Source organism: Calypte anna, chromosome 2 (genome assembly GCF_003957555.1).
Source record: "Calypte anna isolate BGI_N300 chromosome 2, bCalAnn1_v1.p, whole genome shotgun sequence".
Taxonomy (NCBI): domain Eukaryota; kingdom Metazoa; phylum Chordata; class Aves; order Apodiformes; family Trochilidae; genus Calypte; species Calypte anna.
In genome coordinates, this window is record NC_044245.1 from 40,158,057 (window position 1) to 40,230,145 (window position 72,089).

Below are 72,089 nucleotides of genomic sequence, written 5' to 3' on the forward strand. Positions count from 1 at the left end.
GGTCCCTTCCAACCATGCCAATTCTATGATTCTATGATTCTAAATCGCTGGTGACTAAAATACAGCTGCAAAAGGCCACAAGAGGAAAGGGATTTTGTCTCAGGTTTTCCTTCCTTCTCTGTCAGCCAGGTGTTTCGGAGAAAACCTTTTGCAGCTGCATAGCAGCGCTCAGTCGCACAAGAGGGCACTGTAGCCACACACTTCAGAGCAAAGTGCCTCAGCCCAGCAAGCCGGGGACCTACACGAAACAGGCTTTAAATAGCTCTTCCCCCGAGTTAAGAGCCCTTGTTTTCTCATCCAGGCTGGTAACAAACAGAGCAGTTTGTGCTGATGTGTTGCACTGGTATCCTTTGTACCGGTGGCTTGCTCTGTTGTAAAATCTATCTGAGAGAATTTATCCCGTTTCCAAAGTTGGAATAAAATTTGACAGGTAAGATTTACCTGCGTGTCTAGGGAATTGAAGTCAGGGAAACTATCGTAAACTTTTGAAAAATTACTTACTAGTGTGTCTGTCCACTTATAAATCTTCAAGTGTGTTTATGCTTCCAAATAAAATAATCTGTCTTCAGGATCAGAGAATTCAGAAATTTCACTAATTCAGTGATAATAAGTAATAAGCGATATATACTCCAAAATATTAGGCTACCACAAACACAAGATATCTTGGGGTTACCCAAATTCGGCCTCACCACTAACTATATTCAAATACCTGTATAATAAAAAAAATAGCAAAAAAGAGAAATACTTATGTCCCAGCTCAGTGCCCCAAAGTACCTGAGGTCTGCAGCTCTAGAAACAAACTGAGGGAAGTCTGTTACATACAAGTATATTTATTTTCTAGTTTGACTCAAACACTGGGTAGGCATGAAGCCTATCTATGAACAGGAAGTTTTGGGTGGGAAAAATTAGAAGTTGAAAAATATTTTTTAAATCAGCCACAGAGGAGGCCATTCCTGGTAAACCAAATAATAAGAGAATAAGCAAATACTGATTGTACTTTTGGTATGTTTTTCATTTGGCACTGGAGATTAATAGAAGTGGTTTGAAAAGAATAAATCTTAACAACGTGGGTTGAGATTTTCATTGGGGAAATCTGCAACAAAACCATCACAACATCGGACTTCAGAAATTGAGGGATTCCTATAAGGACTACTCAGGTTTGCTTTAAGGATTAAAACACATCAAGAAAGTGTTAAATCACAACAGTCCAGAAATACCTCAGGAAATCCTTTAATCTGATTGTTGGGAGCTCTCAGGAGAACTATCCATCTGTAACATATCTGATTCTTATACTCTGCTATTAGCTGCTCTACTGGCAACACACTACACAAAATGGACTTCTAGACTGATGCCAAACAACCACTGTATTCCTATGACAGAGGAACCCAATACCATTACAGATCCTGAGAGGCAGCTAAAAACCTATGACTTCAGTAGCTGATATTTATTAAAATTTTCCAGGTCTCTGAACATCTAATAAATTAATATGCTGAGCTTGCTTTTCTTTAACAGCAAGATCATTAAAAAGCCACCTAATCTTCTTTCTGCCTCTCTCCTTCCTTTTTTTTTTTTTTTTTTTTTTTTTTCCTCTTTTTACATTTTTGTCTTCAGTTATTGCAAAGTAGATTTGGACCACTATAAGCACAGTGAGTGTTCAGCACACATCATCTAATATCAGGACACATGCTACCATCTTTATCCTTTGCAAAAAGCAAGCAAACAAAAATGCCAGAACAACCATAAAACGGTCAAAATTGGGGAAAAAATATTTTTAGAATCCTTTCTGTAGGGGATACTGGTAAAATTAAAAGCTACTTGTTACTACAAACATTAGGCTCTCCCCCCATCTCTTCCAAAAGTTCACAATATTTGCCACAGTATTTGTTAGCCTAATGTCCCTGTTCCCAAAATACAAGCTAATGATTAATAGCTTGCTACTACATGATAACAGTGCCATGTAAACACCATGAGTGTTTATAATTTAAAAAAGCCAGCAGATGACTTGAAATCAAATAGGAGGTTTTTAGATTTACAAAGCTAGAGCTGAAATCTGTGTCTGTCGATGCACCTTCAGATTCCTTACAATTAATCGTGCTTATGCCTTAATTACCTGCTTCCACAAAAATAGCTTTTTTTGAATGGAACTATATGCTCCTAGGCTCAGAGATAGCTGAACAAGCAGCCTTCCCTATCTATGAACTGCTGCTACAAACAATACATGAAAGGTTTGAAAAACTGTTTAGTATAGCCAGTTCTAACATTTGCTATTTACAGAAAGATAGCAACTATTGTAAATTAATTCTACCAAGATTCTTTGCACTAACCACTGTAGGAGCACTACAGGTGCATTTGTAAAGCCAAAAGGCATAGCACTAAAATAGAATAATCCCTTGTGACATACAAAAGCAGTGTCTGATTTGCTTCTATTGTCCAAAGACATTTGCTTGTAGCCATGCACTACCTAAATCTAAGGTGTTAATGTAGTAGGCTGACTTCAGAAATCTCAGGAGTTGCTCACTCCAGGCAAAAGATATGCAGCTTTTGGGGGGGCTTCTATGTAATATAACACATGAAAGCTCTATTTCTTGGAGGAATAAGGCAGCTTCTTAGGAAACACAAAAGTGAGCAGGTCCTTTGACCCCTCTTCGAGGCTAATTTTTTTCTTATTAGATTCGTAAGAAAAGTAATCATGTTATTCTTCCACCAAACATCCAACACACCTGAAAAACAAGCAAACAAACAAACAAACAAAAACCAAACCAACCAAACACAACCCTGCCAAACAAAATCTCTGGAAACCAATAAACTCTCAGAGCCAGTACAGCACTGGACCATATCTCTCTCTTCAGAAGCATTTTAAAGATCTACAATTTTATGTTCCTTACCTGGAGCCAAATTCAACATATCCCACTCATATTAGCTTCAATGGGGATGCATGAATAAATAACACTCCCTGAGACTCCTTACACTGGTAAGCACTACTCTGTCTGCAGACCACCACATTTAGTCCTTTGTGACAGTGTTTCTTTTACCTAGACAGAATACAGGACCCTGACTTTGGAAAGTCTCTGATTCCAGCAAGTATCCAATTTTATAGGAAAAGGTTTCCTACTTGTATCTCCAGAGTATCTGCATCTTCTACCCACACTCCTTTATTTCCCTTTTCCAGATTGCATCTGAAAGACTGCATGTTATGGTATGCTTCATGTACAAGACACCTTCCACATGTTTAGGATTGTGTAGGTGGTTCATAACCATTACTACATCAAGTGGAGTGTTTGAAGTGTAACATCTGCAATCAGAAGTGCAGGAGTCATAAGCCCAGAAAACTGGTCTGTAAACCCTGTTTGAGTTGTAGCATTGAAGCTGGAAACTGAGCCTGCATGCTTACAAAAGTCAGATTTATCCTTCAAGGCTGTGACCTGAAACACACTTGGGGAGAACTTCCTCACAGAGATGTTCTGAGTCAAGTGACATGGTAATTCTTACAAGTTAGGAACAGCTACACAATTTTGAGATTATTATCAATATGCTACAGAGTAGAATTTAACAGGAAGCAACTAGAAGATGTTCAGCAGTGGGAAACACTATGTACAGGTGAAGTGGCTCTTAAGGGGTCAGGAAGCTTTCAGCTCAAGCACTGAAAGAGAGTTAATTTCAAAGTAGACTTACACAAGTAAGAGGGACCAAGATCCTACATTAACAAAGGTAATCCATATGCAGCTCCTTCACAGTTCCTCCTGACATGACTGTGCTGAGCTTCATGCTGCAGTATTGGGCTGTGTTTTGTGGAAACATAAAAAAATGTCTTATCTGGCATTTAAAAGCAACAGCTCATGGGCCTGCCCCTGGGAAGTGCTGACCACTTGATTTTTGCTGCAGTCAGTTCTTTTCAACATTCTGTACCCAAAGTCCTCTGCAGACCCAGATTCTGTTATTAGGGATTTACGTCAAATATTTTCATCAGAAGCTCTGGCAGAGAAGATACTCAACCTACACAGAACCATCTTTGAGAAAAGCATGAACCACCTTCAGAATTCAGCAGTGATTTTGTCTGATCCACAGAAAAGGCAACAGACTTTGAGATCTGTACTAGAAATGAATAAGACACCGCTCATTAGGAATGGAACCATGGAGAAGTGTCAGAATATCACATGGACAGCACAGCAGAAAGGAGACATGGGAACCACTGAGCCAGCTCCTACTGATCCACTTCAGTCCAAGTTTTGCAATCACATATAACACTGCTCTTAATAAACAGCTGTGAACCCAAGACACTATTTACTCATGAGTACTGCCATAAGGCAGCAAGCTAGATATGCTCTCACAGCTGTAGGCTGAGGTCATAAAATCAGAGTCTGTCACAAAAATCTACCCTGGTACAAAACATTCAGCCTGGAAAAGAGAAGGCTCCGAAGAGACCTCATCACTCTCTACAACTCCCTGAAAGGAGGTTGGAGCCAAGTGGGGGTTGGTCTCTTTTCCCAGGCAACTCTCAGCAAGACAAGAGGGCACAGTCTTAAATTGTGCCAGGGGAGGTTTAGGTTGGAGATTAGAAAGAATTTCTTTACGGAGAGGGTGATCAGACATTGGAATGGGCTGCCCAGGGAAGTAGTGGATTCTCCATCCCTGGAGATATTTAAAAAGAGACTGGATGTGGCACTCAGTGCCATGGGCTGGTAACTGCAGCAGTAGTGGATCAAGGGTTGGACTTGATGATCTCTGAGGTCCCTTCCAACCCAGCCGATTCTATGATTCTATGATTCAAAACTGTTTGATGGGAAACATTTCAGGCCCTTTGGGAAAAAAAACAGAGTGAAAAGCTTTCACTCCAAATTCCGTCCAAATCACTGTAGAAGGTGATTCTACTCAGACATGATAGCAGAACGCTTCAGCTTAAAAGAAAGCAGAACTCCTGCCCTTATTTCTTATTTTACACAGGATTTTGGAGCAACTGCTGCTGGACACTACTGCGTTTCTGTAGAAACTTTAACAGTAGTTTCAGGATGGGAATACAATACACATACTTACCACACTAGCACCTTTTATTTTTACTTCAACTTTTTTCAGCCAGTTTAAGCATTGGTTCAAGAATATGTTGCTATTAGTTTCCTGATACCATTGCATACTACACTGATTATGAGGCTGTAATAACTTACAAACTTTACAGCATTCTGTCAGTTTTCCATGCAGCAGCAAAATATAAATTGGAGGTGCATTTTACTTACTAAAAATACTAATAGTGTTGAAAATTCCTACCATATCAAACACACAGGGTGACTCCAATAATCCTGTGACTGAGATTTCAGCCTAACTTCCTGGTGATTTCAAACATTTCTCCTTGAAAATGGCAACACAATGTTTATAGCCATAGTTCCATACAATGATAAGTCTGGGTTTAGGGGACTTGACATCAGATTTTAAAAGGTGATAGAAACACGTGCTGTAAAACTCCAAGCTTCCATTAAATCATTTTGTTTGACCAAAGTTCTTCATTAAAGTCTTGGAAGGTAAGGTTCTTTCATCAGGCTTTGTTTGATAGGTACCACACCTTCACACTGCTCTGCAGCTGACCTTCCTCAGACCCTTACTCTGTAGCTTCCTCTCCCTTTTTTTGCTCCCAGTGCTCAATAATGCGTGCCTGTGTGCCCTCCAGTGCTGATCCAGGCCTTCAAGTTTGCTTTTTCCTTTGTACACCCACCAGAGTCAGGCTTTCCTTTTTTTTGCCACTGAAGCATCCCATCAGCTTCAAACCTGTCAATTAACCCTGCATCTTTGTGCAGGCTGCTCCCGAGCAGGCAGAGCCAGGTTCCCCCTACAGTCAACCATGACTGCAAGAGCATCCTTGGGAATAGCAGCCCTCCGGGCTAGAGGGCATCCATGCAAGACCCAAGTGCCAAGCAACCTGAGGACAAATTCCATCTACCCCTGCCTCCAGAAAACAAATATCACAGCATGGTTACTTGGAGCTGTTCAGTGCTAAGACTCAGCTCCTCATCCAGGCCCTCCCTGAAGGCTCAGGAGAGCAACATACACAAGAGCTGCTAGAGTGAGTATCCATCTCTTATGCTACAAGGTAACTAGTGCAAAGAGAGAGGCTCAAGTGCATCATAATCTACTTGATGAAGGAGAGATGAACAAGGAACAGACTGCTGAAAGAGGGGGAGGCATTCAGGGAGAGGAAGAAGGAATGAAAAGAAGGCAGCTGCAACTTGCAGCACTCTCAGAGAAACCTAAAGAAGGTACTAATCAAGAAGGGGAAATAGAAGTCTTCATTTGAAATCCAGAAGCAGCTCCATGGGCTGGTGCTTCATCTCTAGCCCATGCTGGTACTCACTGGAGATGAGAAGCATCCTGATATCTACAGATAGGGCAATGTAGCTGGGCATAAGCAATTGAGCTTTCCTTTTTGAGTTGGTAATAATTTCTCAATGCAGGTGATAGATGAGTCTTCTGGACTTCCTGTGGAGAAAAGTGTGGGATGTAAAGAGAAGCTATGAGACTGCGGAGATTGAGAGTCTGAGAAAAATAGTAAATAGAAAAAAGACAAATAGTACGATTACAAGCTGGCACTTCAGACCAGTGAGTTCAGCTTGTTCAGGGATCTACTTGATAGAATGTCAATGAAGGCTGGTGTGGAAATTGAAGGGAAAACCTGTGAGAGAAGGCTGATCTTCAAGAGCAGCCTTCTCAAAGCACAAGACACATGCACATGGGAAGTAAAGCAAGCATGGTGGAAGGCCAGCACAGAGGAACAGAGAGGTCCTTACTACTGAGTTCAAATACAAGAAGGAAGTATACTGAAGGTAGAAGTAGGAGTTGGTTTGGTCCCTTCGTCTCAGCTTCTGTCTCCTGTTATGGCAGAAGCTTTGAAGCTTTGCATTCTACCTTGCAGACACTACCTTGAAAAGAATGGTCTTCTTTCCCTTTCCTTCAAAAATAACTCTTCCTTGGGCTCTAATGAGCTTTAAAATGTATATTTTTGCCTCTAGCTCACAACCATTTATAACTGTTTGGTTTAACAAAGTTCTCATTTGAAATTCTATGTTCAGCCTGGAGCGTAGCAGAGCTTCTGGCCCTGACTCCAGTGTTGAGTTTGACAGGAGAAGATCATAAACCCACACCATATCTTAGGAAGAACATTTGTTCCAGCTTCTGTTTGCCCTGAATTGTCCAGATCTTCAGACCATGCTTCAGAAAAAACCCCACCCATATAACTTTCACCTGTGGCTGTGGAATACCTCTATAACTACTGACATATCTGTCGTGACAATCTGTAAACCTACCCAGACCCAGCCACAGTCCTCAGCAGCATCCCAGCTGACCCACAGATCTTGTCCACATCACTCACGGAACCAATATTTTGCAAGGCTGGGTCAAGAAAAAAAGTCATTAGTGCACCTTGTTGTTTTTAAGACTGAAGAATTCCAGCCCTCTGATCTTGAATGAACTCAGCATCTTTTTCAACTGACACAAAAATTTTTTCAAGTGACTTAAACTGGCTACACGGCCACCACACAATCCTGCACTCACCTCTGTCTCTCCTCATTTACTGTTGGCTGGAGTTTCCCAGTGTCCTACAAGAAGACAGTGAAAAAACAAAATGTGCAGCACATTATGTACCCTGTCTCAATCATACAGTCCTTAATAATGACCTAACTCCCCACACTTCTGTTCATAGCACAACCTGCTGCTGACACACCAGACTGTAACTTTCTCCAATTGAAGCTTTCTTCCACCAATCAAAAAGACATTTTCTCAGTGGCAAGGTATATTTTACCAGTCACTTCACTTTCCAGTATATTTCACAGGACTGACATGGTTGAAAAGACCTCTAAGATCACCATGTCCAACTGTCAACATCTCCTCCCCTCCCAGGTAAAATAAATAAATTATATTTATCAATATCTCTATCATCAAGCTCACTAGGACATGTCCTGAAATGCCTCATCTATACATTTCTTTAAATACTTCCAGGATGATTTGTCCTGGCTATAGATCTAGAAGTCTCAGAAAAGAGAAACTATAATGAGAAGAGGAAGAAGTAGGGAAGGTCTCTCTAAAATAGTAAAAATATCTGTGAGACACAACTCTTCCCCACCAACAAAGGTAGCTAGAGGGTTAGTAAAATAGAATTAAAATAATGCGTTGATAATATCATAAACCAATTTCAGTAGTTTTCACTTTTAAAAATTTCCCTTTGAAATTTAGCTCACAGAATTTATCTCACAACTCAGGTTCTTCCAAGTAGCAGTGTTGGACTGTCCACTTATTTCAGTGTTTTACTTTTTAAATAATTTTTTCAGCTTATAGAGTGCCTTCTTTGCAGCTGGATAGTGACTGCCTACAATCTAATCTTACAAACACTGGCAAGTTCTGTAATTTACTCCAGGAGGCCTCAGGTCTACACAGGGAAATCTCACAGCACTGCATGTGCTATGTTTGGTACCATTTGCAACCTCAGGTTTTTGTCTGCTTTTTTGTCTGATTTTGCCCCCTTAACAGGCAGGAGTAGATTTCCTTTATTTGGCCCTGAATGTTTACTGCTTACTGGGAGGACAAAGTAGAGGCATCAGAGCAGGTCTTTTCTTAATGTAATTTGCAGTCAATAAAATACACCACAACTTCCCATCTCCCTGAGCAAATGGCACAAATACAACTCATTTTCATGGATTCTTTAAGCAAGCTTACTTTACCCAAAGAAACCATTTTTCCAGAACCTGATCCAAGAAGCATTAACTCAGTGCATATCTCCCCAAATTAGCCTCAGGAAACCTATCCTCAGAGGCATGTCATTTATTGCAGAGTTAAATTTGGGTGATCATAACTATATGGTGAAGTCATCAGCCTGCACAAGAAAAGTCACACACCCCAAGTGATACTTGCATCACTGTGTTCTCAGTCATCTCTTCCTAACTCATGACCTCATATTTCTTGAAGCTGTGACACAATGAGTGACTTCACAATTCTTTTCCAACAGCCTTGGCCTTTCTGGACACTCAGAAGGAATGGATAGGCAGTAGAAGCATTTACCCCTGGGGAAACACCATTTAATCTGAAGGAGCGTTGTCTGTTTTAATGATAAAGTTGCAATTTCACAGTTTCACAAATTAAATCAATGTAAGTTTATATCAAAGCCAAATCTTGCCTTCTCTTCCTACAGTCCTGGTAGGCTGCTTAACAATGCCCTTCTCCACCATTCCTGACCATGTAATCCTGCCCTCTTCACTGTCTCTTTGGGTGTTTGTTGAGCCAGTTAGACTCCTGGACCCAGCAGAATGCAATTGTCCTTTTCTTCTGGATGTGCTTTCTGCCAAATCTGTAATCATAGAATCATAGGATTTTCAGGGTTGGAAGGCACCTTAAAGATCTTCTAGCTCCAACCCCTCCTGCCATGGAAAGGGACACCTCCCACTAGATCAGGTTGCTGAAAGCCCCATCCATCCTCGCCTTAAAAGGGATGGGGTTTCCACCACCTCTCTGGGAAACCTGTTCCAGTGTCTCACCACCCTCATGGTGAAGAACTTCTTCCTAACATCTAAATCTACCCTTCTCTAGATTTAAGCCATTCCCCCTAGTCCTATTACTACCTGACATCCTAAAAAGTCCCTCACCAGCTTTCTTGTAGCTCCCCTTCAGACACTGGAAGGCTACAATAAGGTCTCCTCAGAGCCTTCTCCTCTCCAGACTGAATAACCCCAACTCTCTCACTCTGTCTTCACAGCAGAGCTGCTCCAGCCCTCTGATCATCCTCGTGGCCCTTCACTGGACACACTCCAGCACGTCTATGTCCCTCCTGTAATAGGGGCTCCAGAACTGGACTCAGTACTCCAGGTGGGGTCTCATGAGAGCAGAGTAGAGGGGAAGAATTGCATCCCTCAACCTGCTGGCCACGCTTCTCTTGATGCAGCCAAGGATATGGTTAGCATGTAATATGAATTACATGTGATGATTATGTAATGATGAATTATTAGTAATATGAATTGACTGACAGAGAGGTTTGATGAGCCCCACAGCTGGTACAAGACAAGGCGTGAACTCACAACCAAATATAGAAAGACCAAGGAGGGATGAAAAACTTTCTGTTTTCTCAGCAGTAAGTGAGTAGAACCTTACATCAGCTCAATCCTCCTCCCATAGCTTCAACCCTTCCTCTTCACTAAAGATATACCAGAAGACTTCTGGTGGGCTGGCCTAGCTATTAACCTCTGTGGCTGTTACAATAGAGGGGACTGAAAGCTTTAGCTGTTAGACAAAAGACAGAGTTAATCCACTTAATCTCAATCAGGATTCTTTTTTTAGGTGTGGTTATGGCCAATCTTTAAATCTTTCTATAGAGTGTGATTTCAGTGACCTTTAAACATTATGGGCAGCCATTAGCACTTCTCAGCACAACGATATTAATATCAGAGTGGAGAACAACACAGATCAAATCTGATTGAAGTAAACAGGGTGGAGGAACACAAATTGCCTTGTTTGCTTCTGCTCTCCTTCTCCCTGGTTTGGAGAACACTCCACCAAACAAACAAAAGGATCTGCATTTTGTTTGGTTTGTTTTTGTTTAATCTCAAGTCCCTGGGTGGGTGAAAAAACTCCAGAAGCACATTGCCTCTCATCTTGTATCCTCCATGTTTCTCTACAAAGACTCAGCACAACTGAGACCAGGGAGATGTCTGGGTAACTACCTCAGCCGATTAGCAGTAAAACCCACAGTCCAGTCTAGCAGAAATCAGTCACAATCCCATGAATGTCAGTAGAGTTTGGGCTATTTTAGCTTTCCTGTGAAATACTCCAATACTTTTTGGCTGTTTGTTCATTTCCTTATACTACATAATGATTACACAGCAAAACCAGAGAGCTTGTGTTTTCTAATACCTGTGGGACTGGCCTTCTCTTCTTGTGGCTGAAATCAGGAAAGCACCAGAACTAAACACAGGCAGGGAACTATGAGGTAAACTCTAGAGCATGCATGTGTCCACAGACAGCTGCTGTAGGGTATGAGAAGTGCCATAAACCTGTATTTCACTGCACTTGCCAACAGCTACCCAAACACTGGGATTGTAACACTCTGGCATCTCTACCTGGTCAGAAAGTCCCCTCACCACTTCCCAGATAGGGTGTTAATAACAAGTTCCTTAAATGCTTTTGAAAGCTGGGACTTAAACTGGCCATGGCTTTCAGCACTGACTTCACCATTCAGGCATTAGCTGTCATGTGTTGTTACTGTGGGGAAAAAAAGGGTTTAAAAACCATAAAATCACAAGTACTGCTGCTTAAACTGATGAAAGCAGTCACCAACGTACCTGGCAGGAATATTCAAGTTTTTAATTCTTACGTTGTGCTCTGTTTCTTCTTTCTGCTCAGAGTCAGCATAAGCATTTCTGCTGCTGCACCATAAACTGATTCAGATAACTGATCTGACTGAAAAATAACCCTTTTCTTCACTTACAATCCACTGACCTTACTCACCATCCCATCCTGACAGCAGGCATTTCCAGAAGTTTATTATGTACATATACTTTCAGGAGATCAAGTAGAGAGTATATTGCATATTTGAAATGGAACTTCACAGTGCAGATTTATCTGCTATTCAGATAACTGTTGGCACTTCCTAAACTTTAGGAACACTACTCTTTCTGTGAGCAAAAGCAAACCCATTCAAATGTCACAGATGTTGCTGTAGTTTTAATTCAGGGTCAAGGGCATTTCCACCCAAACCAAGAAATTCACTTAATCTTCCCTCTCAAATGAAACTGCTAAAGAGTTGCAATGTAAAGGCAGTGGAGTAGAATCCTTCCTTTGCTGGAAGAAGTAACAGAAGAGTTGGGTTAACAATAATCTTGAGACATGAAACACAAATCTAGTGGAAAATAAGCTACTTGATGTATCAGTAGAGACGAGGCTACATAGGTGAGGACTTGTCTGTTACCTGTGGAGTAAGAGACATGGTAAATTTACCTGCTAATATGAATAGCTCCTGAAAGTTCTTTGCATTGACATGTCCTTTGCAACATCAGCCTATAGAGCCCTCCTTGCATAAATCATACTTTATTTATGTTAGGAATATAACGTTCTTATACTCTTACTTGGCATAGGAAGTATGGAGAGGAAAGCAGTAACATTTCTAGTATTGAGAATGTATCACTAAGAACAAGCAGCACTGACACATAACAAACCAGTTACTTGTTGAGAATTTCTCTCTCCAGAACAGCCAGAGCATTGATATCCATTGATTTAACAGGAAGACAGAAGACTCTAAAAACAGATAGCTAAGTATGTTTATTATTTCTATGGGAACATTCTAGGATAAGTCTAGTCTAGAATTTTTCCTATAAAAAATAGGTTAGGCTAAAAATAAAAATTGTTTTCTTCCTCAAAGGAAATTTGCAACTCTGTCAAGAAATTTACAGACTGTATTGCTTTATGGACAAATAGGATTATAACTGTTCCATGAAGTTTAGCAGCTAGTGCCTTATCTGTGCTACAAAAACTAACCCTGCTGTCAGAAAACCAGGGAACAATCATATCAGAACTAACTCCTCTGCTTTCAGTATCTACAGTCACAGTACAGAAGAACAGAACCATAAAGTTTCATTCCCAGACCTGTTAAATTGATACTACTTTACCTTACAACCACTTCAGTAGTGCCTGCTAGTTGTTAAAGTCCTTCTGTAAACTATAAGTCTGCAGAGCTCATACTTCAGCAGAAGAGTATATAGATTTATATGAGCTCCTGCCACAGATTTGTCAACTGATATCCCACTCCACACATCCTTCCCTCGTATACAAATATCTTGCCCTACTAAAAGAGAACTGAGCATTTTCTTTGGGGCTGTTTTTTGCAGAGAGAAGGAACTTCCTTTACTCTTTGCTCAAATTTGTTGAAAAGATGTTAGCCAACTTTGAAAAAGTTTTAAAAAAAGTCAGACTAGATTTGGATCTTGGACACCCAAAGGAAGCCAAATTTAAAACAGTGGCAGGTTGAAGACAGGATGATTTTCAAGCTTCAGACAACACCATGTGAATTCAGGTATTCCCAGCTTGGATGTAAGTGGTATAAAAGACAAGGTGGTATGTATTAGGAAAATCAACTCGTTTAACACCCTCCCCCAAAGGTGATGAAATGAAGTCAGCCTGGTTTTAGGATTGCTACAGGAAACTCAACTAGGACTTTGTCCCATCTGTCCTCTCAGACCATCTTTTGAAGGACAACAGTGAAAACAGGTTGGTCACCTTACAGAAGTCACTGAGCTGTTTCTCTCATGATTGGACTATCACCACACGTAGAAGGGAAGACAGGCTGCCTGGTGCCATTTCACTCCTTGCACTACACATCTGAAACACAGTCCCAGACCACAGCTATGAGGGTCAGACATGAACCAACTAGTAAGGGAATTGGAAAACAAACCCCTTTGTTAATAAATACTAACAGCAAGAAATCAGTCCCCTGCTGCAGATGAAAACTAAATGGCATACCACAAAGAGAAGACTGAATTTTTTTCACGAGCCTGGCACTGAAGCTGGTGGTTGAAACCTGGGTCTGAGAGAGCCTCTTCCTCCAGACAGGTAGATCTCCTGCTCCCAGTTAACATCCCTCACAGGTGAAAACTCTTTGCAGGCAGGTAATTACCCCTGTGAGTTAAGTTAAACCTTTGCATGTAATTATCTGTAGGGTTAGGACTGCAGATTTACCTCCTTTCCACTCAGCACTCTCTGTGCTAATGTAATTCTTCAGCATGCCACCCAGCACTCCAGCTCACCTTTATTTCCTCTTCCTCTCCTTCATTTTATTTAGCTCCAAAATGAAAAGGGGAGAGAGGGCAGCAGGTTAGGGGAAAGCCTGCAGAGGATTCCTTCTCCCCAGATTAGGATTTAATTGTATTCCTAGCGAGTCCCTTCTGGTTGCACTGGGTCTTTCAGATGAATGTTTCATCAATATGATTAGGATCACATCCCTCAGTCTTGTCTATTTACACAATCGGTTGTGACAGCTCAGAGTATAGTACTCCCTAAAGGAAATATTAGATACCACCCTATCATTTTATTCAAATCATATTTTGCACTCTGTGCTTTCCGCCTAATGTCATTCTCCCCTGGATTACATGTCTGTGATATCCAGCAAGCACTAAAATCCTTTCAATAGGGATTAGATTAATATTTATATTAGCCATACTCGTATTACTGTGAACAGGGCTATGGAAATTTTGGAATGGGAGGAGTGAGCCACGGATACCTCAAGGAACTGGTGCAGTGGTCTTGTATGCACCAAAAAATGTGGGGTGGTGAAAATAATTGAAAAATACAACTAATATAAGTAATAACAACAACGCCGATAGCAGCAAAAGCCACTTCCAGGGGGTGGACGGGCATGAGGGAAACGCCGGCAGCCCCCATCTCCCTCGCCTCAACCCCCTCGCCGCCATTTTCTCCGCAGGGCCGGGCCCCCACGTTCTCCCACTGACGGCTCCCCCGGCACCCCTAAGCCGCAGTCCGGAGGGAAGGGGCATTTCTGAAGCGTAGCGGTACCTCAGGAGCCATCGGGGTCCTATTGCTGCCTTGGCCGTCGCCTTCCCCTCAGGGCCGCCGAATTCCATCCCCTACTCTGAGGCGGCCCTGAGGGGGCTGCAGAAATACCCCTTCTCGGGCGATCCGCCTCCCTTAGCGCGGCGCACCCCTGAGAGAGGAGGAAACAAGAGAGCAGGTGGTGAAAATGCAGCGTCGAAGAAGCTGGGTGTAAAAATTCAGACCGAAAGTAAAACCCCGTCACTTTATTGGAAGAAAAAACACACCAAAAAATACGTGGCTCGGGCCTCTACCGGAGCGCCGAGACCGCCGCCCCGGGGAAAGAGGACGATTCTCCTTGGGGAGAGTCCCTTTCTCCAGGGGACACTCCATCGGCAGAAGAAATGTTTCGAGGTCGTTGGGTTTTCCCTCCCTGATGCGAAGCACCGGCGGTAGAATCTGGGGAGAGCAGCGAAGGACGAAGTTTCGTTGGGAAAAAAATAAATCAGACGGTAGCTCCCGACGTGCCGCTACGAAGAACACAGGCGGGAGAGGGGGTGAGCTGTCGGGTCTTCTTTAACGAAAAAAACAAAAAAACCTCAGAATCTTTTGTGAGGAATGCTCTCAATCTCTCAGGAGAGCCCCCCTCTGCAGCCCCAGGGAGAGACCGGGTGCTCACGCTATTAAAAACAAAAAAATGTTTCTGCTCACGTGGAGCACCAAACCGGTCCCTCGGCTCAGTGGGGAGAATTGTTATTTCGCAGGGAACGGCCTCAAATGGTGTATCCCGAATACACAAATAGTGCATTCAGGAGGGGCCGCGGGCCGAGCACTGTGCAGGGGGGACAAGAAGCTGGAGCCCCCCGGGGGCGGGCAGAGCAGGCGATGGAGCCAAGGAGGGGCGAGCGGGCTGCAGCCAACATCCCGACTTTTTCTTAAGCAGGAACTATGTTTTCCAGCTTCTCCGTTCCCCTCTTACTGAGCAGCACCGACCGCAATGTTGTAAATACCTATTTTAATTTTTAAATTATTATTATTTATTTTTTAAGTTTTGTCTGGACTCTACTCTCCCTCCATCCCCGTTCCGAAGGCACGCAATTTTCCTGCAAGAGCTACCGAAACCGCAAGGACGGAAGGCTGACCGGCGCCCTTCTCTTGCAGCGTTTTCTGCTCGCAAGCTGCGAAGAGAGGGGTGCCACGCTTCCCGGCGCACACCCCTCTTCTCTGATGGTATCGGGGCTGTGGAAGAAGGGGCACCCATCCTCGGGGTCACCCCCTCCCTCCAAACCTGCGGTAAAAAGCTCTCCGAGGCAAGGCGGTGGTCTCCACCCGGAGCCTCATGTTTGTCTCTGTAAATCCCATTACGAAGCAAAGTGCAAGGGTAGTTAACTTTATCTTCTGTTAATGTAAACAAATAAGAAGCATTCAGTTCCTTGATCTTTATTTAAATATAGAGTTGTTTATCAGTGTCATCCTATGAAGATTAATTAGATACCTTTATTCACAATTTGGCGTCTGACACCCCGTTTTAGGAATGCATTATAATCACAAGGTGTTAATTGGGGCCAGCCAGGCACTTATGTTTCTATTAAACAGTGTGAGGACTTTTCACAAGATTAAATTTGGTTTTTTTGTGCGGTGCAAAAATATACAGCTGTTAATAATACGCTGCGGCGGAATCGTGCTCTTCAGCGCTGGATCATCTGCCTTCGGAGCCCGGGAAGGGCAGGCGAGGTGCGGCCAAAATGCCACAGCACCCCCCGGCTGGAAACGGGAGATAGCCACGGGGCTTTGACGAGAGGAGGTGAAAAAAATGTCCCTTCCTTAGTCGCTTGAAAATTACCGCTACTCCTTTTCTGTCCCAAACCGGACACAGCTCCCTGTGCAGGGGGGAGAGCTGCTGGGACACCGATTTGTTTCCCTCTCCAAGGCGCAGAGCCGGAGCCTCTCAGCGAGGAGCGAAGAGCTGATCGAAGTTTCCTCGGAAATCAGCCGCTCTCCTCCTGGGAGGTGAGGAGCCGCACGGGGGCTGCTGCCCGTGCCCCACGATCGCGTTACCTCCTCCGGGGCGGGTCCCCGCTTGAAGCCCTGGTTTATTTTGTTTGCAGCCGGGGCATCGCTAACAGTTTAATCCCATTACTGCCTGCATATCCTCAGGAAAGATCCCGCTGCCGCAGGAGCCGGGATTCAATTGCTCTGCCAGGAGGGGCTTTCTCCCCAGATAAGCGGGCGGGGGAATTTCTTACCGTGTTCCGGGAAAGGGATGGGGGGGCGGGGGGGGGGGGAACGAGCAGGGGCCTGCGGCGACAGCCCCGCTACTGGCGGGGGAAGCGAGCCGAGTTCACAAGTCGCGCCCCCAGACTAAGGCTGAACTCACACCTCACCTCCCGCAGGCTCGCCGAGGGTTAGGTGACAGGGCGAAAAAAGGCACCTTCATATTTTTGGAGCAAGCCAAGGGCCGAGAGCTGAGGGGAAGCACAGGAGAACCGTGACAAACCACGAAACGCTAACTAAAAACCAAAACCCAGCCCACTCCACACAGCTAGCACAGTGAGGGGTAAAGCAGCAAGGAAAAACTTCACGAAGGACAGATAGCTTTAGAGACGACTCAGACCCCTCAGAGTGTGCTTCCTCCTCCTCCCCCCAAGCTGCAACACCCCATAGAAGCAAAGAGGCAGAGACTCACCCCCACTTTTATCCCTGGCACAATATTTATTAAAAATTACTGCTATGTACATAGAAAAAAGAAAATAGAACCAAGTTTTGTTGGGAGAAGTTAATGTGCCAGTGCTCTCAGGCCGATCAGTTTAAAATGACTGAAACTATAGGCAAGAAGAATGGGCAAATTACATCACTTCCAGTTTTGTACAGGGCAGCTGAAAAAGTCACTTTACATACACATAACAGAAATCTGTTCATATTTTCTGCAATGCACGGTTTGCTAAGTTTGATTAACAAAAACGAAGAAAGCCTTTTGAACTTCAGAGCACCACGGGAGGTCCTTTTGACTGAAGAGCTATAGGTCAACTATTTATATATTATTCCACAATATGCTACAGTGTACCTAGACACAACACAACTGTACACTTTTTTTTGGCCACCTCAATAAAGGCTAGGCTTTTGGGATGGAGGGCTTTTTTTAATGCAAGTTCTAAACTAAGAAAAGTCAGATTTGGTCACCGTAACCCCCATCTTTAGCAACAAAACCTTCAAGTCAAAATCCTGCCTTGTAAGCAGGCCTTATTTTGGCCATCTTCTGCCAAATAAAGCCTTAGCTGAGCTGTATCCGACTCAACCAACTGTGCTGCAGACAAAGGTTGAAAAAGCCAGCTCAGTCTAAAGCAAAACATAGCATTTGTGCAGCTCCCTGCAACCCAGCCCCCTTTTATCAGAGGGGGCATGCAGGGAAAAAAATTCATTTGGGATCCTACCCAGCTATTTCCTTGCTCAGGAGTGCATAGATTTGATCAGGCCTCTGAGCCAAGCTTAACTGTACACTTTAGTGTCTCAAATAAATAAGCCACATTGTAAAAACCTAAGCTCCAGCTTACAGCTTCCACAAGTGGTTCCTTCTAAAAGAGGGGAAGAATTCTAGCATAGTTTGATCTCTCCCTACTTCATTACCTGCAACAGTCAAAAAGCTTTGGCACCTTCTTTAGAATTGCACACAAACAATTCAAGGTGGAAGGCAAATGTCTTTTTGGCAACTGTAATGCAAAAAAAACAAGGCCACCCTGAAAAAAAAAACCACAACTAAACCAAAAGAGCCAATTGGAATAAAAGAATGCTTTAAGAACTAGTGTAGAATGCGTAGTAGCCCATGCCTTTTGAACTGTCTTTGCTATAGTCCTCAGCATTAATGTCCTCACATTTCATAGTCGGGGAATTTTCATTGCTAGAAGTGCTAGGGGAGAGCCTTCTTCTCTTACAAGCACCCGTGTAGACCCCAGAATCATTTGAATCTAGAGACTTTATGGAGGGTGGAGTCTCTATCCAGGATGAGCCGATTTCTTCTTTCACCTTCTCCTTGGAAAGCGGGTCTTCAGAGAAACCTGGAGGGCTTGTTCTGGAGGTCCAAGGTAATCCTGTTGTCATTTTTCTCTGGTAAGAGCCCCTGCTCCCCCAGCCTGCCATGGATGGAAATGTCGGGTCAGGGTAGTATCCCAACGCATGGGATGTCTGAAGGGGGAGGGATTTAATGCCATAAGGGAGCAAGGTGCTGGGAGAATACTCTGTCTCATAGGAGTTCATGTCCAGCTTGTTGGCACTGGGCTGCTGTACAGGTGTAACAAACCACCGCTGAGGAGGGCTGGCCACTTCTTCACTCTGCTGGGGGGAGAGCAAGCCATTCGTCTGGGGGACTGTTCTCTCACCGTTGTAAAACCTGGCCGGGGGCAGGTTGTTGACAAACTGTTCTTGGAAGAAGGGTTGCACGCTGTATCTGGCACCAGGGACGATCTGGTGGGATCTAGGAGAATCCGTGGGAGATGGAGTTAATCTGTCATTTTCTGAAGCTGTGTACATGCTACAACACAAAAGAGAAATACTGAGTGTTGTTCTTTACAGTTCCAGTATGGTAGTAAAACAAAACTAAGTACACAAATAGGAAGAAACAGAGCTATTTCTTAATGAGAATCACAACTAGGTTTAACTGTATATTTATCTTCTATCCAGTTTAGGAGTTAGGTTGTTTTCCCAAGAGGGGCATACAATGTCTAGTATTGCTGCTACAAGTTGACACTGTTCTCTGCCAGCCAGACCAGCATCACTCTCCTAGAAGCCACACATACAGAGCCAGCTCTAGCTTTTCAAGAGCCATTTGATGCTAGAGGCTGAGCATTAGACAGTTCTGCCAACAGTCTGAAGAAGCCGTCTGCTCTCTGGAAAAACTTGATACACTGCTGCCATTCTGCAGGCCACCTAGGTTTTGCCAGTACCAATTTTCTACCAGAATTCAGAAGCACGCTGGAAGACAGGTCATCGAGAAAATATGGTAACTATTCAAGATAGCATTTACTGTTGTTAGACAAACGTTTAATGTCTTAAAAAGGAAGACATCAGCTAGCAAAGCTGCCAGTACAAGTAATGCTACTTCTGAATAACTGAAGTAGCATCTAAAACACTCTTCCACACATATTGCAGGCCAGAATCATGTCTCATAGATAAAGACAACTGCCAGAGAAAACAGGAGTGTGTACTCACGAGTCATAGTTGTCTCTGAAGCCTTTTGCAAAAGGATTATGGTCGATTTTGAGCTGCGTAATCTAAAAGCAAAAGCAGAATATAGTAAGATGATATGCTGAAAGGAAGACAATTTTGTTCATGTCATTTTATGCATCCTTGCTTACATCAGTGTTTTGATATGCTGTAACTGCTATGAACTGTGTTTCAGGGAAAATAAATGTTTGGGTCTTTGAAGAATCATTCAGATCTTCAACACCATCTTCAGTCACTTCCACAATGTGAAGCCGGGGCTGGTACTTGTGTAGAGATTGCAGTACTATCATCTGAAAGTAACCATGAAAGAAAAATATGGAACAATATTGAATACAACATGAATGAAAAATATTGAAACAATATGAACAAACTTCACCTAACATTGAAAGATCTATTTTATAGCCTGACATTTCCTTTCTGTAAGTTGCATTTTTGACTTGGGTACAGAGCAATTTTAACTGTTAACAAGGAGACTATTCAGAGCTTGTAGCCGTTTCACTAGATAACTAGTATGCTAAAATCTGTAAATTAAGGAACTAAATAGCTATCAGCTACACTCCTTTTTTTTAGCAGCTCCGGAGATAGTTATATTGGCTAAAAACTATGAAATTCACACATCAATTCCTGACATTGCTGCTCCTTACAAAGGCGATTAGAAAACAAAGAAAGGAACAAGTCACAAGAACAATGATCTAGCAGGTCTAGTAAACGGTGTAAAGCCCTGAAAACCCAGAGCTCTGGCTGAATCACCAAGACCCCCCTCAAGCTTGCTTCCCCCCGCCTTTGTCACCCCCACCCCAATGTACCTGAGCGTTGTTGCTGTTGGCGCCTTTATTGTTCGTTAGCTTCAGTTTCCCGAAAGATATTTCCTGCCTCATCCAGTGAGCCCCGGTGTTGGGCGACTCGGGGTGAACGTACACCTTGTTGCCTAGGGAAGATTTTCTCGTAAAGCGGCTGCCGGGCACAGGCAGTAGGGCAAAGCCCAGGGAGCACCCCGGATACCCCGATGTACCCCCGCACAGCCTCACACACCGAGGGGACAGAAAGGAAAGTTGCAAATCTCCCTTAAAAGGGTAGCTCTGCATGCAGAGGTGGGGAACCCCCTGCTCAGAGGGGGGCGAAGAGAGAACCTTTTTTGAGGAGCAGATCCGTGTGGTAAAGCAGCGGGCAGAGCCCAGGGGAACTCGCACCTACCTTGCATGTTATTGTCGGCTTTGCCGCAGGTCACCCACTTTCCCCCCTGGAAACGCCAGTGATTGGGGTCCGCCAGTACCACCTCCACGAAAACGTTATAGTGGGCCGTGGGGTTGAGACCGGTGATGTTAAAGCTCAGGAACGGAAACATCCTTCTGGAAAGGGGAGGAAAAAACACACCGTATGTTAGGCGGGTCGGGGGGGGGGGGGGGGGGGGGGGGGGCGGGCTCCCGTGGCAGCTGGAGAGGCCCGCGGGGTGCCCCGTCTGTCTCGGCACCGAGGAGACCAGGGAGGCGAGCCCAAGCGACCCCCGCCTTATCTTCCGCCTGTCTTTGTGGGGAAAGTAGAACAGCGGCTTTTTGGGGATAGCATCGCCGGGCCAGAGGCACCACCGACGGGTAGGGCACGCATCCCCTTCCCAAGGGAGAGGGCAGCGCTGCCCGGTACGGAACGGTCCCGGGCATCCTCCCACCACACCACCCCCCTCCATTCCTCCCTGCCCGCTTACCGGCCCTGCTTGGTGATGATCATCTCCGTCTGGTGCCGGTGAAACTTGAGCCAGAGAGGTCGATTGCAGAGGAAGACCTGCGCCCGCAGCCCTGGCCCAGGGGTTGGCACTCCCAGCCCCCCAAGCCCTCCACAAGAGCCCGACGCCGCCGGGTACGGGCCGTAGAGGGGTCCGCCGGCCGCCGCCTGCCCGTATTGGTACCCGCTGCTGCCGCCGAACTGCGGCCGGCCGCCGGGAGGGCAGACGGCGCCCGCGAAGCCACCGGGCGACAGCACCGAGCCGTAGGGGTAGCGCGGCCCTCCCGGTGCCTGGTAGACGGCTCCGTGCTGGGCCGCCGGCGCGTAGGGGAAAAGGGCGCAGGGGCCCCCCAGCTCGGCCCCTGGGGGGCCGGGGGACTGCAGGTAGTAGCGCTCGGGGCTCAGGCTGTCCATGGAGTAGCGGGCGGCGGCGGCCGGGGGCAGCTCCTCCTCCCCGCAGGGGGTGGCCTTGCGGCCGTCCGGCTTGGGGGCGGCGAAGGGCGGCTCGCCCGCCTCCGCCTCGCCCAGCATGGCGGGACCAGTCCCGAACTTCTTGGGCGTCTTGTCCAGGTCGAGGCGCGGCGGCGAGCCCGGCCGAGGAGGCGGCCCGCGGGAACCGGTACCAGCACCCGACCCGCCGCCCGCTCCGGTCCCGGCCCCGCCGCCTTCCAGAGGGTAGAAGGGGGTGCCCGGCAGAGGCCCCCCCGCCGCCGCCAGCAGCGGCTCTCCCAGTTGCATCCTCGCTGGGGGGAGGGAGGGGGTTGCGGCGGGACGCCCGACACAACCCAATGCCCACCCCGACCCGCGCAATACTGCGCTGCAGCGGAGGCTCCGCCAAGGAGATTTATACCGGCGCGGCGGGCTCCTCGGACCGCCGGGGAGGGGCTTGCGTCGGGCTGTCTCATCACCGCCCTCCACCCCCGCCGGCCCATTGGCTGGGCCGTGTGACACTAATTTAATTAGACATCTACTAATTGGAACAAGTCACCTGTGACTCTAGTGTGTGTCCCCCCGCCTTGTCCCTCCTTTCCGCAGTCGGCTGCCGGAGGGGCTCCAGCCCGCCCCGTGCCCCCGCCTCTCTCGGAGTGCGGGGAGGGCCTGTATCACCCCGCGGTGGCCGCAGTGGAGGGCCTGGGTTGCCTCCCCGAAAAAAAAGACCTTTTGCCGAGGTGGCACCGTCTTCCAGGGCTCATAGCTTCTCGGGCACGGAGGGGAGGATCCATGTCGGAGAGCGAGTAATGGGAACGAAAAGGAAAACGAGGGAGAGAGCCGATCCCAGCCCCGGTATACAACAACAGGGAGGGAGAACGGGGATCCCCCGGGCCACTGAGACGGGGCGGGTGACATTACCCCCGCCACCTCCCTCGCTGGCCGTCTCGCCGTTCATTCAATTTGGCTTGTGCCGAGCCCAGCAGCAGCCTTGCCCCCTCTCAGCTCCCGGATAGCATCGTTATCATAGGGGTGACATGCTTCCCCTTTTCAGGGACATCTCTGTGGTTAGCGGCAGGCTCGGATAGCAATTTCAGTTGTCAGGAACTGGGCAGTCGGCTTCTCGAAACCCGAGTTCCCCTTCATCATCTTCCCACCGGGAGGGCAGATTTAAAAATTCAGGCGGGTGCCAGAGCTATTTGGCGCTTTCTCAGAGCAAAATTAGGAGCCTTTCGCCCCAAAGGTTGAGGGAACAGCACCTGGGAAGGCGTAGACACCCGTGTGATTTCGCGGAGCGGGCAGAGAATGATTTGAGAGATTCTCACGCAGAGAATGCGTGAATGATTTGCAGCTACAAATCCGCAGCCCCTCGCCCTCTGCTTGCCGCCAGCCAGCTCGCAGGGAACGATGCAAAAAACCTGCCTCCTCACGGCTGAATTTTAAACCAGACCCGCCGAGAGGCGAGGATTTCGTTGTCTGAGGGAAGGACCCGCTGGGCGCGGGGAAGCGGCAGAGCTCCGCCGCCCTTCCCGCCCCACCGAGCCCCGGTTCGCCCCCCGTTTTTGTCCCCCGCTCCCGCCGGGCTGCTCCGCGTCGGGGCAACTGGAATAAATCGCCAGTAATTAATTGATCGCGGTCGCCTAACCCCGGAGAAGAGGGTCCCTGCTGGGATGAGGCTCTTGCTCAAGTTTTGGGGTTCACACGGTGGCGGAGCCCGCTGGGACAGGGAACGGGGACCGGCGGGTCTGAGGCCAACCGGGACTCAATCCCTACCCCTGATCGGCGCCGACACTAGGCGGAACAGGCTGCGGCCACACCGTCGGGAGCAGAGGACAGGCTGATGGCAGCCGGCACGGCAATACTCCCTAGCACTAGCCCTAGCCACCCTTTATTTTCGGGATTTGGCCCAATTATTGCGTCGATTTCGAATGAGGAAGGCAACAACAACAACAAAAAAAATTGTGGGAGAAGCCCGATGCTCCATCACGAAGCTAAACCGGCCGCTGCTCTCTGATGCCTTTTCCCAGGGGCTGCTTCTCGGCAAGGTGTTGGCATTCACTGCGAGGTGATGAGGGGATCAGAACCTGGCTGGGCCATCCCTGCTTCGAAAACAAAACAAAACGGGAAGCATCCTACCGGGAGCCGCGTAGGCTAAGCTTCTACATGGCTTCTCGCGGCCGGTTCGCTCCGGTGCAGCCCTCCGTGGAGCCGGCCCTCCCTCCGGCAGCCCGCTCCCCCAGGCTCTGCCCTTCTTGGGCCAAAGCAGAGAGACGCAAGGAGGTTTCACAGAGTTATTACTCAGGGCAATTAATTTCACGAGATTATGGACTGAAAGTGTCCCATGATTTAAAACATCCCCGCAGAACAGGTGTCGCGTAGTTCAAGGCTGCTGTGGTTTTGTCTTGTTTTGTGTTTTTTTTTTCCTGGCATTTAGCATAGAAAGGTAAAAAAGTTTTCGATGTTGTTCAGGTTTCCTGCGGATTGCACTGTCAACGAGAGGGATATCGGAGGACTCCCACTGAGTTGCGGGGGGTGCGAGGGAGAAGGAGGTGGGGCGGGAAAAACTGTGACCGTCCTGGAAAAGGAAAGTTTTCCAGTTTAGTTCGAAATATACCAGGGGTGAGGCTCTCCCTAGCTAACGAAGGATTCGTCCAACTCTTTCCAGACTCGGGGTTATTTTCAGCAGAGCTCGGGAGAGCAGTAGCCTGGCCAGCATCTCACAGTTCCCGTCGAGACATGAACCCGGCTGCGGTGAGAGGGGCCAGGCTGCCCCCCGAGCCCTAGAAGGCTCCCCCCGGGGAGCACCGTCGGGGAAGAAGACCTTGCGAGGGTTTGAGGAAACCTTCTGGAACTCGTGCGCTCGTTCATTCGCTCCGTACCCTACGAGAGGAACTGTAATTGCCCCCTAAATATACATCACAAATTAAAATTACCATCGCAGTCACCAGCGAAACTCATGAAACCCAGTTTTTGTCATCGTGTGCCCGACCCTGGGGGGCGGGGAGGCTGTAGGGAGATTGTCCCCGCTCCCGGACCCCTGCAAGCCTCCTCCATCCTTACTCCCTGTCCTCGGTCTCTAGGGGTTATGGTCGGAGAACATCTCCGTACGAAGCTGCGGGATGTTTCAGGTCATTCGTGGGACATGACATTTCTGAATGGCTCCCGCAACCCTTTATTTAGATGTTATCTTGGAGATAAGACTGCAGAAACAGCAGTCTCTGTTGAAACAGAAAGGAGCAAGTTAGGTTCGTAAATCCACTAAAATAACCCCCAAGCCACAGAAAGAATACTAAAAGAAAATGTAGGTCTTTGAAGAGTTGCAGATTCTCTTGTTTTGTTGGGCTTTATTCAAACAGAGTCCCGGGGTTTATTCAAATAAGGACTGTCTCTGACTTTTAGAAAAACTGTTTACGAAGAGCTCATTTTCTGCAGCCCAAGTTACTGTGGAGTGACGCCACTGAGCTGAATTTCGTCTCTTGCTTTCAGGATGGGATTGAGCCCTTTCCTCTTTTTGTCACAGGTCAGTGTATCAGAAAACAGTCACAGCTTCAACAAATGGCTTGGATTCGTGGAACTGAAACAGTTCCACTGGAGTACCCTTTGCAGGAGGGCCTCAGAGAGGAAAAGAAGTTGGGATCCATCTCTTCTATCATGGTATTGTAAATACGTATATGTATGTATGTATATATGAAAATACATATATCACCATACATAGCTATAATGTCCTTTATGCTTATAAAAATTGATACACTGATCACTGAGTCCATACAGACACCTCAGAAAATTTATCAGAACTACATACCATGCTGCTCCACCACTAGCCTTTTCCTGAAGTCCTGCTGCCACCACGGCAGAATTGACAGGAATTTTATGAGTGCTTTGTTTTATTAGGGTTTTTTGGGAGGTGATCTTTTGCCTTCTCCTGATTTGAATTAAAAACTGTGTCATCTTCAATTTGCTACCATCTGATTCCCAAAGGGCTTCAATACTTTCAACTTTATGTCAAGTTTGTGCTGTGATTTTGCAGATTTTTTCCTTCCTTCCTTCCTCTCTCCTTCCTTCCTTCCTCCTTCCTTCCTTCCTTCCTTCCTTCCTTCCTTCCTTCCTTCCTTCCTTCCTTCCTTCCTTCCTTCCTTCCTTCCTTCCTTCCTTCCTTCCTTCCTTCCTTCCTTCCTTCCTTCCTTCCTTCCTTCCTTCCTTCCTTCCTTCCTTCCTTCCTTCCTTCCCTTCCTTCCTTCCTTCCTTCCTTCCTTCCTTCCTTCCTTCCTTCCTTCCTTCCTTCCTTCCTTTCCTTACTTTCCTCCTCCCTTCTTTCCTCCCTCCCTTCCCTTCCTCTGCTTTTCTTCAGCTACATTCAGCATATCTGGTGAGGCAGAGGAAGGGAGATGCTGTTAAATGCATTCAGGGGACTTGCCACTTACTCTTCCACCACCTTTCAATGTCACTTCTAAAATCACTAAATCAGAAATTTTCAGTCATATGTGAGGGCTTCCTTTTTAAAATCTTGATACCTTTCTTTTCAAGACAGCTGAATGCATTCAGCGACCAGAAAACTCAAGGAGGTATTACTATGCCTGCACAAGGCTCAGCATTTCAGCTGGTGGCTTAACTTCAGGGGTTATTTTTATAAAGATACCAATTACACCCTTCCCATGCTCAGGTTATTTCATCTGTCACATACAGACTGCAGCCATCTCTTTTATCAAAACATTAGGAGACTAAATTGACTGAAAATTCTCTTTGTTTTCTGATGAAAGGAAGTTCTGGTATGGCTGCAAAGACCATCAATCCATTTTAGTTGCTGCCAAGTGGGATTTTCTATGTGTAGACATACACAGTCCTGCAGATACAAGCACAGCTTAAAATCTACTTCGGAGTTATGAAAATTCAAACTATAAATGGGATAAAAAGGAGAGTCAACTGCTGTTGAAGCAGGTATACATGGAATTGAAATAAAGGTAATAATATAACCCTGCAAAACTGAAGTATTATTATCTTTAACATTAACAGCAATTTTACTATTTGGTAATTATTTCCATTCAGCTACCAATTTTTCAGCTATAAAAAACAGTTTTAAAAGGCAGTATAAGGACATATGCAATTTTAAAACGTGGACCTAAGTGTGCATAAGCACCATAATAAGGATTCCTGATAAAAATGAGAAAGTAAATAATAGCTTTTTCTAGATGGGGTAAACAAAACAGGAAGAACAGACAGGGCTCAAAGAATCAGACACTGAAAGAGACAACTTGGTATTTGAAAAGAAAGTGGTATTCAAAACAGTCTTAGTGGTCACTTCCTTTCTGCTCCTTCAAAGAAAAAATGACACCTAAATACTGGTCTGTGATTTTAAATTCAAAGGGAAATGTAGTGGTTAGTGAAAACTAGTCAAGGTTTAATCTAATTGGTAAAATATGACAATGTAAGCACAGACAAGGATAAACATATTCAGTGCTTAGATTGAAGTCTAGGCAATGGATAATTCTGCTAGGTAAGACTACACAAGAGCATTATGTCATTGAGCTTATGGTATCCTATTGGATAAAGAAAGAAAAAAAGCCCATAACTGCATGCTGGAGAAAGTGCGAGTCTTTGCAAAGCAGATGCCCTTGTCATTTTGGCAAAAAATTGAGAAACCTCCTAGAAGGGAGGTGGGGAAAAGTATTAAATTCGTTTTAGCTTCCAGGTGACTTTCCTTGCTCCAAATGAAATTGTAAGACCTTAAGGAAATTGAAAGACTGAAATTAGGATCACAAACACCACCATAATGGCGAGCAACATTTCATGTTTTGTATTATTCATGCATAGGGATCTCCAAACAGCCCTTCTTAAATGCTTGCCTTTTCACCTTCGATAGGTTTAATGAGGGATGCCTCGCACCTTTCCCGGGATTTTAAGGCAAGATCACTTAGTCGTTTATAAACTTGTGCCCATTGCCAGCCTGACACTCAGGCAATAGAGATGTGAGAACATAACAGGAACCATGACATGGATGTGATGGCCACAGATCTGCCCAGTTTGTTCCTACTTGTATTTACAGATTATTTACAGACAATTTTAAACAGCTAATTTTGACTTGCTTGACCTGCTTTGTATCAGAAATAACTATTGAAAGAGCCCGGAATCAACTGTGCTGGTTAAATTGCAGCAATTAAAATTAGCATCTCAAATACCGTAAAAAGATGTTCTGCTTTTTGTTCTAACACTTGAAAAAGTACAATTTCATCACGCGAAGGCCCTGAAGAACTTCATGCTGCTCAGGGCTTATGATGTCAGAGCCATGAAATATGTCCTGCTGATAACATAATAGCTGAGAAATATGAGTTTCGGAGGTTTGGGGGTTTTGTTTGCTCTCCGTGCATGCAGGATGAGGCTTACGGTGGGAAAACAATTAACTCGAGGGGCTGAAAAAGCCAGCAGCAGTGGGCTGCCATGTAATTGCAGAAGCGCTGAGGAATTTCACCTGGTATCATTTGTGACAGCAATCAAACAGCAAGGCCTAGCAGGGAACCACATATTAAATAGCTGCCGTGATGGGCGAGTCCGCTATAAAAATAAGCGGAAAGCAGAATGGAGATGACATATGTACTCTCGGGAAAGGTGAGAAGGTAGCTGTAGGGTTCCCCTCCTGGGTAGGGCTCAGGCTTGCTACTGCTCGCCCCGGTTTCCACCCGCAGCCAGTTGCTACCAGGACGGATGCTGCCAGCATCCTTCGTCCCACTCAGCTCAAATCTGCTTAGGGGAAGAAGGGCAGGGAATAAGCAGGGTGACCGGGGAGGCGAGCCTAACGGAGTGGGGGTCCCAGCCCCGAATGTGTCCCTCAAAAGGGCGGGGGGCTCTCCACTCCCACCCCCCTGTCCTCGGATGCGGGGCTGGCAGTACCCGCATGGACGGGGCAGGCAGCGGGGCCGTCGGGGCCGGGGAGCGGTTCCGGCCGGGACACTGCCCCAAAACAGCTCCTCACCCTCTGCCCCTTGGGGAGGCTTCAGGCGAAGAGAAATGCCTCCCTTCACCTTCTTCCCCGCTGTTAAACAAATTCAGAAACGCCGCTGCCAAATCCTTCCGACCCCACATCCCTCCCTTCCCCCCCAACTCAAACCGCGGGGAGGGCCGGCAGAAACCACAGCTGCCACCCCACCAAGGCTGTGCGGGAAGCGTCCGTCTGTCCTGCCGGGGTCCGGCGGGCAGGTGGGGAGGACAGGGACTGCAGCCCCTTCCCAAAGCCAGGGCGGGACGGGCGATCCCGCCGGATTAACGACGGGAGCTTTGAAGTCCCTGTGCCGCATGTGATCCCGCGTCGGGGTGCTTAGGGCTCCCTATTCAGCTGCTAATTCCCACTAAACGATTTTAAGTACCTGAGCTCGGAGACCCCCGCGCCTTCAAAACAACTTTATGCACGCAGATAGCTCCAAAATTACCCATCAGGGTACCAGCAAGACCAAAGGCAGAGAGGAGAGCGGAGTCGTTAGAAAATAATCGAAGCAAATGGGCACTTTCTTTGCCACGTGAATTTCGGACCTGGCGACAGGAGCGGGAGTTTCAAGGGTGCCCGCACCTGCGGAGCTTGCGCTCTCCGGAGCGCGGAGACTGCAGCTGGAGCTCGGCTCGATTTAAATGGCCATGGGGGTGGGGGGGAAAGGCAATTAAAAAAACCCCAAAACAACCAAACGAAAACAACTTCTATCAGAAAAACATTAGCTGAGGAGGAAATGGCTGTGGACACCCCGGTGAGATGCTCCCTCACTCCAAGCAGGATGTTTTTGCCGTTGCTACCAGCAATTGTCAGTCTAATTTTTATTTTTATTTTTATTTATTTATTTTCAGCAGCTGATATATAAGGGCATCTAGAGCAGAGCTAGGTGACATTATGAAGCAATAATAATAATAATAATAATAATAATAATAATAATAATAATAATAATAATAATAATAATTTAAAAATTACCTAAACTTCCACTCCCCCCCTCAAAAAAAAACAAAAACCCAAACCAAAAACCAACCAAAACCAGAAAAAACAAACCAAAACCCAAAACTCAGCCATCCTCTTCAACAGAACCCATCACGGCTTTGCCACCATAATTTGTTTCTCTGTGACACAAGGAGAATGTGAAAGGAGTCCTACACCACTTCTCTCCAATTAACTGAGTGAAGCATGAGCAGTGGTTTGTTTTGGTTTTTTTCTAGCACAGATGATTTTGTTGATTCCTCTCACATTAGTGAGGGGAAATTTTAGCTTGAAGAGTTTGAGTTATACAGATGAAAGCAGACAAATGAGTAAAGAAGAACATTATAGCAGAACTATAAACCGTCTCACAAATGTATATTCTGTCGTGGTTTGTTTTTTTGGTGTTTGGTTTGTTTTTTTTTTTGGGGGGGGGGGTTTAGGGTTTTTTTTCAAGTATTATTTCCTTTATCTGCTTTTCACGTTTCAGGCAGTTACTGTTCTGTTGCCCACAGTTATGGATTGAAGGGCAAAAAAGGAATGGGCGTAATGAATATGAAAAGGATGTGGAATAAAAAGTCTTCTGATCTTTTGTTTTAGGTGTTGACCGAAATTTAAATACAATCTCCTTTAGTATGACCCATTAGAAAGTAGCAAGGGGACTGGTGGCAGCAGTCAGACCCTGATATCCACAGGGTGGTGAGGCCTTGGCAAACATAATGCTATCGTGGCAACATTTCTGCCTAGTTTACACCTTATTCAGCCCTACTCAAGCCAAAATCCCATCTTCCAATTACCCTCATACGTAGCTTAAGGTGTAGAGTTTGACAACCGGAACCACTGGGCAGGTAAAACTCGGACTCCAGCACAAGGATAGAGATCAGGGGGCTGTGCCACTCCATCCCGTGGCGTGGTGACTGGTGTTTTCCCAAATCTGTGACTCTGGTGCCAGCCTGGTTGCAGAGGACAACCCGGGACCTTCTGGATGGCCGTCCTTGGTCGCTGGGAGGAATTCCTGCCCCTGTTGCTCCAGGTGATTGTCCAGCCTTTCCTCCTCAATGCCCCGGGAGGCTGAGTCACAGGTCAGCCCCCAAGGTGTCACAGCAAGGTGAAGGACACGCTTTTCCTCTGGTCTTGGCAGCTAGGAGAGCAGGAGCCTTCCACACATGGGGCAGAAGGCGACGAGCAGGGCAGGGGCTGTCCTTGCTTCAGTCACCAGCCGTTGGGAAAAGGAGCAGAATGTCGCAGGGTCACGGTCAATGCTGTCACAGCAACAGTGCCCAGGGCACTGACTGAGCAGTGGTTTGGGTGGAGCAGAGCTGGATCCAGAGCAACTTCGTTTGCTGGGCAGGGTAAGCTGCCGTATGTGTGTTTGAGCATTTGGTTGGCACGGGAGACTGGAATGCTCCTGCCAGGCAAGCGCTCTTGAAGTCCACCCAGAACTCGAGGATTGTGTAGACACCTTGACTGTTTGTTATGCCACTTTTCTACAAGCTGTGCAGTAGGTGGGAAGTCCTAAGAGGTGAATTTTTACTGCGTTGCTAATCTCTGAAGACTAACAGCTCTGGGGAATACTCGTTGAAAGATAGATGTTAGGAGGTCCTGAGTAGAATAAAAGCTGCAAAAATCCACCTTTAAAGTATAATTATTAAAATCCTACTGCTAACACAGAAAATCTTCCCACCAGGAAGCAACTACACAGGTTTCAGGGAAAAAAAAAAATTAAGCCCGCAAAGCAAACCTGCATTTCCATCTGGCAGCCGAACAGCTCTGGAAATAATTGTCCACTTTGTTTCACCTATCTCCTTCTGGGGTTTTGGGTCCTGCCTGTCACATTTCATGGCACCATCCACCAAACCTCATTCAAGTGCTTAGGGGGTGGGTGGTGCCCCCGAGGGCAGGACCTGGGTGGGTCGCTGCACCAGCCCAGGTGAGGGGGACACCAGTGGGTGCCCCTGTAAGCTGCTGTCCCCCAGTTTGCTGAGCACTCCCACCGGTCCCTGGGGCTCTCTGATTCCACACTCAGAGAAAGTGGCCAATTATTTTTCTGTCTGAAGGAGTCTGTGATGTGGCAGAGGATGACAGCTCCAAGGGAGAAAACACCTCTTCATTAAAAAGTGCTGCTAAGCACAATGAATATCCAGATCCCAGCACCCAATTGCACAAAGGCTAGGATGAGAGCCAAGGAATTATGCTCTTTCACAGATTTTTATATATACACACATATACGTGGACGTTTACAACACACAACACGTTTACTACAGGCTCTCTTTCTTTTGACGCAGGGTGGCCAAAATCCTCTAAGTCCACAGTCCGGCAAAATTCCTGCTAAAGTCTGGTGATGTGGTAAAAATCACCTAGGAAAAAAAAAACCCAACAATGACTTTGGTTACCAAAAAAGAGAAATGGCTTCCCAGAAACAGGAATTATTAGGAGTGGGTTGAGGAAAAGACTAAAGAGAAAAGCAGTAGTTTGTGTCTTGTACAATTCTGTTTGAAAGGTTGCAGGGAAGAGGGCCAGGCTGCTAAATTTTGTCAGTTTCATTTGATTTCATTGGCTTTTAAGTTTTAATTTATTTTAATGAATTAGAAAGTATTTAGAAAGTAAAAAAGATACAAACTACATATGAAAAGTGACAACGCAGCATTTGATTTCTTGGTGAAGCATATTGTATTATAGTTGAGAACCACCCTACCACTGAAACCAAACAAAGAGCAAAATGGTAGCTGTATTTTGGGGTAGGATTTTTAACAGCCTTTTCTTTGCCTTCAGAAATGCTGAAAGGCTGAGAGAAGAGGAAAGATGGTACCTCAAGGAAAAGATGGGAGAAAAGGTGGCAATCAGCAAGGTGGAATTCGTCATCCCCACAATGGCTCTGTGCAAGACTTTAGGCTTCAAGATGAACAGAAGAAGTCTTCAGCCTTTACCTAACTCCTCACACCTTCACACCTCAGCAGCTTTCCCTAACCCAGTTCCTTGGCTGTCTGCATTCACACACTGAGCTGCATGGGCTCAGGAGGCTGCTGCCCACAGAGACTCCCACAGAGTCCTAGTTACTTACCTGGCTCCTTCTCTGCCTAGAGAAGGAAGGTGACCCAGGTGGGATGCTTGGAGCACCACACCACCAAGGTTGTGCTGTGGATGGGCCATGATTCCTCTCATTCCAGTGTTTTGGCAAAGCAGGAAAACCTTCAGACAGAACAGGGGCAGGGCAGCAAGTGACCCCCTGATTATAGCTATCTTCTTATTTATAAGGGAAGATACTGAGACAAGCAACCACCAGTTGTTTATCCACCAGGAATATGCCATTTGAACTATAATCCAGGGATGCAGTGATGATTAGAGATGCACTCACATATTTGATGTTCGAGAAACACGGAAATCTTGTGCAGACCAAGTGGATAAAACCCTGCAACAATGTCTTTGTTCAGTGACTTGACAGAATCATTAAACACAGCCTTTTTCTAGCCTTTCCTGCAGTTTTATATTGAAATTTTCACCTTCCTGTGTCCTCTTACCTGAACATATAACAATGCCTTCTCAGCATATTAAAGGAGGAATCTACAACAAGGTGAAAGTGTTCAAAATATGGAAAATTATTTCTTCTTTTCCTCAACAATTTACAGAGTATAGCCTCTTATTTTCTGTAAAAGTTTTAAGCCAATAATAACGTATTTTCAGCAAAATTTGAAATCCTCCAGTGATGAGTCTTTGTTCTCACATACAGAACTGCTGAGTTTTGCTCTTGCAATGTTTGTATATGATTGTTTTCTGCTTAAAATGCACTGTAATGTAACCATAATGATCCACTGCTTTTCCATGCTTAGCATATTCATTACCTTGTCTTCCTCACAACTGCTTGATTTGCATGCAAGAAATCCATGTCAGAGAGAATGCAGCCTGCAAGCCAATAAAGCCCTCTCCCATGGGAGGAAGGAGTCAACGTGGAACACATAGCTCAGATGAAGAATACCATGTACAAGAGCATAGCTCTGCATCAAATGAAAGGCCCACAGGCCAGGAGCAGAGTGCGAGGCAGAGAACAGCTATTGCAAGAAGCAGAGAAAGTTCCACCAGACATTGGCTTTACTGAGAAAAGCAGATCCTGGAGCCTCCTATTCCCCAATGGTTGCCTGCCCAACCCTATGGCTCAGGTCTTTGCCCCTCAGGTCAGTCTGTACGAACATTTGGAAGACTGTGCTGTAAACCAAGCCCTGGAGATAGTTCTGCTTAAAAATTACCCCTCTTAGAAGAGTGTGTTTTCAATCCTGCTTGCTTCAGTGATGGGGTTCAGCCTGCAGTCTTACCAACAGCTGCATCAGCACAACGAGCAGCATTACGAGGAAAAAAAAAGTGCTGTGGGGTAGAAACTTCCTCTGTTGGTTTCACAAGCACCTTGTTGAATGCTCCCTGGCAGAGGAGCTGGGGCAGGTCAGCCAGGTTGTTGCCTGCCTGCATCTCGGACACCCAGGGCTGGGGCTCTGAGCTCAGCAGAGGGATAGCTGTGCAGCACTGGAGCACTCGGCGGTACTTGTCTGACCCACTTTGGGTTCAGGTCATGTTTCTGTCAAATTGGTCCACGTGTCCGACAGAGTTTGAGCCAGCTGCAGGTGAGTATGCAGCACCCAGTTCAGTGTAAGGGCTGCCTATGTGGAGTCAACCCAGCACAGTGTTTTGGAGAAATCTGAGCCTGTATGTGGGTGTAGCACTCAGAACTTCTGATTCATCACTAAGAATATTAAACCCAGATGTGTTGAACCATGGTCTGATCTGGCTGCAGCTCCTGACCTGCAGTGGCATTTTAAGGTGTATGGAGCTACAGGCTGATTTTCTCCCAAGTGCTGCACCCTCAACCTTGGCAGCTCAGCAGCTGGTCTGTCCACAGCTCAGCTGGCAGGGACAGGGGCAGTAACATTGTTAGCCCTCCCAGCTCTGATAAAAGTGGGTAGAGCAGCCAGCACTGTTTTCTCTCTCTAGATTTGATCTCAAATACTCAGGACAGAAGCAGTTACACCTCTCCGAACCAACGCTTCTGCCTTCCTTCCTCAATACTCACTGGTATAAAACCCAGAGTTAAAATATTGCCAGTTCAGAATAATAACAGGCAGATCAAGCCTAGTTGCACGTTCTGTCTCTCTCACCAAAGTGTAATCTGGTACTATCTGATATGGCCAAGAGCTAGAATGATGATTTACTATGGCTCGGTTAACATAAAGCATCTTAGGCTGCAGGTTCACAGCATTTTGCTCTGAGGCATGCACTTTTCATCACTCCTATTCACAGCTGTGGCCAGTGACCCTTCAGTTAGGCTGGCCCAAGCATTGGTGGGATGACCTTGTCTACTAGAAACCTAAGTCAGCTCTTAAAATCCACACTCGTATCCCAGCTCCCGTGTGGTTGTGCTAGGAGTCATGTGCTGTGTGCTATGTGGGCCAGAACCCAGAGGAGAGGATTGATGGGACTCCATAAGCCCATATGACTGCTAAAGCATGCCCAGCTGAAACCACAGCCTTGCAAACTTCAGTACCTGGACTGTGTGCCTGTACTCTGAACAAAGGTTTTGTCAGAATTGTCTTTAAATTTGCTCCTGATTACCCATCCTCTCCTTCCAGATACCTATGAGCCTACTAGAGACTTATTTCTCTCAGAAGATGTGGTCTCTACACAGTACTACCCAGCTGAAGTTTGCCTCAGCCTATTCATTCTGCTGGTGACAGGTCTACAAGGGAGTCTAATTTATTGCAGAGCCTATCTTAATAAAAACCAGTAGTTTTCAACCAATATATCTAAGGCATCCCCAAAATTTGACTATGGAAAGTACATTCAGTTACGTAGTTATCTTCTGTAAAACTACAAGAGCTCCAGTAAACTTGACCTTCTTTTTTTAAAGAGATTTCCACAGAAAATCTTTAAAGGTCTATGAATTAGAAAATATTCCCACCTCTCCCATAATGTGTCCCTGAAAGGGACAGGTGAATAACCTCCTAAGGAAAGAGAGGCACAGTGATGTTTATTAAATCCTGATTGAATACTTGACTTGCCATAGCTTCTATCTTTTGAAAATTCTGACTTTGTAGAACTTGCAAACAGTTACAAAATACAAGAGGTGAAAATAATGTTTGTAACAAGAAGTATTAAAAAACAACCCTTAGTGTAGTATATATATATATATTTAAAAGTTAAAGAAAAAGATTATATAAAAGTACTAAGTACAGCCAAAGTGCCAGTAAGGAGATCTGCTTCAAAGCATATGCACAGGGACATTTGAGCTGAAAAAAGGTTTCACAATTACATCAGCTTTGTATGCTGAACTGTTACTACCATTCACAGGAAAATAAACCAGTGACTAACAAAAAAAAATTATGGCAAGTTCCCCCCTCCCCCCATCACATTTCTCAGTGGCAATGAGACCAACTCTTCCTGGTCATGACTCACATGAAGTTGGCAGAGATTCACTGGGGCTGAAATGCATTCATCAGCCCCAAGATTTCCCCACAGAGCCCCTTCTTGATGCCTCCATCACTCACTGGCTCAGCAGCCCCAGAGATCCCTTGTGCCAGTGCCCCAGATACATCTTTCCCATTTTTTATTTTCAGCATGAGCAAGTCAGTGGTGTAGGCATCCTTACTCGAGCAATCTTGCATCAGCACCAGTTCTTCCCAGCATCCAGGCTCAAACCCACTTCCCACCTTCCCAGAAGCACTTTGGATTTTTGTCCCATTGCCCCATGAACTGCACCATACATGTGTCCCCACTGCACAAGGATAGCCAGGGGGGCTGCAAGCTGAGACAGGTCCTAATGGCATTTCATACTGGCTGGTACCCATGATTTGCCCCATCAGCCTCTTGGGACTCCACATCCAGGCATCTACTGGGTACTGGTTTATCTGATGGTGGTCCATGGCCAGCTGGGTTTCCGGCAGCCAGCACTGGAATGCTCCAGGGTATACAACCAGCTTTTTATTGTCTCAGCACTTTTACCTTCTACTGGATGATGATGGGAGCTACTCACCTTTGACATCTTCAGAAAGTGCAGCCTGGGTAATGCTGCAAACCATGCTAAATAATCTGAGCAACATCATATCTGTCCTTTCCCGTTGTTATTTTGGATCTTCTTGCATCAGCTGAGTCAGAAGGGTTCTGCCACTGGTGTTGACACTCTGGAGTTGAACATGCATAATATTCAAAAGTTATTATTTAACATTTCAGTAGAAAAGCCCAGAAACAGTCTTAGGTTGAGCTTGACTACCTTACCTGGATTGGCTACCAAAATAATTTATCCTTTTAATCACTGAAATACAGACAGTTTTTACTGAACACTCCACTTATGGCTAAGTAAGTTTTTCAGAAATGAAACAAGTAAGGAGGTTGGAATACAGCACTTTGAAAAAAAAGAAACACTGAATCAACTTCATAATGGAATTTACTTAGAAGAAAAAAGTACAGGTTTTATTTTCCTACCTTCTTCTTAGCCCCTACAGGCTGTGATATCATATGTGTAAATTCAAATTAACACTTCTCCCACCTGGATTTCTGTATATTTAAATTTGGACACTTGAAGCAATGTTCTTCTTTTCGAATAAGTGCTTTTGGGAAACTACTGTGTTTTAAGAGCAATGTGTTGGGTGGCTGACCATGCTAGTGCCTGTCTAGGAAAACCACGGCCAGTGTTGTCAATTGCTTTTCATGTATAGACTTCATAGCCTGGGGAGGGACTGGTATCTTTGTAGGTAGGGCACATTAGCTGATAACTGCATTTCTGCAACTTCATCAAGCCCTTGTTTTTACCTTAGGCCTTTTAACTCTACCTTTGCACTATTTTTGGCCAGTCCCTGTGTAGCTGGGCACTGCTGCTTGCCAGCCGCTTTACCTCCTGTCTCTGGAACATCCCATCCCATGGGCAACTGCAGTGGCTGCTCCAGTTCCTCTTTACCCAAACCTTTGTCAGGCCAGAGGGCAGGGCTGGGTATAAAGTCATGTCTGCCTCAGGGCTGTAGGGAAAAACAAAACACCAAGAAGAAAGCTCCTGAGACTCTCACCTCAAAGAAGAGCATCACATGGGGCCTGAGCTGCACCACGGTGCAGATATCCTCCTCATGAGAGTGAGCACCCTCACCTACATCCTACATATGGTCCAGTCAGGTGCAGAGAGGCTACAGCTGTGAAGCCCTCAAACCCAAAAGCATTGGCAGGCAGCACCAACCCATTTCTCTCTGCCCTGCCTTTGCCTGTAGCTTGTCTGCTCATCCTTCCCCTACAGCAGGGCATGAGTCGGAGAGGAAACTGCTCCACCATTCCCAAGCAGATGCCCTGCCAAAACCCAACCAACAGAACCAGATGCTCTTTGGCCTCCTTGTCCTCACTGGTGCCCTGGGCAGGCTCCTCTATGCAGATGAAAAGGGAGAAAGCATCCCCTGGGTGCCCTGTACCTCTCCCCACTGTTTGACGGGTGCCGGCACAGGGGGCAGGAAGCAGCAGCAGCTCAGCAAATCTGCCTCAGCTCACAGGGGCTGGCTTAGAGAAAGAAAAGCCTCAGAAGTCAATTAGCACAGCCTGAAAGGAAATCCCACACCCCCACCCTCATCCCAGCAGCTGTCCAGACTTGGAGTCCTGTTCCCATCCACACAGGGTTAAGCTGAGATTGCTTCAACCACTGCTCAACCTCCAGCCTGCCTACCAGGGGTTCAGGGGAGAGCTGGGCTTCAGGGAACCATCCTGAAACACAGGCAGGTGGAGGAAACACCACTGCTTGTGCTAGATGGTCAGCATGGGGTGTGCTGCAGTTTCAGGAGGAGGGCAGGGGAACGAGACAGGCTGTATTTGCTGACATGGTCACAGCTTTTTAAAATGAGCTTACGCTGCAAAATTCAAGATGATGCTTTTGAAGCATGCTGCTGGCTGGTGTGGAGGCTCCCAAGAAGTGCGAATCAGAGCAGCTCCACAGGAAGCCACACATGCACCAGAGAGCAGCCAGAAACCCCGGGGCATGATGCTGCACCCCTCAGCCTCAGAGGCAAAGCTGTGGGTGATGGGGCAGGTGGAAGGATGAGCCTGCAGGCTTTCAAGGACTCTCCATTCCCTCATCACCACCTGCAGCAGCCCTGCATACCTCATTTCCATGTTGCACTGTCATTCTTTGCTCTCAGCTCAAGCTTTTCCCTGACCAGAACTGGTGCCAGGTCCTCCCCATCCTGAGCCAGTGCCATTGTGCCAGTGGGAATCTGGTCTCACCTCTGCAATGCAGAATAAATCATGCTGCATCTATGGATGGCTGCCATTTCTCTCACTCCTCGTGCATCTGGAAAGGCTCCTTCAGCTGTTCCTCACTGGCTGGGATGTTGGGCAACAACAACATGCAGTCTGCATGTCCCTCTACACCCAGTGACAGCCACGAGTGCAGGAGGACACCACAGCATCACTGTGGACAGAGCAAACCTTCAGCAGCTCCCACTCTTCGTTGCAGCTGCAGCCACACACCTGCAGGATGCAGACCCTAAGCTCTTACCTACCTACTTGCATGCAATACGGATGCCATGCAACCTGGGAAAGGAGGTTGCTTTTTTTCATATTGATGACTGAAAATAAATATGCTCCTTTCTGTTTCTACACATTACGTGACTACATTTTTTCCCCCAAAACTTTCCCCAAGTCCCAGGGAAGCTGAAGCTGTTTTTGTTCTTCCTATCCCCTGATTCTCACTTTCCCCACTTTTGGTTCACAGCCCTCCTTTATGCCTCAAAATGTTGGTTGGTCTCAGTGATCACATGGGCCTTCACTTTAGGTCACTCTGCTGATGAAGTCTCATTCATGTGATTTTCCTGTGGCCATTCACATGAAAATCTTCATTTTCTCTATAATAATGTTTTGGTGAGTTGAATCACAGCAAGGGCTGAGGATCGGACTGGGCATCTGGAGAATGATGAGTGGAAGTACATCTTCCTGCTGATAGAAGAGAATATCACCTCACTTCCACTATGAACAGGTATTCTAGAGAAGTAGCTTTCTTAGGGTTTTTTTGGTTTTTGTTTGTTTGTTTGTTTGCTTTTTACAGATCAGCTTACCTGACACTTCGTCACTCTTACACCAGATTGGATGCTTTCTTTCAGAAAATGCTCTTGCTTAACCAGAAAGGCTGAGCTCAATGCAGGAGTGACTAAAGAAGTCCTAAGGCTTGTGTCGCAGACAAGCCAGGTTAGAGGCAGTAGGTGGTTATCACCAATTTAGCTAAACAAGAGCATCAGGCATGGGCATAAAACTCTTCTTTATGTATCAAATACTTTGCCAAAGCAAAACCTTGCTGCCCTGCTCACACTCTGCTGCACACCCTTATTAATAGAAAAAGCATTTCCTGTTCTTGGATTCAGAAAAGTATTTCTTTCATTAATTAAGAATATCTTACACTTCTTGAAGGATGTGCTATTAACAGCACTCCAGCTCTACCAGCAGCATATCCAGCAGGCTCCTGTCTCTGATTCTGTCTTCCACTTTTGTCAAGGAGAGCTGAGACACCAAATGCTGAGCTCTGAAATGAGTGCTTATCATGTGTGTTTACTGTGCTTTGTACGTGGACAAGCCTGGAGGCACCTTTAGAAAAACCAAAACAATCAAGCCCATCAACAATTTATCTATATGTTTGTTAATACAATGGAACTTGAGCCAAAATAGGGTACAGTGGAAAGACCATATGTCTTCAAAACAATTTCCTTTGGACCACACATAGTTTTGCAGATTATTTGATTAAAGGAGCTGAGATTCTGCACTTAATCTATTCCTGGCCTGCTGCATATTTCATCACATGCAAATGCTCAGTTTTCTTTTCTGAGGACAGAGGAGAAAGTTTTTGCTGTGATGTTCTACACATATCTTTAAGCAAGTTGAAGAATCATTTTGACTTTGCTGGGGCACTGAATCAGGTTATATAAATCTGCTGATTTTATTGGACAAGTCAGGTGTTGCAATATCTTCAAACACCTAATAAAGCCACTTATTTCTGTTTTGCTGCCATTGAGGGCTATTTAGATGGTATATTATGGCATGTATATTGCTTCAGGTCTGACCTGATGATATGGTGGCTGTAGGTACAGTATTGTTTGACTCTGGCTCTTGTTCTGGCTCTGGGGAAGGCGACTGCAGTGCATTCAGGAGCAGGGAAGCCACAGCAGAGTTAGCTGAAAAACAAGCGGAGAGGTGGGAAGGATCAAGTTCATGGCATAAGCAAATGCTCTACAAATCATCAAGAGACTAAATGGATGGCCACAAAGAGATTTTTGTCAAGGGTTTTATACAGCTAAAAATCAATTCATTCACTTCATCTGTTTTGAACATACTGGAGATGCAGCTAAAGATGTCACAAATGGTTAGAGTTGCCTGGAAACCTTCAAGGTGTCAATTGACCATATTTTTAGGCGCAGGAATGTTACATGGACACACCACAATTTCGCCAGCGATTTCTTTAAAAAACAAATGGAGTCAGAAATCTACAAGGGAATAAAAATACCAGGAGAGTGAAGCTGAGTTGAAGCAGGGTAACTCAAAATCAATATTTTGCTTTTAAACTCTTAAGGGGAGGCCCAGGAGGGCTGCACTCATTTTGTCCTCCTTCCTTATTGTCCTCGGAGGATTGGCTGAGAAGTGACAAGACTGCTCCGTTCTTACCGCAGGACATTCCTCACTAACAAGCCACTTGTTAGAGCAGTGGCTGCTGCTTCCCTGCCCAGGCCTGCCTTTCACTCAACAGCATCAGACAATGGCCAAGCCGAACTTGAAACTAGGGGTACAAAGAGGGCTCCTTTCTTTTTGCTGTACACTAAATGTTGAGTTCCATTCCGCCTGCAATCTCACCTCTGCACATGAGAATGGGCCATCAGATCTCCAGTGCCCCGAGGGGCACAACCCCCAGGGTTTGCATTCAGGCAGTAAATTTAATCTGGGGTTGCTCCTGAGACCAGGAGAGTGGTGAGGGGAGGAAGTGGCCACGTAACTGTATTCTTTTTTGTCCCTTTTACTTGTCATTATTTGTCTGTGGCTTTGCCTAATAAGGCTGGGGGAAAAGGAGGCAAAAACTTAACAAGTGTTTTTCTAAGCAGAAAGGGACAACAGGCCAAGAATCTTCTGTGGTGCCATTTTCTGTAGTTCTTACAGCATAAAAACATGTGGCCAGGAAAGAATATAAGGGTTTTAGGTCCTTGACTGCCCAAATTAATCTCCGGGGCCACATGCACTCAGACAAAGGACAGCCACCCTGGGGGAGGTGGATGAGTGGGTTTCTTCATGACAGGGGGTACAGACAGCTCACAGTGGTCTAAAGCAGACTTTAAGCAAGCCAAAGATGCTCCATTGAAAAAAAATTCAGAATCTGTGTCCTCATGTGGTTGCATTTGCTGGATTCAAGCAGCAGAGACAGGATGGAGGCATGAACTCCCCATCCCTGCACCAGGGTGAATGAAACAGGAGTAGATCTCCTCCCAGCCTCCCACCCCCTTAAGACAAGTAGTACTTTAGAGACTAGTGGCTGGCCAGCAGAAATTATGGGTGGGCCATTAAAGACTCCAGTTTACCAATATCAGCTTGGGCAAGACACAAAAAGGGGTCTGTGGTCCTGCAGGCCCTGACCTTGGCATCACAAGGGGCCTTTGTTATGGCAAAGCCTCTTCCCCCCCCTGTGAGGCAGCACAAACACCATGAACATTGCTACCATGTAGAATGGGGAAACAGCAGAATAAATCCACAACGTGATCCCTTCAGGGCTGTCAAAACTCTGGACTTAAAACCCTACAAAAAAGTGGGATGATACTATAGCAATAATTTGAGCTCTTCATAAGCCAATAAACTAGAACCAGCACAAGCTTAGTGTGGTAGAGCCACAAGTCCTTGTCCCTGCTCTGCTCAGACCATAGCTATGCAGCTGAGTAGGAGCTTTGCCCTGGGTTCCAGATCACCTCTTGAAGGAACACTTCCAGAAATATCTGTTGCAGGAGGTACAAACATTTGTGTACCCTGGGAGCTATGATCAGCAACAGAGCAGGGTGGGGAGGTTGGGTAGCAGGTTGGGGAAGTCAAGGTTCAATTTCCTTGCCCTGCAGGGCAAAGAGTGTTACAGATACAGTCCCAGTATTTCCTTCCTGCAGCCCTTCAGGCAGTGTGTGAGCTTCTTGGTACAGCTGAAGCACAGAGCTGTGCAGTCTTTGTCCATCCAATCTCTCCTCAGCCAGGAGCAGTTGCCTTGCGGAGAAGTGAGGGTGATGAGTGTCCTGAAGGGAGGCTGCAGTGCAATGCCTGCCATCACTTCACCCTTGCCATGTCTTGGTGATGGAGGAGTGCTGTGAGAACTGGCTCCACTTGGCAACAAAGAAAAGTCAAATCAGAGTGAGGATTTACACTTCCCTGAAATGAGTCCACTCCCCAGCAGTCCTGCCCACCAGAGATTTTCAAAAGACTGGCCAAGGCAGTCCCCTTCAACCAGCATTGCCAGCATCATCATCTGTAGGAGGACCTCATTGCTGCCTGGCAGAAAACTTGCACAGAAACTACTCAGAGTAGCACAAAGAAGCTTTCAGCTTTGCTTTGTTCTTTTCCTGCACGTTTCCACTCGGTTTCTAAATGTTTCTTCTTCCCCTGCTCGCACAGATTTGTAACATGACAAATTACCCCAGTGCCTATAAAGAGCTACATAAAGCTTTGCTTTGTTTGTTCCAGCTTCATGTCTCTGCCATTGACATTATGATGGACCATGGGTTGGTGCCTTGGTGGATGAGACATCAGACATCCCAGCAAGGACAGATGTGTGCCTCAGTGCCACCTCATTAAGTCGTTTGTTTAAACCCTCCAAACAATCCACTTTCATGCAGATGGAAATCCCAACCTCCCTCTTTTCACTTAGATGTGGATTCTCCCCCAGCAGATACATGCTGATCTGCTCAGTTAAAAAACTTCAAAACACTAAAATTCTGGTCTTTGACCCTACCCTAAAACTAATTTGAACTATTCTCAGCTGATCTGGAGTTGAAGGAGATATCTTTTAACTGGAAATACCTTATCTTTAGACAAGTAATCGTTGTTAATGAAACCAGTAAAGAGACATTAGCCTCTGCTTACTTAAGTTTTAGCCTGTGAATTAACAGCCAGTCCATGATGTCCTTTTAAATGATGATGTTCTCATGGAATTGGACAATCCCAGCACCAATATCCTTTTCCTGTGAGATCTTAAAAATAAACCTTGCAGTGTGGACTGATAGTAAGCTCTCCTGAACATTTCTAAAGCTTGCTTTCTCTCTTCAAAACAGATAAATAACTCCTCCAATTGAAAAAATATTTTAGCAGTAATAGAAAACAAAACAAAAAACTGTTTGCTAATACAAAAACCACTGTGTGGAAATAGAAGGGGATGTGTGTTAGTACATGAAGCTTTCCTGTGCTGGCACTTCATGAGTAACTATGCAGAAGTGCTGAAGTCATAACAGTGAGAGCTTGATAGAAAATGGAAAAAAAAACATGCACAAGATTTGATAGTGCAAGAAAAAATATTCAGAGCAAAATATTTCACATTGTCTAAAGAACTCAGCTGCCTCGCTGTTCACTTGCAGAAGGACAATTAATGCTGTGATAAATGCAAAAAATTGTGGTAACTCACAAAGTGCTGGGGAGATGGGTAATGTCCAAAGAGAGGATGGATGGACCTTTGGAGGGGTCCAGCAATGTGTACACATGTGTAACTATATAGAATTCTTTTTACCTGAGCTCTGAATGCCTCAAACCATGCATCTGTACTACCCTTTAACTTGGGCCAGAGCCAAAGACCACAAGTGGGGTGTTTTGGTTACACTTACTGTGTTTCAGCATCCACAGGGTGAATTCTCTGTGTGATGTCTTGTGTGGTGTCCTTTGCGTCAAGGGAAAGTAAATGCCAGCTGCAAAACACTAGCACTTGACATTTGTTATAAGAAACATCTGTTGCTAGTCAATGGTGAATTGGCTCCACAGAAAGTTTTCCCAGCGACTATGAATCAGAGAAAACCCCCATACAACTTAACAAATTCTAACTGTGAAATATCATAGACAAAATCCTATTTATCTTATTGCAAATTCATTATTGTGGTAATAGCCAGTTCTGTTCACTCATTGGAGATTTACTCCCAGTAAAATGAAAAAGAAAAAGCAACAAAGAATAATAAAAGGAACAAGCCCTCCACCGCAACCAAACCATTTTTTACATTTCAATGCCCATTCCCCTGTCAAACAGTTCAGTTTAAGAGTTCGGGAAAGATGGAGAAAACATTGTCTTCACATAATATTTTTCCTCCTTAACCACCCTTCTTTCTAACGAAGAAACTTCAAGGCATCAGGTAGGAAGTAAAGCTGAAAATTTGCTACTTTACAGAAGTTAGCAAACTTGTTGCAGCTTTTTCCATTAACTTTTGATGGCTATGCTCTTCCCCAAACAGTATCAGTCTTCCGTCTTTCTCTCTGTTACAGGTACGTGATTCTTGTGATTAAATGAAATCAATTGAGGTACAGTACATTTTCTATGCCATGATTTAGATTTTAACAGTGGTTTCTGAAATTTCACATATATGAAAAAATCTGAATGTTATCCCTAGCTATGATGTATTGTTCAAATGACTACCTGTCATTTGAGTTACTGAGGAAAGGCAAAGAGAAGAGCAGATATAAAGGGATCAAAGAAAATTTTTCCTCTCCATTAACCTCCACCTCCCCTCCCACCTCGTTGTTTCCAGTAACGTTGCTACTGTCTTTGAATGTCCCATCCTAGATTTGCTAAAATAAAAGTACCAAAGGCCATCCCCCCACTCCCACCCCCCTTTTACCACCTTGGCTATAATGGGTGTGCATGCTTAGGGGACAGTGGGGGAGAAAAAATCAGGGAGGAAACAAAGCTTTAAAGTGCACAGACAGGGAGACAACAGTGGAGACCTTGACCTGTCACATGTGACAAGATGAGATGTGACAAGAAGATTGCACAGCACCCTCACAGTGGGCACCTGCACCCACAACCTGCCTCCCACCGCCACCTCTCCTCTGCCACCGCAGCAGCGGGGTGAGAGCTGAGGAACAGCTTCAGCCTCACCAGATTTACCAAGTTCACAGAGAAATGAGGTATATTGGCATTTAGATGGGGTCTGAAGCACCTTTGTTGGTTTTACACGTCTGACTCAGGGAGGGCAGTAGCTGGGATGACTCCAGACAGAAAATGCAGACTCTGGTGCTTCGCAGTCCCCAAGCCTTCTCCAGCAAGTGGAGTTCATAAAGCTCCTGGCAGCTCCGATTATGATATCCTCACTCATAACAAGTAATATCTGCTCCAGGGGAAATCTCTTTGATTTTTAATTTAGCCTTAAGTTGTCACATAGGTGTAAGACACCAAGACTCAAAAGTTCCTGGAGAGTTAGAGAGTACTGGCATTTGCATTTGAATCTCAGCTGTTGGCTCCAAGTGTGAGGGAGGAGAGAGTCTCCCCTCTCTACTGATACATCTTGCATATTTTATTTTAGCAAGAAAAATAATTCTGGAAAATTAGCAAATCTTGAGGTAAGTCCCCAGGTTTCTAGAGCTATGAAAAAACTAGCTTAACATTTGTTGATTTATTATTTTTAATTCAGATATTTACTTCACTGTGTGACTTTAAGGAAGCGTAGTTACAATTTATTATGAGTTATAGAAAACATCTCAAGTAGTTTTGTGTCTATCAGCCAAAGCTCCTGCAGGACCATTGTTTTTAATGATTTTAGCAAGTACAACCCTCATGTTAAATATAAGAAATGGGGACAAATATAAAGCATCACCACAGACAGTAACAAAGTCAAAGTAACATCCTTACCTGATTCTGGTTCCTGCTCTGCCCAACAGGCCACACTTCTTCCTTGAATGCTGAGAGAAGTTTTTAATTTTTAGGGAATGTTTAGAAAAACCTTAATTCTCTGTTTTAGTTATGTGCCTTCCTTTCTCATTCTTCATTCACCTCCAGTGTACTCACGTGTCCCAGCAGATGCATCATTTGTCCTCTTGTAAAACCATCCAAAGACCCCGCTGTCAACTCAGCTGCAGGGAACTGCATGGGGTCAAGCATCTGTCTGTCTGCCACTGCTGCTGTGTCCCTCAGATTCCCTGAGATGGCTCTGCAGAATTTTCTAGATTGAATGTGAAGTGGAGAACAAGGAAATCATTGCAAATGTTTGAGACTAGCATGTCTACATGAATAATTAAGAAACTGTGTTTGAATTTGGTGGCCAAGTGGCCACCAAATGAAAAGAGAATGAATGAACCTTACATCACAGGCTGTAATAGCCACAGAGACTGATTTATAGTCCAGTTTTTCAGAGGGTAATACAGATTCATCTGTTTGAAGAGAGATAAGCAGGTTGGACCTTCAACTCTCCCACTTGGGAGCACTGCTGTTTAAAGTGAATTGTTTATTACTCAAAAAAAAACCCCAAAATGGTGTGGAGTATTTGCATACCAATTTCTGAACCTCCAAAAGAAATGTGGTAGTGTCTGAAAGCATACAACGACACCCAGCAGGAGGTTTCTGGTTTTGAAGTATCACTATTTAGAAAAATAACAGGTTGGATTTTCTTTTTTTGTTTTGTTTTAAATGCAAGAGCAAGAAAACTTTCAAAGTAATTAAGCAGCTAACAACACCAGGGACACTAGGTTTTTAAGAGTTAAAATGTAGTTCCAGCATTCTCTGCTATAACCTATCATTAACAGAAGTCTATCAGTAATAGTAGTAGGCACTTAGATGGTGGCAGGCAGTGTGAGTGCTTTCCTTCCTAGACAGTAAGACTGAGAGAGAAACACATCAGCATTAGAGCATAAACAAATCTGTAAATGATCAGGCAAGAAAACAAATCTGGTTGATTGTCTGACAGTTCCTTAACTGCCCACTGTAAAGTTTTTGGCTGTTGTCTCCTACTGCTGGAACAGGGTGCTACAATGGCAAGAATGAGGATAGCAGACAGGGGACCCATTGCATTATGTGATTGTGCACATGGTCTCGCAAATCAATTTATGTGTAACTTGTCTCATTTACACATGATATTTGGAAAGTGAAGAGACATACATCAAAGATAATTGGAATCACTCCAGAAAAAGGCTGACTTTCATTTTCTGATCCAGTGCTTGCCCAAGAGAAAAGTAGCTTCAGATAACAATACAAATCTCAGTGTTGTACATTTGTCTATGCACAAATGCAGATGGCTTTGATTCAGCCCAGCTTTAGATCTGCACTTAAGTCCTGTTTATCACAACTAAATACCACTTAACAGCACTTTTCTGAGTCAGGAGTTGGATTCAGTGTTTCCGTGGATAGGCAGCCATATGCCATGTGTGCTGTGGTATACGATGCCTGATTTCTCCAGGGAAAACAAATCTTGCAGAAATTTCTCTTTATCAGGCCTTTTATTAGACAGTGCTAGATCTGAGTCCCAGGAGAGCATGATTTCCTTGGCTCCAATGGCATGTGCACTCCTAGAAAACACAGAAAATGGCCAGGCAAACCAGTACCAGAACTGGTACCATTTCCAAGAGGCAGCCAGAACCTTGCTTGCACGTTTATTAGCAAACTATCAGGAAAAATAAAAATTAACAGAAGAATTTTAAAAAGCCCATCCCTGTCCCAGCAGCCCACCACCCACTAGCCCCTTCCTCTCCTGGCCATGCTCATCTCCACAAGTTGGGATGCTGCAGGGGAAGCAGCAGGTCACTGCTGAAGGGGGGCTTCCCCCAGCACCACAATGGGGACAGACCCAATCCCCCCACTTTTCCCTCCCCTGCCCACCCTGACCTCTTGGCATGTATTATGACCACTTATAAATGTCTTGTGAGCTAAGGCTGATCCAGTGTGGTCGAGAGTGTGGGAAAGGGAGTCCGTGCCATACTGCTGCTGGAGCAGGTGAGCAGCAGAGCACCATAGAGGAAAGTGCTCCAGGCATTGTGGGTCAGGGATGCAGGGAAGGATGCTGCTGGGGAGGTCACCAGATATCAGTGGAAGGAATAAGTGAGCCCACCAGTGAGTCTACCCAAGCACCCTGGAGTGAAAGTTGATGAGAAAGAAACCCACTGAGGTTTTCCATTTACCAGGTTTGGCCTTCTCCCTCTTCTGGTAGTTTTAATCTACCAAATATGCCCTTCATAGTTTGGCACCTAATGGAAATCCAGGGCAAATTAACAAGTCCCTTCTAATTGATGGACCAACATTTTCTAAACAACTTCCCTTATTCTCCACCCTGGGAACATTATGCTCCTGCTCAGGCATTACTATTCCTTACCCTGATGTTATAGAATGTTTTGTCTTTATCTTTTGTTATCTTCTGCTCCATGAAGCAGAGTCTCTTGGGATCCCCCAGGGTGAGGAAAATGAAACACACCACAGTAGCTGCTGCTCTCTCAGATCCTCTCTTCCAGCACAAAACAGAGGTTGGCATTTGAAGAACATTTCTGTCATTGGTGGTAACTACTTCAGCATCCCCTATGCCACACCATCTCCCTGTTTGTATATGACCCCATCCATTTCTCTATCCATTTGTGGCTGGAGAAGCCAATGCACCTTAAATATAACTAAGCAAAAATAAGGTAATAATTATCCTTAAAAGGGATGGACTCCTGTGTGCCTCTGGATGCACAGCTGGGCAAAGCACTGCTTGGCCATAAATGAAGAGTGCTGCTCTAAGGCAGGAACAAACCGTCAGGTGGGAAGGAAGTGCTGCTGTGGAAACAAAACACCCGTGGAACCATCCCTGGCTGCTTGTAGTACTGAGACATTTCTTCCATTACCATTTAAGTTACCTTTTGAAACAAAAATTAGTAAGTCCTCTCTCTCTAGAGTTCCTCTAGGAGCAAGTTGGGTTTGCAAGCACAAAAGCTTTCAGTGTCTTTCAGCTGACCTCTGTCCATCTGGGAAGAGAAGACATTTACAGAAGAAGCATTCAGGACCGAACAGACTGAACTGTGAGTCTGAGCAGTCTCCTGTTGTATGTTGTTTTGCAAGTGGGTGGGAAGGATTTAAAGCCTGATCTGGGACATGAAAACTATTCATATAGTAAGGCATCTTCAGAGGGTGAAATTTTTCTCCAGGGTTGGAACAGTCAAAATCAAATAATTGATCAAATTTAGATCCAGTCCTTAAAAAGGTGAGTATCTCCTGTTGTTATCATCTTCTATGGGGCTGTGATTTCATGATACAAAATGTTCAGCAGCAGCAAACCAGGTCTGTGGAATTGATGTCCCCCCAGCAAGGTCGGTCACCTGGTGTACAATAAGCCAATCCATACACAGGGTCAGGAGGGTTAATTTCCACTTCTGCACACAAAAGGGAGATAGGAGATATTCCACAAAGCCAGTTCAGCTTCCTGAAACACAAGGGCTACTTTTGTAAACAAAAATATGTTAAATTACTTTATCTCTAATTATACTCTCTCACTTGTACACATACCAACACACAAAAACAATGATTCACACATTGCATGGAAGGTCAGTGTACTGAACAAGAGTTTTCTTGCCCCCATATTTCAAATGTTTCAAGTCTAAGATACTATAAAAGATGAAGCTGCTTTATCTCCACCAAAACAGCTTCCTGCAAAACTGCAGAAAAAAAGAATTTGCAAAAGAGAAAAGCAAAAAAAAATTGTGTACATTGCAGGAATTTATCAATCTGGATCACCAAGAGAGAAGAAAAAGACAGACAAGCCATCTATGTGTAACATGATGTTGTGAGAGAATTGTCAATCTTGGGGTTCTTTTATAAACAAAGTAAATATAAAAAGACAAGTAATTTTCTCACCTAATTTTCCTGTAGAACTGATAATTAAGTGTTGTTGCCTGCATCACCAGCACACATTTGCAATAGTTGATATAGTGTCTCTGCATATTTAGAAGCTAAAAACCTTCTCTTTTGCTTAATAAGAATATGTTTCTCTCCTTCAAGTAATAAGGCACTTTTATTTTTTAAAACTTGCCAAAATCTTAGATTTATTTGAATCTTTCATGTACCTAGGATCTCACTGAAAAGCAATTACTGTGTATATCATGGAATGAGTGTAAGTCTATTAACAAAGCCATGAGATGCTACTACATGAATTTTTAAAATGTATATTACAAAACCACTGGCACTAACACAGGTTCAAAGTTTAGAGGGACAAACCTCTGCTTGGGGTGGAAGTCCTTACAGCTTTTGGCTTTACTTCACTGTATGTTGTTTTGCAAATTTATTTTTTTATGTGTGAAGTGATTAAAATGCAACTAAGACAATATTGGACATAGGAAAAAAATCACCACGCATGAGGAAAACATTTGTGGCTTTCCTCACAAGAGGGTACACCCTCTAAGTTCAGGTCATTCTTCACAGAGCAGCTCAGCCATATCATATTGCAAAGCCAGAGCTTTATGGTTCAGAGCTATGCAAAAGGAAAATGAGCAGATGAGATACAAAAATCAGATGATCTAGCTTAAGATGACCAAATGGAGATGGACAGTCAAAGTCTTTGACCAAGAACTTTTGTAGGTCCTCAGCAGTTAGGTGCAGCTAAGTGAACTCCTCTGTTCTTGGCTCTTTCTCCGTGGCCAAAGCTCTGGCTCTAGAGGACAAATTCCTTGCACTTTCATGTTATGAAGTGCCTGGGACTCGCCTCCAACCACACTGACAGGCAGGCTTTAATGAAAAACAACATCTCTATGCAAATCATGGTCCCTGACACCCATGCCAGGGCATCCAGCACATTGCTTACAGGCACACCCCCTTCATTTTGTTTCAGTTATTTTGGTGAAAAAAGAAAAAACAACCTCTCCCCCGGAGATGACATTAAAATAAATTGTGTTTAAACTGAAACCAAGTACTTATACAGTTATCCCCAGTATGAAACTTGTTTTAAGCTAAACCATTGAAAGTTCCCTGAGTCGATGAGGCTTTGAAGAGTGTGCACTCACTACCCACAACACTGCCAATTTTGGCAGTAGCCCACAGTAACTCCCACATCACGTACACAGCACTGTGTACACAAAAGTGCTGTCATTTACTACACTGTACCTAAGTGAGGTACCCATGAAGCTACGGCTGATGCTTAGGTTGTGCTACACGATGGGTTTTGCCACCCTGAGTTGGCAAGAGACATTAGAGGAGATATTAAAAGAGACTCCTTCAAAATGGTCATGTGAAAATATCCACAAAGGTATAAAAATATCATGTGTGCAAGTTTTCTTACTGAACTCTTCAAACATGATCAATGCTGTTTCTGCAAACTCCAGTGCCTCCATCCTATACTGTAAATCCTTGAGGATTTGTTAGCTCCTGAAAGTCCCTCTGGTGTGATCAAGGAAATTTGTTGTCTTATATGGAGGTATCAGGAGAGGTGGGAATTGCATGCAAACCTTTGTTACCATGATTGTTACCTGGAAAATTCAATTGCAATTGATCTCGCTTACGTTAATATTCCTGCCAAAAGGCAATGGTATTTTGAGCAGTAATTATAAATATACATGGGTTTAATTCTGGCAATTAAATATCCGGGACTGTGAACCAAAGCCTTCAAGGACAGAATGTATTTTTTGCCAGTAGTGGCTGTTGTGGGCCAAGCATGGCAGCACCTTCCTGCCTGCCCAGCCTTTTCCTGTATTCTTGCTTCTTTGCCACTGAGCATGAAAACCCTGGTTGCAACTTGCTATTTGCCAGTGATGCATCAAAACCCAGTACTTTCAGGACCAACCACACTTTTTTATAAATGCCATGCAACATTTTTTAAAGATGTGTCTAATGAAAGGCTTGTTTTTTTTTCCCCAAGCAGAGACAGACACAGCTTTTTCCTTTCTGCATCTTCTTTTTTTCCTCATCATCGTTGTGTAACAACCCACAAGATACATGACATTTATCACAACAGTTCTCATCCCTTCACCTGACAATTAGATATGCCCAGTGGGTGGGCTGGAGGCCTGATATTTGTGTTTGTATTTTTGAGTTTCAGCATTTCCGTAACCCTTTGTTAGCATTGGTATAGCCAAAAGTCAGCCCTTACACATCACACAAGGCACATCACTAGAACACATGATCTTCTTCAGCAGGCTGAGAAGAGTTTGGGCATGAAATCTTGTTTGTCTGAATAAGTACCTCCACCAGTATTTTCTACTCAGCCAACATGTTACAACCAACTGCACTTACCACTGAGAAAGGTTTGTCAATCTCTCCTTCCTCTTGGAAGAAAGCTCAGTGTGAGGCAGTGATGAAACCCACTGTTCCCTTGTCTGTGGACAGATAAGAGAAGATCCTGCTTGCAGCAAAACCAGACTGAAGCACTTTTTATGAAAATGCATCCCAACTCCACTTCTAAACAAGTGATAATACTCCAGCTTTTTTCATATTTAGCATAATTTTGTTGATCACAACACCACCTCATTGGTATTTGCTCATCACCATAACATATTTTGAGTTACATTACATGAGCACACCATGCTCAAGTAAAACAGGATAACTAGACTTTCATTAAACAGAATGATTTAAGACAGAACTAAAATGAAATCACACAAATTACAATGGCCTTATGGCTGCTTAGTGCCAACTGTACTACGAGGATTATTACTCCTGAATTTATATGCAGAGTAAATAGTTAATAGAAAAGCAAGTTCTGACTCGCTTAGACAAGTCTGCAAATAATGGAATCATCATAATACAGTAATCATGTAAACTTGTTACATTGATTTTTAAATACCAGACTTGTTTTCTTGCTCCCCAGTCTCCATAGCCCTGCCATCACCACTAGTTGCCAGAAACGTGGTTTTGCAGGCAGTGGCATTCCCCTGCAGAGGCTGTAACACCACAGTGCCCAGAGGCATGGCATGTTGATTGAAGCATGGTCTCTATGTGTCATGTGTCAAGGATAATATGTCACCAAATCATCCTTGCATTTCTATGCAGGGTGTTGAGATAACACTATCAAATCATGGCCTCACGACTGTTTTTTACCATCCCGTATAACAAATCACTATAAGCTCCCTTCAGATTAATGTCGGTGTCATAAATGTTTAGTAATTCATATAAAACCTGGAATGCAAGGAAAGGATTTCAAATATAAGTTTACAATGAAAAAGAGACACAGAGCTGAATTGTCCTCTCCAGCTCAAATTATAAGCAAGTTTACACTGCACTGTGCAAGGGCAGAGGCCAGTACTTGTGATACATTATTAAGAAAACACAGCTTCCCTTCCTTCTGTCTGTGAAGGAACAAATTAATTTTGAATATGTTGATTTGCTATTTGCAGCTGTTGGATAAATCATGTTGTGAGCAAAAAGTGAGCTCTGGCTTGTCAGTGGACTGGTGACCACATGTACTTACAACTCAAGCTGGCTGACATGACCTAATTGGACATCATGGTTTTTTACTCTTCTTTTTTTGACATTCCTCAATTCAACAAGTTTTCCCAGACCTTCTGAGATGGTCCATGACCACGTCGAGTGCTAGTGCATCAGATGCAGCAGCTTGCCACCATCCATACTCACAGAAACTCCCACCCATTACCACCAGGTTCCCCTCACCTGCTCGTGTTTATCAGGGGCCCACAGTTCAGAAGTAAGCAGCAAACCATGTGAATTGAGGGCAGCATGCTGTTACTTTCAGTTTTAATGCTTTGCCATTGCTTCTTTGAAATAGTTCTGTAAGCTTTCCTTAATAGAGTGCTTTTCTTTGTCAAATGGCAATATTTATTTTTTAAAAAGAGTGTGGTGCAGAGAGGTGAAAGGGTTATGTTCCCCTTTTAATTTCTCTTTCCTGGAGGGATGGGAGAAATATGTTGGTACCTAAGCTCTGCATGGATCACTCCTGACCTTCTGGACATCATAAGCTGTTGCATGGGGTCTTCAGCCCACTCCTTGTCAGGGGGCACCATTGCAGGGTGCTTCCTGGGGCCAAGGAATACAAGAGAGAGAAAAGGACAGATGCAATCCTCTTCCTCCTTCATGCACCCTCTCTGCAGCTGACCAGGATGTGCTTTTGCACTGCCATGTGCTGGACCTGACCCAAATGGCCAGGCCCCTCTTGCCCAGCAGTGTCTGGTGACAACACTGCTGTAAACTATGCCAGGCTGCATGGGGTGGGCTGGTGACTGAGCCTCCCACCCCTGTGTAGGAAGGTGAGCATCAACCTCTCACTTCAGCCTCATCCCAGAGATGTGTTTCTGCACATGTGTGTTTTCACAGCCTTGCAAGTGAACACCAAGTAGGGTTCTCTTTCAAGCAGTGACAGTCTCACAAGAAAGTGGTAGACTTGGAACATCAACACTGCAGCTCCAGTCTGACTACCAGCCTGGGAAACCCCTTCCTCTTTACATCACTCCCTCCAGCTGATCTCAGCAGACACAGCCCACTCTCCTCTAACATCCCGTCAGTCGTGCCAAGACCAGGAAAATTTGTGGAAAACTGGGACTTAGGGACATCTGAAGCACACTGAGGGCTGTAGATGTTACTGCCCCTGCCTTTCTGACCCCACCCCAAAAGTGAGAAGCAGGATATTGGCTCACACCTCATCGGCTCCCATATTACAGCCATTGAGGGTTGGGAAAACCAGCTTGTAGAGAGGGGCCAGACTGTGAACTGTGGCTGCAGATGCTGCTCTGGACCTAGCACTGCTGTGGCTGAGGAGCCAGTCCCAGCCCCAGCTGCAGCACAGGGCAGCAGCAGCCTGGGCCACCTCACATGGTGGCTGTGGGCAGCTCTCCAAGTGCCTGTCTCTCAGCCTGGTGTCAGAGCTGGGTCTGAAGCAAGCCTCAGGCAGGCTTGAAGGAAGATGGTGTAGCAAAAACAGATGGCTCTGGATAGCAGCATGGTACAGCATGGTTTGAATAGGCACTGGTTAATTTGATGGTATTAATACAAGGACCTAGAGAGAGTGGTGTGTATCCCTGAGGGACCCTGAGGGGTCAGTATTCCCTCCCATTTACTGCCATACCCTGCAAAAGCCAGAAAAGGGAAAAAAATACATCTCTTCCTCCTTACTTTCTGCTTTTATTCACTAGAATATCTTGGAGAGAGGCTCATGTTCTGTCTTCAGCTCACCATGTGCTTTGCAGGATCCAACTTCTTCAGTTGCTAGGAAGAACCCTGGACCCTTTTCCTGAGTTGGTTCTGCTACAAGGGACTTTTGGACATTTGTATCAGTGACCACTGAAACCACGTTTTGTATGTATTTGTATATTTTCCACTATTATCCCACATGTGACTATCCCTTTCCTGCTCCATTAAGCTTTTTCTAGTTTTAAATTCCAACCCTGACATCTTTCTTCCTTATTTGCCTTTTGTTTTACCTCTGGGGGCAAGTAATACAGAAGAATTTTGTTATTTGGGTTTTGGTTCACCCTGACCACTAAAAGGGGACATGGTGGCCCAGAGCCACCATCCAGCCTGGCCAAGCTTCCTTCTCTGTTGCTGAATAACACAGGGTTACTCCTGCCACAACCCCGTGTGTTGGTTTCCCCATCTGCAACCCAGAGCCTCCAAGAGTTCCCTTCCTTTGCAAGGCATTGCAAAATGTTTGGACCCAAAGCTGCTAAGAGCAGGCACTAATTCTGTTCAGCTGATGATGCTGAAGGCAAAATGTCAACATGTTGGAACTTGAAGGAAGAAGAGAGGAGAAGAAAACCTCTTCATGTAGACCCATGAACAGCACTAGAGGTGAATGCATAAATGGAAAAAGATCTTAATTTTGGAAAGCGTGGGTGCACTGAGGCCACTGTAAGGCAAAGAAATATAACCAGGTGGTGACAGGCACTCTGGCAACCACAACTTCCTCACTAGCAGCAAACTGTTACTAACCAAGTCAGTTGCTAAATGGCCTTAAGAGAACCCAAGGAATGACTTTGAGCTGAAACCAAACCAGAGGCCTTTGCTGCCATCCAGCCAGCACCACAGGAGGAGCCAACATTGGATGGACAGATGCTGAGCACCATCCACGCTCCAGCAAGGGGAGGGTGGTTCAGAGCTCTGGTCTGTGGGAATCTCCACTATTAGAACTGACTGCTTGTCCAAAGTATTACAATTACCACTTCAGCTGCTTCTCCCTGATATACTGTGATTTATTTTTCCAACACCTGAGCAAACCAAGCAGAGAGAGCACCAGAGGCCGTGTGATGTTTTTATCTATCAATCTGCCTTTGTAGCACTCCTGGGTAAGTCAGAGAGAGCAGCTAACCTTTTGATTTCCAACACAACCAGCAGCTTGTAATCCAAGACTGCCCAAACCAGAAGAGTACAAAACTTTAGTTTTAAGCCCCCGCTTTAATTTCCTTCAGCAATTTATCACCTCTTTGCAGCTCACACATACAGAACAACCAGGACAATTTCTTAACACCCCTTCGGCAAGCCACATGGAAGCAACTGCCACAGTATTTTTTATTATTGTTTTCCAGGCCTAGGGCAAAGAAAGCTTAAAAAAAAAAAAAAAGCATCCAAACTAAATAGGAAAAAAAAAAGAAGTATCTACCTTATACAGGCAAGACACATGAAAGGGCAAAATAATTTTTCTTTCAAACAGAATACCCTGGAAAGCATATTGAGAACAATATAATTTCCAAATACATATTTACACTCTCTACATACACACGTTTGTATATGCATTTCTACAAATTATTTTAAAAGTATTGGAGTAAGGCACTGCTTGAAGTTTCAAACAGTAAATGAAAAATTGAAGTAAAATTCACTCCCTGCTCCAAGTCCACTGGCACTGCATAGTCACTTAATAAGACAAGAGGACACGGTCTTAAATTGTGCCAGGGGAGGTGTAGGTTTGATATTAGAAAGAATTTCTTTACCGAGAGGGTGATCCGGCATTGGAATGGGCTGCCTAGGGAAGTAGTGGATTCTCCGTCCCTGGAGATATTTAAAAAGAGACTGGATGTGGCACTCAGTGCCATGGTCTGGTAACTGCAGCAGTAGTGGATCAAGGGTTGGACTTGGTGATCTCTGAGGTCCCTTCCAACCCAGTCAATTCTATGATTCTATGATTCTATTCTACTGTTCTCTTTCTCCAGCCCAAGCTAGACAACCTGTGTAACTCCAACATGGGTGGATTTGTCCTTGTTATTTCCCATTCATATAGCCACTAGTTCTCTAATGAAGTGAATACTTGGGTCTCAGTTCTTTGCTACTCCATAGTCTACATTCTCATCTTACAGTGGTGTCAAGTGGTGGTGAAATGATACCTTACTAATTGGTAGTATTTTACACCCACTAACCAAACTCTTGGAAGTGGTGTTAATGATTATGCAAAGTGCAAAGACAGAAGATTCAGACGTTGGGTTTTTACAGCCAGGAGAGGTGAGAGTTGCAATGCTGCATCCATGCCACACAAGTGCTTGTGCAGCTGCTTTATGGTCTGCATGACCTGCTAGTAGCCATGGAGACATGCAGCCTTCTTTGGACTAGAGAAGTACCTGTGCCTTCTCCAAATTGTAAGTTAATTGACAAGTTTCATGGACAGGTTTTTATGTCAAAGGTGATGGCTCCTCTTCAAGAGTCATCTTCCTTCCCATGCCCAGCACAAGGGCACATTCAAATCATGTTAAATGCCAGGGACACATCCAGCCCACAGTCGAGACCACATCATGACAGACAGGTAACCACCTGCCCTGGGGCTTGTAACACAGTCACTGCTGAGATTTGTGTCCTTTGTCCCACATTTGTGTGACCAGGTTAATTAATTCCCCAGCACTCAACCTTATCATTCTTAACTCTGTGCTTTGATGAGATGCATTTCCACAAAGTTACAACTAAGAGAAACAATTTCCTTTCCAACCTACACTTCTTCCTTAGGTAATTAGGTGACCAGAGCACCACACAGAAAAGCAACCTGGGTCTCTGGATCTCCTTCTCCATCTGTCATACTACAAGTTCTCCAAGATGAGAAATGCCTTTCTGTTGGGAGTCTGCTGGTCTGGTGGAGTCCTGACTTGTGAGTAGGACACAGATCCATATTTCATCTCTCTCATATAGAGGGCATGGAGAAAAAGAGGATTCTGCCCAAACCCTTTCAATTTGTCTTGTCTGAAGTGTTTTGTTACACTACAGTGTGAACTTTTCACATGTAACTGTTCCCATTACCCTTTTCTCTTGAAGCTCTTTTTTTTTTTCATGCAACGTGTCAACTGCAGAGGAGAAAAGCATTCCTGCTGCTGCATTTTGCTCCCACAGCCTCTCAGGAGGAGGCTAAATCCCCTCTCTTCTATCTCTGCCCTTGATGGGCTTGCAAAGCCCACTGAGAAGAGACTGACATGCAATCCACTAAGTGCCAGCACTGCAGTTCCCTGCTGTGCCTTATCTCCTGCATGTTCAGTAGATGTTTGTCTGCTTATAGGTACTGCTGTGTTGACACACAGGGGCATAAATTTGCCATTTCAGAAACGAAAAATATAGGAATCATGTTATTTTTCTTCCCAGGCCACCTACCTATTGGCAGTCCTACAGCACTGTCAATGGAGGAACCAAACAATGACAAATTTGCTTATAGAAGAGTTTTTCTTTTGTGCCCTGTGTGCTTCATACCGGATATACATACACAAGGGTGATTTTCTGTTGCTCATACCAGAGGAACAAGTGAGTGTGTATATCTAGACACATGGAGCTTGCATAGCAATCCCTATACAATCCATAATAGGATATGGTACTAGTTATTGTCCCTCTTTTGATTTGTCTTTTCCTTATGGGACATATAATACACTTTCAGGAGTTCTTCTATTGCACAGAGGATTTCCTTCGAGGTGGATTTGTCTACTTGATGTTATGCATCTTACTGAGACTTCTAAGTTGCCTTCCTGAAGTGCTTTTCATGGCCACAGGAGAAAGGTGAAGTTTCACCCCCTCACAAGAAGCATTATTTCTCTCCACTTACTGCAGAGGCACTCTGAGTTATTTGGTTCTTGTGCCTCTAAATGGCCAAGATAGAGCTTGATGCTACAGCTACATTGATCAATGAGCTGCCAAAACTCCTGCCCACGTGCCCTTTCCTACACCATGCAGGGGATCCACCCCATGCAGATGACCCCATTCAGTGCTGTCATCTGGGCCAGGGAACTGGGGCCTTCCCTTTGAGAAGGATCCCACAGGTTAAAGGACAAACTTAGAAGAAATGAACTTTACCTTCCTACTCTATGTATTCACTTCGAATTTTCCCCAAGATCTGCCTTCTTTCTCTCAGTTTTCTCTCCTGTCTCTATTTCCCCTCTCCCTAATCCTTTACTGCAGTTTTTCTTCACTCAGTTTCATGTACAATAGTGTATTAGGAAGCCAGCTAGCCAGCCAGCCAGCCACATGGGATAGGACACAGCAGTTAACACAAGATGTGTCTCCCTGGAAATGGGCTTGCAGCAGGACTGTGTAACTTCTATTTAAAGTCTAGCTGGACTTCAGAGTTCATCCTAGGTAAATCAGAAGACACTTTACTACACTATGGCTGAAAGTAGCAAACTATCTTATTTTAAAAATTGTTAACATTTCTAATTTGAAGATTAGGAAAGGGAAATTGGATCCAATTTTTGAACGATTTCTGAGTAACATTTTACCTGTCCAAAACAAATATCAAGATCCTGTCCCAGGCTTAGGGATAGTCTGAGCCATACTTCACTAGGGCTAAAGAAATCTTCTGGGAAAGGATCATTATAGGCTTTTCTTGCTCTCATGTTTTTCTCTGGGCATCTTCTGCTTCATAAATGGGTAATTGGCCTGCATGGAGCTTTGAGCTGACCCAGATCTTATAGTTTGTTATCAGCACTTCTCAGAAACACGTGTACAAGGTTCTCAGTTAGCAACTCTTATCAGGGAAAAAGTAATACTTTGGAGGAAAGAACAGAAAATTCAGCATTATGAGTGTTTTGCCAGCTGTAGATCCAGCCTTTGCACCTGGTGCTGCATGCACACACTATAGCAAACAACCCCATGACGTCAGGTATGGGGTTCTTTTTCATTCAAATAATCATATAGGTCAGAAATTGTGCAGCCTTATCCATCCTGTAAAGTACTCTTAACTTCTCTGTTTAATTTGAGATCCAGTCTGATCTCACCATAATTATTACATCTAAGTTTAATCATATTATCAACAGAGGAGAAACCAAGCAACACAATTTTGCTGCGAGGCCATCTGATAGTAACTGACCCCCCTGGGGTGTGGGGAGGCAAACAGCAGCCCTCAACACCTCCCTGGGCTCAGACCATACCCGAGCACTGATGTAGGGAGAGAGGGTCACAGGAATTAACACCCATTTGGGAACAGACAACTACTTACAGCTGCCCATGGAAATTAATGCAAAAATGGCTTAAAATGGAAAACTTAGTAGTGTTGCAAAGGCTGGATAAATCTGTGCTGGAAGAGCATCACCAGGCAACACTGTCTGATGTATCTATGCCCTCCACGTGAAGAACTGCTTCTACTTGTGGCACCAGGCTTTTGATAGCACAGCTTATGCAGACAGCCCAAACTAAAGAAGTTTCACTGTCCAAAGCTTTTACTTCTCCCTTAGCAGAGCCATATCCACAAAGGGCTTTTGGTAGGACAGAAATGCTGTTACAAAAAAAAAAAAAAAAAAAAAAAAAAAAAAAAAAAAAATCACACTTCTAATCAAGAGTATTTTTCTGGTAAAAGTTGCTGGAGTGTGATCTTAAAGCACTTTACACTTGTGATTCTCCTCTGCCGTGCTCACACAGCACCACGGCACTGCAGGAATCGGGAGCACTCACACAACATCAGTAGGCAATCTCTCCTGGTCACAGCATGTGCCCAAAGTGTATGTTAAATACCCATCAATATTTGGCATGAAAAACTCTTCGCCATCCCGCTGTCACACAAAGATGTTTTTGCCTTAAAGACGTGCCTTTAAAAAGCTTTAAAACTGCACCTTTTAAAGCTTTAAATTTAAACCTGTTGGGGACTGATTTTGGCCACCAAGGCCAGGCAGCACAGGATGGGCTGTGTCTGTGCTACCGCCTGCTCTCCTCTTCCCAAACCATGTGGCTGCCTCCGGTCTGGTCACCGGGAACAGCCCACGCTGGCTCCCAAGCACTGCCTGCAACCTGCTGGGAAGGCTGCTGCCTCCTTGGACCAGGCACCAGCACAGATGATCGAGTTCCCATCCCAGGGATTTTCCCTGCCACTGTTTTTTGACTCAAATGGATGTAGAGAAGGTGCCCGCATTGAGGGAAGGTCTTTGCTGAGGTTATTGTGCAGAAGGGCTCTACAGGCTCAGGGCAGTGAATGGTACTCACAAAGAACAGTTCAGCAAGGCACTGGCACATACACTTAGCTATAAACCAGCTGGAATTGTTTATAAATAAGCCCTGTTTCTGTGCTGTGCCACAGCAAAATGGAAGACCAGTAGGAAACAGGGGGTCCAGATGCCTCCAGCAGCCTCGCAGCATATACATGGTATGTGTCACGGTGACCCCACAGCATATAGCCAGAGCCTTCTCCCCTTTGACCATGAGCCTGGTGGCCCTGTAGGTCTGCCATACCCCTGCAGTGACTTGACATATCTCCCAGTGACTTGACAACTTTTCAAAGCCAAGGAAATGGAAAAACCACAGAGGAATGCAACAACCACAGCTACTGTAAGCAAGGAAAGCTCCAGAAGGACACGTCATTTTTTTACTAGACAAATGAAGACAGCTGGCAATAACAGGATAAAAAAAATAATAAACTGATATGCCCAAAAGCTTATCCCATTTTTTTTACTATCATTTGAGCCGGGCATTGACTCCCCTTGCTATTTTCCTTAGACCAGACCAGCTGTTACTGTTAAAATTGCCCTTGCAACTGCTCTGGTTCTCTGCAGAGGAGTGGACCAACTCGAAGAACTAAACCTGCTGCTCCTAGACATGATGCAACTTCTTCATACCACTGTCAGAGCAATCTGCCTCCCCTTTCATGACATGATCCCTGAAGTCAGAAATCAAGGACCAACCAGCAGAGCTATCAAGAGGTGCATGGTTCAAGCAGGGAGTAGCTTCCCAAGCCATTGTGTGAGCATCATGTCTGCAGATAGCAGACAGCAGTTAAGTCCTACTGGTTGGACAGACATTAAATTAGATTAGATCAAATCAGGTTTGATTAGATCAGAATTAATTCAAGATGGGTGCCTTATTATGTCTAGCTCTCACACTGGGATTCTAGGAAGCCCTGAAACATCTTGAATTGTTAGAAAACATAAATACATTTGTATTCCGCTCACAATTTGTGATTTTGTTAAAGATTTAAGAGGTGACTGAGGTGTGAAACCAAATTGCAGTCCTGTGTATGACAAATGTACTGTATTACCAACACTGTTGGAAGTGCTAAATGACAATGTCACATGGACAATTTTTACCTAAGAAGGAGAGATGCACTCACAGTTTAAAGGATAAATAAACACTGCATGTTTAAAGAGTCTCACAGTAAAAAATAAATACCTTTTGAACATCATGATTCTTCTCTCAGGATATAGTTACCTTTTTGCACCATACAAAACCAACAAAAGCATAATGTTCCCAACCCAAAATAGCTGCTACACTTCTGTTCTGAAGGCTTTTAGACACATTTTTTTTTGCATATTCTAAAACTCTGGATGTTCCAGTGAAAAACAGCTCACTTCTCCTGTGATTAGTCTTGTGCAGACAAAGTGTTGAGCTCTTACTCCTTTAATAACAAAATTCCTTGGTCCCTCATCTTTTCTGATGAAATAAGGGCTTGAGACCAGACACCTCTAGGTTCTGTGCAAGTGATTTATTTGCCATATGTACATATATAATAGCTGCATTTTTTTGTTCTCCCTATCTCCTCATCCCTCTCAAGTTTTTCCAAAGTTAAATAGCAAGTGCTTTTGAGGTTTATCCACAAATTATTCCTTATAGGCTGGCCCAGGGTGATGGTTGAATCACCATCCCTGAAGGTGCTTAAAAGACATGTAGATGTGGTGCTTAGGAATAGAGTTTAGTGTGTGACTTGGAAGAGTTAGGTTGACGGTTGAACTTGATGATCTTAAAGGTCTTCACCAACCAGAAGAGTTCTTTGTGATTCTTTGACTGGGAAGGTGGTCATTAGATGCACATGAAGAAATGCAGAATGAAAGAGATGGAAGGTCTTGCAAATTTTCCTAGGCTCCCTCCCGTCTACCTTGTGAGAGAGTATAACAAAATCAACCTACTCATGAGAGTTGAAAGGCAAAATCAAAATAAATTCTCCAAACACCACTGATGTACAGTGATGGAGCCATTTAATCAAGTCATCAGTGGCCTCAGGTTTATCTTGAGGGCAGATCAGATCAAATCAGCCTTGTAACTACTATTTCTTTTTATAGACTTCTTACAGAAAACAGAGATATTTCTTCTTTTGAGGGTATCTCTCTCTTCATTTGTTTGACAAAATTAACTGCATGGTACAAGAGGCTTCTCTGTGTTCTTGGAAACCTATGACCACAACCACATATTTAACTGAATTTTAAATGCAAGGGCACATCCACCATTCTTGTGCTAAGAATAATCAGTTAGACCTAACAACAAGGAAAAAAAAAGTTCAATTTAAAATAGTCTTGGGCTTCCTTTTGCCTCCATACTTTGTTTTACTGTTTGCAGTGCTCCTTCACTATTTATTGATATTGGAGTGGATAAGGCAAACCACATCATCACTCAGCTACATTTGAGAGAAGTTTCAGCTGAGATGGTACACCTGAAAACACTCCTCCTGGGGCTGCTTCTTCAAATCCACTGAACAACCACAGGTGTCTTTTGCACCATTCTAAACAATTTATCCTATCATGAAAAAAGAGAGATGCTAAGGCTGACAACATTCAGGACACTACTCTACCAGGTTTGTTAGTGATGTGAATAAGTTTCCTTTGGATTTCTTCCCCTTAACCCTCTGCTCTACACAGATAGGTTCACATCCATCAGACACAACCTGCATACAGATGTGTCATCCATATGTGTGCTACCCATATTTTCAGGAATTGGGAATTAACCACCATTTCTTTGGGCTTAACCTTTGCCCACAACTCTCACATTGTCTTGGATAAAAGGCGAAATATTACTTGAGATGCATTTAACTGTATTCACGTCTTGGTGAGATACGGTCAGATGCTGCCCTCCACCTCTTCTGTGTACAGGCCCAAGAGGCCCTGAAGATCAGCAGCAACGACAGAAGTACAGATATGGAGGTAAAATATGGTCATCTTGAAAACTGGCAGAACTACTGTCTATCAAAACCACAGAATTTGCTTCCGGTGAGTGTGCTTCTGGCAGAGGATTTCAGAGATGACATCTAAAAAGCACAGACAAGAAGCTCTAAACTGTATTGGGTTCCAAACACAGCTAACAGCCTGGCAGTCCCTAGCAGAGCTGAGACAGCCTGGGTGCTCTGTCTCAGCCACTTTCCTTGATCTCTGCCTCACAGCAGCAGCAACCCCTGAGCCTTGGTAGGCACCAACAACATCTCCTGGGGGATGTTATTGGGAACAGTTTTTGCTTTTATCCCTCTTTCAAGATAAACACTTTGCCTTAAGCACCCAATGGTGGCAGGATGAGGGTGTCCCTTTATTTTGCTTCAGGTGACTGGTGACATGAGTCACCACAGCAGTGCTGGTTTAGGTTATCCTGTCATCACTGAGCTTTTAAACACTCCTGGTATAGCTAAAGCACAAGAGGCACAGAAGCCTGGCCCTAAGTGACAATGAAAGGCAAATTCATTGCCCATTGTCCCTGGGAAGGTGGAATAAGACAACAGCAGAGCTAAACTTTACATTGTTGGTGCCACTTTAGGTGGTTCATATTTAAGAAAATGCATCATAACTAAGCAAATGCACAATCAAGAGAAAAAGAAAGCAAACCCCAGTATATAAGTGATCAGGGTCTGGACACTGATGGCAACATGGGGATCAGCAGCTGGTTCCCACACAGCTCTCCATGTGGCCAGGTCTTCTCTCAGTTCCTCTGAAGCCTGGCCTAAACCTGGAAGTAGTAACCATGCTGGAGAGGAGTCTGGTTTTTCACAGACAAATATATCAGGAAGATCGCACATACAAATACAGCTACAGTGATATAAACACAGCTTGCACCATAAATGTTATTTCCCCTCCACAACTAGAGCTGCTAGAAAATTTCTACAACCTTTATTCTGACCCGAGTCTCAGGGTGCTGTATTACTTTAGTTAGAAAAATTGTCCTTATTATAGTCAATACATTCAGCAGCTTGAGTACCTTGTCAAGTAGATTTTTAGCAGCAGAGGGCTCCTTCATTTAGTTTGCAAAGGCACGAGACCATGCTACTGCTAAGAGCTGAGGGAAGGTGTTCTTGGATAATACCACTAAACAAAATTGGATTACAACTGGCCACTTTCACAACGTGCTTCATTTGCTAATTTATTACAGCTTTAAGGGCCTTGGCCACATGTTCTTCTCTGTCTCCTGGCTAGAGCTGTGGCTGCACGTCCTGGTTTGAGCAATTGAATGAATGACAGTGGAGCACAGGTTCTAAATCAAATCTGTTGCCCAAGGAGGAGCTTTCTACTCCAGTCCCAGCTGGTCTGGTAGAAGCAGATACCAAAGCCACAGCAGAAGTTTTTGTCCCCTTAATTGTGCCAAATCCTGCTGCAACCTGCTGTGCAGCCACATGCTAACCAAGAAGGTAGAAACCACCAGTGAAACACTGGGAAAAGAAGGGACACTTTTGCAATTAATAGCTTTAATTCAAGGCAGACACGTGCCCCTTGCAATAGAGAAGATAACAAACTGAAAACATTCTCAGTGTTTCCCCTGAAAGCTTTAAAGCAAGGATATACCTCGAAAATGCTCTCTACTTCAAACAGATATTAGAAATGTGCCCAAATTAATGTCCTTCTGATGTAGCATCTATTAATCTAAGGGGAACTGCCAGGTAGGGGGAAACTTTATGACTGGTGCTAGAACAGTTATGGCAACATAGGCAATACGTTGAAGAAGCCTTAAGAAAAGCAAGTGTGAATTTGCAGGTGATGACTGAGGAGGTTCATCCTACAAGTGCAGCAGCTAAGATGAAGTTCAATGAGCCTAACACTGCTCTAACTTCCTCCTTCAGATGAAACTGCTCAGCTGAAGTGCAACTCTCCCTGCTTTAGATCCCTCTCAGTCCCTCCAGACTAATTTCTGAACTTCACTTCTAAGGCAGAGAATGAATTTTCTTTGAAGACCAGACAAAATTACCCACACAGAGTTCAGAAATTGTATTACACTAAAAATGGGTGGGGTGGCATGGAGGGATTATTGTAGAGCAGGATTTTTTCGCAGGTTATGTTACTGTTTTCAGTCAAAAGGTTATGAGTGGGTATAGAAGTTAAATAAGTTTGCTTTTCCCCCTTTTCTTTCCTTATTCAGCCTGGCAATAACTAGTAGGAATATATTGCTTTACTGAAGATTCTGAAACTTCTAAGAACATTACAGCTGTAAGAGAGTAGTAATGGAAAAAGAACAGCAATGAAGTGGAAACAAAACAAAATAACAGATTTCAGCCCTCTTTTCTCTTTGAGATAAGTTGCCTGAGGCTCACTTCTCTGGGCAGGTCCCAGACATTCTCTTTTGCTCCTTCCCACCTTTCCTTCACAATTTCTGAGAACCCTGACAAAATAAATCACTTTCTGATGGCATCAAGTCCAGTAGTGTTTCTCTACAATAGCAAGTAGTTATTTCAAAAGCATCTTTCCAGGTCCCATGACTTTCATTAAGCTGCTTAGTAGAATTTTCCTCAGTTATGTCTCAAAAAGTTGCTTTTGTACCAAAATGAAGTTTTCATCAAAAGAAAACAAAGCTTTAATGGCATTGCAGAAGCTCTTTAGAGCTATGGGTATCTTAATTCATCAGCCCCTCCTCAAAGGTATGAGGTTGCTCAGAAAGTGCATTCAGGCAAAAATGAAATGCTACAGACTGAAAGGATGGCAGGACTAGCATTAAACTGGAATCTGGATTTGAAAAACCAGGGCTAGGAATTAGGTGCTTTCAAAGCTTTCAAGCTTAAAAGACAATAAAACTGGTGAAGTAGTTCCTTGGAAAACAAAAAAAGTAACATCAAACCAATTGCAGTCAAGATGAAGACTGCATTTAGAAAAACGTCTGCAAAAGTATTGATATGAGCTTGGTTTTTTTTTGTTGTTGTTTTTTTTTTTTAATCTGCATTTAAACCAGAATCAAAACTACTATGAAAAAAAAAAAAAAAAGAACTAATTTTTGGCTCCCAGAAGGTTCAAAACATAACCCAAGCAGATGTGGAAACAGAATTAAGCCAGTAAAAAAAACAAACAACATTGTCAGTCTTTTTAATTTAAATTGATCTCTTGCCTAAAGTATTCTAAACCAAACTAGATTCTTAATATTCCAAAACTGTTTGAAGGTTTCCAAACCAGTTTGCCACTTTTTAATGGAGACAATACTTAGAAAGCTGAAGAAGTTCAGAGCACTGGCTCTCATTTTGTCTCTTTGTCCAGTTAAAACAGACCATGACAGAAGTCTGACTTTTTCCATAATAAAATTAGAAAAAAAAAAAGCACAGATTTTAAGTACTTTAAAGTAATTAGATTCTGTTGAATCAACTAGAATTAAACATAATCAGTAAGAGTATCACAGATGTTTTTTACCTTGTCCATTCTGCCTTATCACCATTTATACATCCTTCAGCTTTTTGTCTGTAAAAATAAAAAAAAGACTGTGGGCTCACATCTCTTTGCTTTCAGACTATGGGATTGTCCTGGTTTGGGCCAGGATAAAGGTGGTTTTCTGTTTTGTGCTTTTGCTTTTAGCTAAGTCTCTTGTAAGTAGTTGCACTTGCTGAAATTAACAGCAAGTTTCTCAGACAGTGTGTGTTTCTAGGATTGATAACACTTGATGTTTATAGTTACTGCTAGAGACTGGTATGCAGAGCCAAGTACACTGCTCAGCTCTGAGGAAAACATTTTACCATCCAGGAGGATACAGAGGTCCCACCTGAGCCCTCCTTTGGGGAGGAACAGACAAGATAGATGCCAGAATTGACCAAACAGAGTATTCCATCCCATATACGTCACACTCAGTATAAATTTGAGGCATCACGAGGGCCGAGCCAGATCTTTTCCTGATTTCCTGCTTCCCTTCCTTCACCCGGCATCCTGGAAGGATCCCGTCCGTTCGTCTGCCTGTGGTCCTGATCCGTGCCAGCCCATATCTGTGTGTTCCTGCCTCCGGTTCCCGACTGCTGCCAACTCCAGGAGTCCAGCCTGGACTTTCCCAGGGCTGCCCTACAGCCTCGGTGGTGACGTGAGAGTTATTGGGGGAGAGGGGGGAGGAATGTGGTATCCATTTTCCTGTATATTTGTATATATTTAGTAATTTTACCTATTTATCATTACTGTTCATTAAAGTTGTGTAGTTTAGTTTCCAACCCATAAGTCTCTCTCCCTTATTCTCTCTCCTTTCTCTATCAAGGAGAGAGAGATTAATAGAGAGCGTCTGTTATTCGGTTTAATCGCCGGGCCAGTGTTAAACCGTGACAGGGATCACTAGGAACTGGATTGAACAGATGCAAGGCAAAGGACTTAGTGATTGCTTTCTGACTTGGTATAAGAAATGTCATAGGAATATTATGTAGAATATCATTTGGAAAAGTGCATAAGAAGAGAAAAAGCACATATTTACATTTCCTGACACTATTCTCCCAATGAATCTAAGGTCAGAGAATTTGTAAGCCAGAAGATGGGGTTTTCAGTTTAACAGCAGCATTTGGGTTTATATGCTTTGAAATTTCCCCTTCAAACTCACATGAAAATATATCTCCTCAGGTTTGCAAGCAATAAAGTGACAAGTGACAAGTTTGGACAAGACCTTAACTAGGAAGTCTACAACCTAACACGTTTTTACTTCTAATACTTACATAGCTTCAATACTAGATCAGCACTTCAGAGAGACGATATCTTAGAAATGCACCAGTCTTAACACTTTAATTATGGCTAGAGACATCACAGTAAAATATGATTTTAAATAACAACAGAGCACCCTCAGTGTTTCTAAGGAGAAAATGTCATTGGGAGAATATGGAAAACAGCAAGTCATCTAAATGTTTCACAGAGCAGTGACATGGAAAATTCAGTTCAAAGGGGATTTCCAAGTGCTGCAGATGATGAGTATCAAACCTGTTGCTTCCCAGTCCTTCTGAATTAGATTTGGTCTTTGCAGCCAGGTGATGTGAACAGGACAGGGCACATACAGTACCTGTGTTAGTGGTGTGGTACCCAAGAGCCCCTTCAACTGGGAAGTCAGAAATTCTCCTTGTGCCTCTGAGGCAGAGCAAAAGCTACAGGGCTTGGCTGCATGGCTGAGAGCTGTACCCTTCTGCACCAAAGAGCCAAGGCAAAACAAAGAGGAGGGAAAAATCATTAAATCAAAATGCAAACCATTTCTAGATCAATAGGCCAAAAATCCCAGCACTAAAGAGAGCGTGTGTCTGGTGGAAACCACATTTCTTTAAACCAGCAGCACATCAAAACGCTTGTTATTAAAAACAATCAGAGAGGTGCAAACCACCAAAGGGACCCTGCTGCTTGCAAACTGGAAAGCAGCTCGTACTTCTCAGGATGTGACTGATTTCAGCCCTCTCATGTTTCAGGACACTTCCCACGCGAGCTTGAGATAGGGGATCTCTGCTAATTGATAGAGTGGGGACTAGCCCTTATGTCAACCCAATTGCAACGGGGTCTGCAGTGACAAGTGTGGCAATTAGGTGTGAGGGTCCAGCAGCTCTCCTCCTTCTCAGGGAGGAGGTGATGTTCAGAAGATGGGTTTTTTTGGGGGTGTCAATGGTGACCTCAGCACCCCTCACATTTCAGGCAGTGTTGGAATAACCCCATGAACACACAGTGGGATAATACAGTCCCACAGCAGGCATGGGGTGTCAGTGGGTGACATTTGGGTTGCCCCTTTTCTTTCCCCAAAGTTACTTCAGTAAGAACATGTCCCTTTTCTGGGTATAAAGCCAGGGATGGGCAGAGTGATGGCTCAGCCTTGGCAGGTGGCCCAAAGTTGGGTCTCAGCTTCACATCCCATGGCCGTGACTTCACAGTAAGGATGTGTTTGGTGGCAATGTCAGTACTGTGGGCTGCAGCCTCTCTGCCACCCTCACAGCTCCTGGAGCAGCTTGTGGTCACCTGCACCCATCTGGCAGGGTCCTCCTCTGCTCTTCCCCAGCAACCACCCAGCAAGACTGTTTGGAGGGAAGGAGCCAGCCCTGGCTGCAGAGTGGTGTTCTGGCAGACGGTGTAGCCAGCGTTGGCATCACTCCAGATGCCCTTGGTCCAGGCACACTGCTGGGCTTCGGATGTGCCGGGCAAAAGGGACTCTTGCTTGTCTTGGCCTCCCTCCCCAGGTTCCCACACACGCTAGCAAGGCCTGACAAACAACAGAGAATTATCTGCTAGGGCTGTCAGAAAGAAACAGTGCAATTACCCTCTGCAGGACTGCTTTAAGTTGCAAACAAAAGATGACAAACACCACACAGAACAGACCCTGCTCCAGGCCCACAGGGCAATCAAGAGAAGGCTGACAATGGCAGGGCCCCTCCAGCCTCATGCCAAGGACACCCAGCCCCAAGGACAAGCACACACTGCTGCTTTGCAGAGCCCTTGGTTGCCCGCCAGCCCTTTTGTCTAGCACGTATTGAGTCCATCCTTGCTTGCAGATCACTTTTGCTATGCCAAAGCCATGTCTACCACCAGCCTCCTTGCCAAGAGTTCAGCACCTCTCCCTGCTGCAGTCTCAACCCTCTGGTGCCCACTCCTGCCCATGCACCTCCTCCTCTTTCTCCTCCCTCCCAGCCTGAGCTGGATGTGACACAGGGGTTAACACCCAGTACCTAGAAATGAGTCAGCAAGTCCCTTGCCTCCGCAGTTGCTGCCTGGTTTCCAGAAATGCTGACCGTTTCCAGATCACCCCAGCATCTGATGAATACATCAAAAACACAACTCTGAGCCCCAAAAGTGGGCAAGCACACACAGATGAAAGCCAGCTCCACGCTACCCAGGTCAACATCTTGGAGGTGTGTGCTGGAACCTGAGATGACTTTCTGCCCAAGGTAAATTTGACAAGTAAAGTTCTTCAGTGGAAGCTGCTACATCTGTGCAATTAGTGACACTCATTCACCACAAATCACTGCCATAAACACACTGAAAAGTGCAAATCAAACCTCACTCTTTGCATTTATTTCTGAAGCTTGCTGGCATCACCCTACCTTCCTTTCCTGCAGCACCTCTTTTTAAAAGAAGCAGTAGAAGGACACGAAGTTTTTGA

At 44.7% G+C, this 72,089-nt stretch overlaps 1 protein-coding gene across 1 annotated transcript; it reads right to left on the reverse strand.

Moving 5' to 3' along the window:
- Positions 1–18,291: 18,291 nt before the first annotated feature.
- On the reverse strand, positions 18,292–22,176 carry EOMES (eomesodermin). The gene is made up of 6 exons (XM_030445730.1): positions 21,422–22,176; positions 20,914–21,068; positions 20,526–20,647; positions 19,851–20,009; positions 19,705–19,766; positions 18,292–19,027 (listed from the first exon to the last, which is right to left on the reverse strand). The coding sequence occupies exons 1-6, from the start codon at positions 22,174–22,176 to the stop codon at positions 18,292–18,294; spliced, it is 1,989 nt and encodes a 662-aa protein (XP_030301590.1).
- Between the last annotated feature and the right edge of the window lie 49,913 nt (positions 22,177–72,089).

Coding starts and splice junctions, on each gene's coding strand:
- EOMES (XM_030445730.1), bottom strand. CDS start 22,176: ATGCAACTGGGAGAGCCGCTGCTGGCGGCGGCGGGGGGGCCTCTGCCG. Junction 20,648..20,913: donor AGCCGACAATAACATGCAAG/GTAGGTGCGAGT, acceptor AATCTTCCCTAG/GCAACAAGGTGTACGTTCAC. Junction 19,028..19,704: donor TTCAGAGACAACTATGACTC/GTGAGTACACAC, acceptor TTTGTGTTGTAG/CATGTACACAGCTTCAGAAA.